General features: G+C 37.1%; 1 protein-coding gene across 1 annotated transcript; it reads left to right on the top strand.

The window, feature by feature from the left end:
• The first annotated feature begins 30,529 nt into the window (after positions 1-30,529).
• On the top strand, positions 30,530-44,001 carry LOC107778133 (phragmoplastin DRP1E). Its single transcript, XM_075246199.1, has 15 exons — positions 30,530-30,877; positions 31,250-31,313; positions 31,854-31,961; positions 32,375-32,476; positions 32,704-32,754; positions 32,836-32,897; positions 33,783-33,873; positions 33,972-34,036; positions 34,824-35,018; positions 35,102-35,221; positions 35,303-35,373; positions 42,145-42,370; positions 42,473-42,523; positions 42,625-43,020; positions 43,668-44,001. The coding sequence occupies exons 1-15, from the start codon at positions 30,737-30,739 to the stop codon at positions 43,794-43,796; spliced, it is 1,872 nt and encodes a 623-aa protein (XP_075102300.1). The 5' UTR covers positions 30,530-30,736; the 3' UTR covers positions 43,797-44,001.
• Positions 44,002-72,089: the final 28,088 nt, after the last annotated feature.

The following is a 72,089-nucleotide window of genomic DNA, read 5'->3' as shown; positions in this document are numbered from 1 at the left end:
TCCTTCTTCGCGAACGTGAGAGGATCCTCGCGAAGGCAAAGAACAAAACCAAACATCAGAAAACCAGCATCCAAAGTAGTCCAAAATGATCTGATAACACCCGAAACACTCTCGAGGCCCTCGGGACCCCAACCAAATATACCAACAAATCCTAAAATACGATACGAACTTAGTTGAGGGCTCAAATCACATCAAACAACACCGAAACGACGAATCTCACCTCGAATCAAACTTATGAGTTTATGAAATTTCCAAATTCTATAAATTGTGCCGAAACATATCAAACCAATCCGTAATGACCCCAAATTTTGCACACGAGTTATAAATGACATAACGAAACTATTCAAATTTCCAGAATCCGAGCCTGATATAAACCGAGTCCACTAGCGGTCAAACTTATGAATATTTAAAAACTTCAACTTTCTGATTTTTCGCCGAAATGCTTCAAATTATTCTACGGACTTCCAAATCCAAATCTGAATATACGTCTAAGTCCGAAATCATCATACGAAGCTATTGGAATTATCGAAATTCCATTCCGTAGTCGTTTTCTCAAAATTCAAACTTCGGTCAACTCTTTGCGTTTAAGCTTCAAAATTAAGAATTGTTCTTTTAATTTAATCCCGAATCATCCGAAAACCAAACTTGACAACACACACAAGTCATAATATACATTAAAAAGCTGCTCGAGATCTTAAGTCGCTGAACGAGTTGCTAATTCACAAAATGACAAGTCGGATCGTTACAGTAACAAACCCTAAGATCTCTCTAAAATATAGACATTCGCCTTAATACAATTCTATTTATAACACTCCCCATTGAATGTCTATTCAATAGATAATGTGTCTGGTTTAAACCTTAACTAAAATAAAACCCAGTGAGAAAAAATTCTAGAGAAGGAAAAATAGTACACATGTTTAGAAATACACCTTTTGGTTGCCTCATTAAAAACCTTGCAAGGAAACCCAGCGGGACAAAATATTATAAGGGAAAAAGAGTACAACGCATATTAACTCTCCCTGATAAGAGCATCAATTCACATCCTTGAGCCTTCGCATTCCAGTCTTGTACACCATCTTCAAAAGATCGTTGGTAGAGATTTGATAAACCAATCAGCTATATTAACTTGAATGAATATGTTGCACCTTATAATCATCATTCTTGAGATACGTAATGTCTTCATAAAATGCTGTGGAATGGCCTTTTCAATATCTCCATAGAGATTCTCTCTGTCATATTATCATGCTTATAGTTATAGCAAGATACATATGTGCACAAATTGCACTTAGGATGTGGTACTTCAGGACTAAGAATTGTATATGCTTTAAGCGATCTAAATACTTTAGTGATTGTCATATAAGCCATATAAATAGAATTTAGATACATATCAAGTTTTAGGTCATGCTAGACATATAAGATACATAAAAGTGATTGCACCCACCATTGACTTTATATTTTCAAGTATTTGAACTGCAGGTCCAAAACTACATGTCTTTCATATGAAACCAATTCTACTTAAATCGTTTCTCCGAACATAAGATTCTTTATATATATATATATATATATATATATATATATATATATATATATATATATATATATATATATATATATATATAGAGAGAGCATAGATGTCGTCGACAAATATTTTATATCAGTTCCAACCTTCTTCTTTTTTCATAAAGACATAACATAGAGATCTCTTCATTTATATTTTCAGGTACCTAAACCTCTCCTAATATTTTATGAAGTGTTATGTCATGTCATGTTATAGATCATTTGCCTCCTTATTATGATCATTTGCTCATCTTCTTTATCAAAAATTTTATTTGAAAACGATTTGTCTATACACTTTAAGCGTGCCATAGATTTTGTCCTTATAGGACTTATTCTAATAGGAGCATTTGCAGTGAGAATATAGTTACATTCTTTGGGTCAGCAAATGCGTCCGCCATACTTTGCAATATATTGCAGATGAATTATCTTTTTATGAACTTCAAGTTCATATTATCTTATTTGAGGATCTAGATGTAGAAATAATAATTCATTCCACGTAACTTTTTCTCAAATGTTTATCATCTCTCCCCCTCATGTTAGAAAAACTAACTTGCTTCCTCAACTTTGGGAACCCATCTTTGTGCGTTATGGTGTTAATCAAAATATACACCGCACTTCAATAATAATAAGATGAAATTATTTGGTTCCTGACCCTGAACCAGTTATGAGGGGAGAATGTAATATACTTTCGTGTATAACTTATATCAAACTAATATAGATAACATTATTCTCATAAGCAATAATTTAGCTATTAAATGGAGGGACTCAAAAAATTATTTTGTTAAACCAACTTATTAAGATGAACTTTCTTAAATAGAAAATATGGAAATTATGCTATAAATTAAATTATTGAGCCAGTTACCTTGCAAACACCAGGTTGCGGGTTAATAATAATCGCACATGTAACCATCTCATAGATGCATCTTATGTGGTATACATGACAGGTGAATGAGCCCATATTCACCTTTGATATTTCCAGTATTCATGGAATTCAATCCCAATTTTAGTTCGTATATTAATTAATGAGAACAAACAACATAAGAAAATTCATAAAGAACTTTCTAATTCTTTAATATTTACCCATGTGAATTTTCTTTTATTTTTGCACATCATACTTAAATTAACATGGCTAAACCAATTATGCCAACTGGATAAATTATCAATATTGATAAACTTCAAGCTTACACCATGGCATGTGCAATTATCAATAAACTCCAAGTTTATTATGATATGGGTTTTTATATCAATAAACTTTTACTTTATTGTGGCATTCTTTTATTTGTGTAGTACAAATTGGAGAATAAAGCATGTAGCTTTTCACATATATATTACCATGTTACAAGTTGTAGTAATAAAAGATATTAAATCTTTCCTTTCTTTATAGTCTCATTATAACCAACCGCTTTCGCGAATACTTTAGAAACTAAATAAGTTTCTTTGAGACTTACTATGACACAATACATTATTGATAATCAATTTTATTCCTCCAAAATAGTAATAATGGGCTCTTTCATAGCTCTCAATTAATTTGGTAATATCACATATTAATCAACATCTTTATGGTGAATATCTCTTTTAAAGAGAAAGTTATACCATTATGGTCATTGTCAAAATTATATGCAAGATCTGTTTCTTGTATTACTGTTATCCTCTAATAATCTCATTGCCAAAATATTTTGATGTACAATAGGTACGTGATCAATAACCATTCATGCCATAATAATGATATTATTTTCTTATTTCATCCCAAACCTCCTTCTAGAGGTGAGTGGTATATTCACTACCACTAGCACGTCCATATTCTTCCAAGAATGAATATGTATGCATAAATCACATGTTATTATATTCACATCATGAATGGAGCATAATCATCTATAAGTACTTTAAAAATCTAATGTCAAGTCTATGACAAATATTACTTTCACAGAGTGAAGGATTATTTTGAGAATCCTTATTATTCTCATTACCACAATGATGACGATTATAATTTCGTCTATTGTCACGTTCACATCCATTGATAACTTCACGATAATAATTTTATCTTTTTTCAGACTTATTATATATTCCTACCACATTCTCTTAAGGGATTGAGAATGAAGCAAATTCAATGGGACGGTTTTTCACTTCTTGTGCTCATAATCATACATAAATTTGATCATGACAAGACATAGAAATTTCATCACTTCGGGTGGTTATAATTTCTTACAAACACTATTAGAGATATAAACAAAATTTATTGTCTTTGCTTGTATTTAAAATCAAATTATAGAATTTTAAGAATTTAAAAGAGAAAAATAAGGTAAAATACTTACCTTAAATGCATAATTTATTTCTCAAGGAATCATGGAACAATTGACAATCATTATGCTCAATACTATGTACAAGTTGAGCACCATGCACGTATCCCAAAGCCTCTACTCAATTGTTTGGAGTCTCGTGCTGATAACATGTTATAAAACAATAAAAGAAGAAGAAGAGTGTTGCAGAAAAAAGAAGAGAGGGAGAATTTTTATTGATTTGGGATGATTTACAATGTAATAGAACCCCTCTATTTATAAGAAAAAAGTGACTTAGCCACCAAGTAGCAAACCCTAAGATCTCTCTAAAATATAGACATTCACCTTAAATATAATTTTATTTATAACTATATATATATATATATATATATATATATATATATATATATATATATATATATATATATATATATATATATATATATATAAAATTACTGTTTATTAGTTAGAATTGTTAGTTCCTAGAGCACACGCAACTATACATGATCTACAATTAGTAAAGTGACTAAAACTTGAATTAGACTTAATCGTTACCTAAGAAAACTAAATCCATTATCTGTTCAAGGTTACTAAAGAGTGGTGGTTGTTACTAAACTACTATTGTAAAACATAAATAAGTAACTAATATAAACTAACAAGAACGCAAATATTTATGATTATGGTTTGACCAATTGAGATGAAGATTCCATAATTGTGATCGATTTACCAATCGTATTGAGTCGGTAATTAACATGTTAATTGGAATTAGCTATGGTTTCTAGTTGACCAGATCTTTTATATGAATAGCATGCTCTCGCAGTACTACCCGCCTATCGTAGGGTAACGACCCGACCGGTCATTTTGAGAGTAATAGCCTCGATCTCCTAATTACTACTTTCCATGTATCATTTTATGCTTATGTGACTTGCCGGGAGGATTTGTCTTTGGTTTCGGAGTGAAATGGAACACTTAGACCCTAAAACGAAAGCTTAAGTTTTAGGAATTTGATCGTAGTTGGAACTGTGTGAAGATGTCTTTGCAATGGAGTTTCGTCGATTCCGTTAGCTCCATTGGGTGATTTTAGACTTGGGAGCACATGCGGATTGTAATATGGAGGTCCGTAACTGAATTAGGCTTGAAATGACAAAAGTTGAATTTTTGAGAAGTTTGACCGGAAGTGGAATTTTTGATATCGGGGTCGAATTTCGATTCCGGAAGTTGGAGTAGGTCTGTAATGTTAATTATGACTTGTGTGTAAAATTTGGGATCAATCGGACTTGATTTGATAGGATTCAACATCGGTTGTGGAAGTTTGAAGTTTTAAAGTTCGTTAAGCTTGAATTGGGATGTGATTCATGTTTTTGTGGTTGTTTGATGTGATTTAAGGGCTCGACTAAGTTCATATGGTGTTTTAGGACTTGTTGGTATATTTGGTTGAGGTCCCGGGGGACTCGGGTAGATTCCGGTTGGTTAAGTGACTAGGATTGGACTTGTGAGTATTGCTGAAGCTGGGCATCATCTGGTGTAATCGCACCTGCGGAGTCCCCATCGCAGGTGCGAGCTTGCATAAGCGAGCTAAGGAGCACAGAAGCGGGATTTGAGGAACTGGTCAGGAATCGCAGGTGCGAGGGAAATACCCCATCTACGAGCCTGCAGATGCACTTGATATTCCGCATAAGCGGAGAGTGAGCTGGAAGGGGGAGTCCGCAGAAGCGGACAATGTTTGCAGGAGCGCACTCGCAGGTGCGGCCTTCTAATCGCAGAAGCGGACCCAGGTTTTTAAGTCAAGTCCGCACATACGATGGAAATTCCGTAGGTGCGGCGTCGCAGGTGCGAGTGTGGGTCTGCAGGTGCGAGATCACTGGGCAAAAAAGGGAAAATTACGAGGGTTTGATCTCATTTTCACTTTGAGAATTTGAGAGCTCGGATTGAGGCGATAATTAGAGGGATTTTCAGAGGAAACTATCAGGTAATGATTTTTAACTCATTTTTTATTATATTCCACTAATATATCGTTAATTTCATCATTTAATTAAGGTTTTCAGTTGAGAAATTTAATGAAAAAGTGGGAATGTTCTTCAACCGAACTTTGGGGTGTTGATTGAGATTTTGGTGTCGGATTTGAGTAATTTTGGTATGGGTGGACTCGTGGTTGAATGGATGTTCATATTTTATGACTTTTACCCGATTTTGAGACGTGGGCCGGGGTCGAAGTTTTGGGGCAAATTCCTAATTTCTTGCTAAAGGCTTGATTTCATTAATTAGACTAGCTTCTTATAGCTATATTTATGGTATGTAATTGCTTTTGGCTAGATTTGGGCCATCCGGAGTCGGAAAGTCGAGGAAAAGGCATTCTTACTGATTGATTGAGCTTGGTTCGAGGTAAGTGACTTGCCTAACCTTGTGTGGGGGAAATCCTCTTAGGATTTGGTACCGTTGTGATACTTCTGTGATATGTGAGTGCCATGTACGCGAGGTGACGAGTGTGTACACGGGCTAATTGTTATAAAACCCAATTTTTACTGAGCGGTAACCTGTTACATCTTAATTGAGTTATACCAGCATGTGTAGTTATCCTGTTAGCCTAATATCGCATGTCTACGTGTCCTAATTGCTTATTTGAAACCCGTACAACATGTTTAGTTGATTTTGTGATTTTCCTTGACTTGTATTTAGTCATAAACTGTAGGATTTCTTGTTGTAATTGTTGTTTCCATCGATCTCGAGTTGTGTGTTTACTTTTGGGACTACGAGGCGGTACCTCAAGAGATCCCCCTACATATTTACTTTTGGGACTACTAGGCAGTACCTAGGGAGATTTTCCTGCATATTTACTTTTGGGACTACGAGGCGGTACCTCGGGAGATCCCCTGTTGAGCATTTACTTTTGGGACTACGAGACGGTATCTCGGGAGTGCCCCAATTGTTTATCCCTATGTGTTGTGCTGTTATCTTTCTGTAGTTTCTCCTCGTTAAATCTCCAGTCTCCTATTACATTGCTATATTTTCTGCCTTAAATTATTATATACCAGTAGGGCCCTAACCTGACCTCGACACTACTCTATCGAGGTTAGGCTTGGCACTTACTGGGTACCGTTGTGTTATACTCATTCTACTCTTCGGCACATGTTTTATGTGCAGATCCCGGTACCACCTACCAGCCCCGCTATTAGTTGAGAGTACTTGCTGCTGCTTCGGAAATTTTAAGGTATATTTGTAGTGTCTGCAGACCTCAGAGTCCTTCTCTATCCTTTTTGTGTTGCTTTCCTTATTTTTCCTAGACACTGATGTATAGAGAGTGGTAGAATATCTCCTTAGAGCTTGTGACTCGTGACTACTGGGTTTTGGGAATTGTGTATACTCGAGTGTTGGTTTACTTGTACATGTTGAACGGCATTTTTAGTTATATAGTTATCTGTTGAAGTTTAGTTGTTAAATTCTACTTTTATTTCAATTATTCCTCAATTGTTAGGCTTACCTAGTCGTAGAGACTAGGTGTCGTCATAAAGTCTTACGGGTGATAAGGGGTTGATAGAATGTTTTTGATTTTGTGATCTTCGAAGAACTTATTGGCCTTGCCACTAATGAATTGTCTCTCATTGTCACACGTAATCTCGGCCGGCATCCCGAATCGGCATATTATACGATCCTAGATGAAGTCGATGACCTCCTTTTCTCTAACTTTCTCGAAGACCTGTGATTCAACCCACTTGGAGAAGTAATAAGTCATAAGTAAGTTGTACTAGGCCTTAACGGGTGCCCATGGAAAAGGACCTATGATGTCCATCCCCCATTTTATGAATAGCCAAGGGGAAAGGACCGGGTGAAGCATCTCCCCCGGCTAGTAGATCATTGGGGCGTGCCTTTGACATTTGTTACATTTTTTAACAAAGTCCTTTGCATCCTTTTCCATCTCGTTCCAGTAATAATCATCCTTGAGCAAACCCCCGAGCTTGTCCCCGGGGCAAGTAATAATTCTTTCTCGACCTCAGGGATCAAGTCCGGTGTGAAGTTTGCCACATCTGAGACTTTATAATTGTTCGGGGTTTGTACTCAATATCATACCCGCTAATCTTTACAACCCATTTTGCTAGCCGATCGGAAAGCTCTGATTTATGCATAACATTCCTTAGCAAATACGAGGTCATAGAACATATGGGATGACATGGAAAGTGTGGTTTTAGTTTCATAGACGTGCTTAATAAGGCAAGCGCTAATTTTTCTAGGTGTGGATACCTCGTTTCGGCATCACCTAGAGTTCTATTGACATAATACATAGGGAATTGTGTACCTTCTTCTCCCCAGACTAGGACACTACTTACTGCTACCTCGGAGACTACCAAGTAGAGGTATAACTGCTTGTTCGCCTTCGGGATGTGCAACAAAGGAGGACTTGATAAGTATCGTTCGAGTTCTTCTAAAGCCTGTTGACATTCTGGGGTCCATGAGAAGTCGTTATTTTTCTTTAATAATGAGAAGAATCGGTGGCTCTTATCTGATGACCTAGAAATAAATTGGCCCAATGCGGGTATCCGTCCGGTCAGTCTCTGTACCATCTTGATATTGTAAACCACAGTGATATCTTCTATGGCCTTTATTTTTATCCGGGTTGATCTCTATTCCTCGGTTAGATACCATGAAACCGAGAAAATTGCCCGAGCCAACTCCGAAGGCACACTTCTCCAGGTTTAGCTTCATGCTGTATTCTCTTAGTATATCAAAGGTTTCCTGTAAATTTTTCAAATGGTACTCTGCTTGTAGGGACTTAAATAACATATCGTGAATATAAACCGCCATTGATTTCCCTATCTCTTCCTCAAACATTCAGTTAACTAGGCATTGATACGTGGCACCGACATTTTTTTAACCCAAACGGCATCACGTTATAACAATAGGTGCCGGATTTTGTTATGAAAAAAGTCTTCTCTTGGTCACCCGGGTCCAACTATAATTGGTTGTACCCGGAAGAGGCATCGAGAAAACTCAGCATCTCGTGCCCAACCATTGCATCGATCATTCAGTAGATGTTAGGCAAAGGAAATGAATCATTCAGGCATGCCTTATTCAAGTCCTTATAATATACACACGTTATAAGTTTGTTTCCTTTTTTAGGTACGATTAGTATGCTAGCTAGCCAATCCGGGAGTTTAACCTCCCGAATGGAACCTATTATTAAGTGTTTAGATACCTCGTCTTTGATGAATGCGTGCTTGATTTCTTATTGCGGCCTCCTCTTCTATTTGACCGGGTGGAATTTTGGATCCAAGCTCAATTTGTGAGTTTTTACCTCCGGTGGGATCCCTATCGTATGTAAGTGGGACTAGGCAAAACAATCGGCGTTAGCTTTTTGAAATCAATGATTCTTTTCCCGAGCTCAGGGGTTAATCCCGTGCCCAGGTATACCTTTTTGTCCATTAGGTGCTCGATCAATATGACTTGTTCCACTTCTTCGATCATTGACTTGGAGGCATTGGTATCATCGGGTTCTACGAAGGATCTCGGGACCCCAAAGTCATCTTCCTCGTTCGTTTGGCATTTCTCCTGTCTTTCTGGCCTGGTCTGGTTCGGGATCGGTGATTGCTATTTGGTGCCATTCCCTTCAACCAGTCTCCCACTTTTTGATGTAGTGATTGCGGGCACCGAGCTCACTTCCTCGATTGTGAACATCTCCTTTGCGACGGTTGTTCCCCATAGACCGTTTTGATTCCACTTGGGTTGGAAATTTCAATGCTTGATGCAAGGTTGACGACACCACCCTCATGCTATGGATCTCATATCCCCCTCGATTAAATAGAACTTTGTCTCCTAGGTAATTTTACCCTTCGTTCACACGCCATATTGCCCCTGTTCAATATTTGAACTGCCGGTATGATCTTATCCAACAACCCCAGTTGTTCCACGACTCTCTATCGGATGATGTTAACCGAGCTACCTAGATCAATTAATACACACTTAACTCAAGATTTATTAATAAGTACAGATATTACTAGTGCATCATTGTGAGGTTAAATGACGCCCTTGGAGTTCTCGTCTCTGAACGAGATGGATCCTTCTAGAACATAGTCTCAACTTCGCTTTTCTTTTGTGATAGAAACTTTGGTGTGTTTTATCATTGACCCTTGTGGAATATCTACTCCTCCAATGATTATGTTAATCACATGTTGAGGCTCTTCCTGCTAGATTTGTTTGTCGGCATCCCTATTTTTGAAATGGTTTTTGTTCTTCTCACTTAGGAATTACCGAAGATTCCCATTGTTGAATAGATGAGTTACTTCTTCCCTTAACTATCTACAACCCTCGGTTCTGTGACTGTGAGTACTGTGATATTTGCATATCAAGTTGTAATCCCTCTGTGCGGGATCGTATTGGAATGTCCTAGGCCATTTGGTCTCCTTGATGTGACCGATGGCCGACACTATACTCATTGCATCCACGTTGAAGTTATATTCCGATAGTCTCGGGGCGTATTTTCCCCCGAGTGATCTGTCGAAACCGTTTCTACTCGCCAAACCTCGGTTGCTTGGACCCTAGTTGCTTCTCCTATCATTCCTGGTCGGGTGGAAATTAGATTCGTTTCCCCTTCTATCCGAGTGGTATGGCTGGTATCCATCTTGGGGTGGCCTCTGCTCCTGATCCACAATTCTTTTAGACCTGCCGTTCACCCTATTGGGGTAAATAGACCCCGAAGGAGATCCTACCTATTGTGGACATCGTCCCAGGTGATCGGATGGTATTTTACCAAGTTTTGCTTCAATGTTTGAGAAGTAATAGAACTACGAAGGTTGAGCCCTTGAGTAAACGCCTGAACGGCCCAATCTTCTACAATCGGGGTAGGTTCATCCGTTCCATCTGGAACCTCGACACGAATTCCCTAAGCATCTCGTTGTCCCTCTACTTGACTTTAAACATATCGAATTTCCTTGTCTCAACTTTGATAGCGCCAGCATGGGCTTTTACGAAGGCATCTGCAAGCATAGCAAACGAATCAATAGAATTTGGGGTTATGTTATGGTACCATATCATTGCTCCCTTAGATAAGGTTTCCCCAAATTGCACATGTGTAGGAGGTCGCATGATCGTTTGGATATGTGGTTCCGTTAAATTTAGGAATATCGGGAATTGGGAACCTTTTTGGAATTGGCTTCAGTGCCGCACTCGGGGAAAAAGGTTTCTGAATGAACTTTTTGGAATCCAGTCCCTTCAATATCGAAAGCGCTCTCGGGATCTGATCGACCCTCGAAATGTAAGTCTCCACCTTCTTGTCATTTGCCTCTATCTCTATTTCACTGGACTCCACCCGTTTTGTCAGTGCTTCAAACATTTTTATCACCTTGGAAGTTTCCCCGGGTCCGAACCCATCTGGTTCTGTGACATTTCGTTCTTCTCTTCGAGTATCTTCCCCAACCTGCTTGGACCCCGCCGCATTCTGTGCGTGATTTTGACTGTGCAGTTGTGCTATTGCCACTTGCTGAACTTGCAACATCTCAAAAATCAAACGTAAGCTAACTCCATCACCTCTCCCTTCGGGCGCTTCTCGAATCGATGGTCGGGGTGCCCTGTGAATGCTGTTTTCGGGATCAGTCGGTAGGTTAACGTCATTAGGGTCAACAAGGGGCACGCTATTTCTTGGTACCATGTTATTATTTTCACCACGATGGACTGACTCAGCGTCAACATTCGAGTGAGCAGACTGCGAATTTGACATTTTGAATAAGCCTGAAATCAAACATCAAAGATTAAGTGTAAAATATGGTGTGTTATAGAGATTCATATTGAATCACCACTGTTATCCTTAGCCCCATGGTGGGCGCCAAATTGTTTACCCTTAAAATGAGTATCAATTAAATTTGTACGAGTTTTAAAGGATACGTGATTTAATTTAACACGAATGATCTAATAACAACAAATAATTGAATTAAAGGAAAACAAGGAGATCAAACAAAATGTGATGAAACAATTAAGCCTGGCGTTAGGTTTGAATGGTGGAAATTGGTACCGATCGATCCCTCGAGATGAGCTCGGTTGCAACTAAAGAAATGAAAGATGAAGAACACTTTGAACAATAGTTAGAAAATAAAAGTAAACTTTATTGGTTTGATATGCGTGTCAACAATGGTCAAAAAATAAAAAGGTTCTCCCTTTTATATAGTGGGGGACTTTCAATTCTAGTACAAGTTTAAATAAGGTAAAAATCACTTTTTTCTAGTAAAACACGATCTGCAGTTGATATTAGGCGTGATCCGCACCATAATATCCAGTTGATGGTGGATATTTCGGCTCCTCGTTCGTCCTCTCTAACCATCTTCCCTTTAACCTCGATTATTTCGTTTTGCTTGAGCTCAATTCTACCCGTGTTTGGCCATGCCCGATTCTTGACGTGTCATTCGTCCCCCTGGGCTCTGATCTGTGGGTGCCCTCAGTTTTACCCGAGCCAGCGTCGAACCACGTTGTCTCTCGTTTCTTCATCGGGAAATCGGGGGTAACTTTATCACCGATTTTACCCGTATACAGAGATATTCATTTTAATACAAGTAATTTGTAACATGACAAGGAAACTGTGTAGAGCATTAGCATTTCCTGGAAATTAGATCTTAGAATTTAGGGTCACAAGTAAACCTCTTTAAATGACTTTATAGCTGCAAGGATTTGAACATTTGCTTAAATTCCACATGTATTACTTTTCATTTCAATAATAATGATCTACATCTTTAATTAATTAAGATTGACCATTAGTTCATGTTTCTTTCCCCAATGAATGAAAGGGAAAATTAAACTAATTAAAAGTCACCATGATGTTGTCCCAAATTTTAAATGACAAAAAGTCGATAGAATAGTGATTTCAATCTTAAAATTGTATTGAACTTTTCCGTATGGGAGAGGATTTTAATCAGAAGTTTCGTATTAATAATTTTTCCTTTTTTTTTTTGCTCAACGAAGTATTTGGCTTCTAGAAAGAACAATCAATGAAAGAAAATCCCTTTACACTGATAAAGGATTACATAAATTGATAGTTCATCTAACTAAAAGATCTTCTTGCTACTTGTTTCATGAGTATAATTTTGCAACTGTAGATAGTTTAAAACTCTCATAATTACAAGGTGAATTTGTAGAGCAAGACACACGAAATCCATTAGAATTATAGACAAGGAACGTGGTAGGATTAATAACAAATCTTTTAATTATAACATAGTTTGCTGGAGTTATACTTGTCAAAGCTTCAAACTACAATACCGTAGAGTTGTACCGTGTTTTAGCTGGGAACATTTTTGTTCAAATAGTATTTCTGCCATAATAAAATCCATTTCTTAATTACATTTCAAATGGTGAATAAATTTTAACAAGCGGTCCAAAAATTGATCATTCGAAATAATTTTTTCAGATTATATTGAGATGGGAATATAGACTACCTTATAACCCCGTACTTTTATTAATGGTAAAATAGTATTGTGGCCACTTGTATCAATTTATAAACCCGATACATAAACTTATAACTTTTCCATTTAAACAATCCAACTTGACAGAATGAATATGAATAAACTACTTGGACCATTGACTATATTTATATGGCAGTGATATAGGTAATGTGGACAAAATAAGTGCGCATCATGTTGAAAATGCGCGTGTAAACAATAGTCTGATTAAAAAATAATAAAATTAAAATAAAGAAAGGGAAAAAAGGACCCTGTCAGTACTACCCTTTCTTTTTTCTCTTCACTGGTAAACCCTCCCCTTTTATCCCCAGTCAATACACCTTTTTCTTATCCAGTTCTTCTCATTCTTTTTTAAAATCTTATATCCATTGTGGTATTGCTGATTTCCCAATGACATATTGTAGTCCAATGAGTAAAGTTGATGTAATAATCAAACATTTCTGCCGGAATGGTTTTCAGACGAATTTAAGTTGTTTTCCAACCAGAAGACAAGCTGAAAAAACATCATCTCTTTTCGGCACTAAATTCATCTACTCCTTTACTGCTATACCAGTCACTATTTTATAAAGAATTTTTCACAACATTTGACTCTTTATTAGTGTTGGACCATGCCCATGTTATCCAGCCAAAGGCCCAATGTCCTAATTTTATTCTCTTTTAATTTTCATTCCTATTCGGAATTGGATTCATTTTTTTATTCATATTTGGAGTTGATTTTGGTTTTAAGAGAAAGTGTCACTCATTATCTATAAATATAATAACCTTAGAAAATTGCTCTATGCTCATTGGTATAAGTCTTTGAAAGACTTTAGCACATAAGAGAATTTTTGAGAGAGCTTTCACCAAGACAAAAGAGAAGAAAAAGTGTTTGTTTTGTTGTACATTTTGTTCTGACCAACCAATTTCAAATTACATTTTCTAATTCGTTAACTATTGGATCGGGCTGAAGTTTTAATTGAGTATTTGGAATATCTTAGTCTTTGATTTTAATGGTGGAGATCGGATTTGGAGGCCCGTAGAATCCGATTTCAAGCTCTGAAAAGCAGTTCCGGCTGTTTGACTTCTCATCTTTCTTCAATTGATTTTTTGTTGCTATTGTTGTTTCGTGTTTGACACTTGTTATGTAGCCAATTTAGAGAATTTTTGTAACTCTTTTATTATTATAGTGGAACTTTGTGGCACTTGTTATTTTCCACGTTAAAAATGTGGTATTCTTTATCTTCTTTATTTTCGGGTTTGTCTCTTCCTCGAAATAACAGTGGTATCAAAGACTTGGTTATCGAGAGTATTTAGGGAATGGAGGAAAATATGAGTAAGATGATATGTTTAAATCGGAGCAATTATAATATTTGGAGAAGCAAGATGAAAGATTTGTTGTTCGTGAAGAAGATGCATCTACCCATTTTTGCAGCTCATAAACCCGAGACTATATCTGATGAAGATTGGAATTTTGAGCACCAACAAGTATATATACGACAATGGGTTGAAGTTAATGTTCGCAAACATAATGTGAATGAGACACATGAGAGATCAATGTGGGAAAAGCTAGTAACTCTTTATGCTACAAACACTGGGAATAATAAGTTGTTCCTACTAAAGTAATTGATGACCTTTAAATACAAGAAGGTCAGTCCTATCTTCGATCATATGAAGGATTTTCAGGGTGTCCTTGATCAGCTGTCCGGAAAGGGAGTTAATTTTGATGATAAGATACAAGGACTTTCGCTTCTTAATATTCTGCAAGACTCTTGGAAAACTCTTCATGTTTCTTTGACAAAATCAGCTCCTAGTGGTAAGGTGACCATGGAATATGCCAAGAGTAGTATGTCGAACGAGGAAGTAAGGAGAAAATCTCAGGGTTCATCCTCACAAGCAGATATCTTGTTACAGAAGACCGGGGGAGAGATAGAACAAGAGGTTCGAGGAATAGAGATAAAAGCATAAGTAAGCCAAGGTCCAAGTACCATAATATTACGTGCAACTGGTATGGCAAGAAAGGACATATCAAAAGGTTCTGCCACAAATTGAAGCAAGACACTAGAGAAGGAAAGAAAGTTAAAAAATAATGAGAACAATATTACTGCTATTGTTCGAGATAACCTTCTTTTTTCTTATGATGAAAACATCATCTTAACCTTACTTTATTGAAAAAATAAATTGATTATGTGGATCTTATATACATTGAGGATATTGGTATATTCATGGCATGATTTCTTTTAATATTATATTGTCACACATTTTCTCTTAATTGTTTTTTTACTTTTGGCACTTTGCAAGTTCAACATGAAACCATCAAAGATTAAAAATGAGGTGGGATCAACTATAGACTGCTGCCAAATATGCATTCATTGCGCCAGGTTCTATAAGAAAGGGACAAGGACGTAGATCTTTGGTTTAGAAAGAGAATATGCCAACTAAGATTTTATTTCCTCAATCTAGTGATCTAGTTAAGCACTACATCCAAACAATTGAAACGAGTAAGATTTTTTAAATCTAATATTTTTAATTTGCATAACTGAATTTAAATGCTTAAGTGTTAATAATCTGATTTCTTTTTGCCAGGTTCTATAGGGAAGGAACGAGGAGAAGGGCTTAAAAACTCTACCATATCTGCTAGTCGAGGAATGAAACATAAAAAACCCATCGTTCATGAGAAAGACTATATGCAAATTGATATTCCATTGCCTCCATCTACTGATCAAGTTAAGCAATACACCCAACTGATCAAGTTAAGCAATACACCCAAAAAGTTGAAACAAATAAGTTTTTTCAAATCTGAAATTAAAAATGAGAAAAAAGTTCATTTTCAACTTGTCTTTATTCAGTTCAATATTTTGGTCAAATGTTTATTGTTATGCAATCTCTGTTCCCCACCTTTTATAAGAAAAAGAATAATAAATGGAACTATTTCACTACACTGCAGAAGAAAGAATAGCAAACCTGTAAAGAGAAAAGTAATAAGGAAGGTGTTTATCAAATCTATACTTGATATAACTAGCTAGAGGTTTTTTGTTTTCCACTTCTATAATCACCTTTTGCAAGTGAAATTGTCCCTTGATATTTGCCAAACAACACAGCTTTGACTGCAAATAGTAACTATAGAAGTTCTGAAAGACCAAAATATTGAACAAGATCAGAAAACAAGGTTTGCCAAGAGGAATTCAATCAGCTGATTTTTCATATTCTTCCTTCTACCGTAAGTTACCGGGACTCTTCATTTTGATGCCGAACCCGTCCATGGACAGATTTTGGGATAAAATTGACATTTTGATTTCGCAAATTAAAAGATAAAATAGATTTAATACCTGTTTAATTGCATATATAACTGAAATTAAATGCCATATTTTTTGCTAATATGATTTCTTGGGTCCAGGTGCTATAAGGAAGGAACAGGAGCAAACGCCTAGATCTTTGTGCTCCTTTTTAGGAATTTCTGAAAATGAGGTGGCATCTTTCCATAAGAATGCAGTTTATGCTAATCAACATATGCAAACTCCTTCTAAAGGCACAAGATCGAATTTTACCATGTCTTCTAATCAAGAAATGCCAACAATGGATAAAAACTCCTTGGTTCTTGAGAAAGAGCATATGCAAACAAATATTTTATTGCCTCCATTTTGAAACACTCCCAAACAGTTGAAACAGGTATGACATTTTGAATTCATGTGTTATTAATTTGTAGAACTAAATTTTGTTGCTATAGTTTTTACCAAATTATGCAACTGCAGGTTCATCTAATCCTAAAAAGGTAAAAAGAGTTCGAGGTAGGAACAAGTGCAAAGAAGTTGCATCACTTGAAGTCGGACAAAAGCTGAAAGTAACCTTTTATAACAATCGAACGGTTGGAACAAATAACAAACTGTTTTCGAGGCACTTGGGCAGAATAGTTCGTGACCGCAATATGTGTCCGCTGGGAGTATCATCGTGGAATGATATTAAGCAAGAAAAGTTGAATCATATGTGGGCAGCTATTGAGGTACAGTTGCGACATGCTTCCATTATTGAAAGTTTTTAATCAAATTAAAATCAGCAATTAATTTAGTTTTAACAGTGCATAATTGAACAGTGCAATTAATTTAGTTTGAACAGTGCATTATTGTAATTTAGTTTGAACAGTGCTATTGAGGTTGTGCTCATTTTTGCCGTTTATTAGTATGGTGCTGGAAAACCTTGTGTGTTAGTAGTTGAAGCAAAATCAACATATGATAACAGAAATGTCCTTTTCTAGAAAGGTTAGCACCTCCAAACTGTTGAACAAGCTTGTTGAACCTGAAGCAATTGAAAAATATGTATGTTTGGTAAATTAAATATGTAAATTAATTAAAATGATATGGATTCTGGTATAAAATATTTCTTCGTATGTTTTGTAGGCTCAGATTGAAGAAATGGTTCAATCGGATCCATCTCTACCTAGAATAGAGATAGTAGAAAAATGTTGTGGACCTCAAACTCATAGCCATGTATTTGGCTTTGGGGTGGAGTAACGGCGAAAGACTTGAAATGTGGCACTTTTTCAAAGGCTGAATTACTGTCCGCTCTACGTTCAACTAGAGAGGAAAATAAATCTTTGAGTGAGGAAAACAAATCCTTACATGATCGCTTGTCTACCTTAGAAGATGAGATGAAAGAAATGAAGAAAATAAAGGAATTCTTTGCTGCTCAACAATCACATGTCTCACCTACGACATCGCTCGTTTCAACTGAATGATCACTATTTTTGTCTGCTGACCAAGTTAGTAACAATATACTCTGCTTTTTTATTTTTTTGTTGATTTTTATATAGTCATTTTTGTCTTATTGCTATTTCTGTTGCATTCATGAATTTATATTCCTTCAAATTAAAAATATGGGCAGACGCATCAACTAGTACAAATAGAAAGGCTCGTCCAGTGACTGATGACACTAGCGAGTAAACTACGAGTTTTATACTCCTGTTTATCTGTCATGTTTGGTGGAGGAAAATCCCCTTCAAACTCCCCTGCATTCTATGGTACTATATATGCTTAGGCAATGTAAATTGTACTGTGCTTAAGGATATTTCTGAATTAACTTTGCCATGTTTTGTGATTCTGAGACTGATTCTCATTCGTAGTAGTACTAACTAGACCAGCTACGTTGAAAATACTATTCTAAAGGAATTTGAAGTGGGGAAGCTCTTCACCTTCTTACATAAAGATAATGTAAGATAAGAGGGGAATAGATGAGTAATCTCTGTAAAGTTCAAAGCAAATTTGCAATTTCTTGCGGCAAAGTAACTGGCACAAAACTTTCCGGCAAATGCCAGAGGTCTTGTTCTTATAGTTTTTGTAAGTTGATCAAGTGTTCATGAATTGCAGCTTCTTTTACAAAGGAGTAATAGTTATGAAAACTAAAAGAGGTTGACTGGATTTTGTTGTTCCTTTCATATCCTTCCAGTAACTCGAAGTTCTGGTTGACTCGAAGTAACTCGAGGTTGACCGAGAGGAGAATTGTTCTGGTTCCATTATCTTAAGAGGCAAAACTGGATAAAACATTATGTGTACTAGATAAAACACATAATGTTTTATCTAGTACAGTTTGATTTTTATATAGTCATTATGTGTTTTATCTAGTACACATCAATCAAGTAGATGTGTACTAGATAAAACACATAATCCAATTTGGGTTTATAAAATTTCATATTCTGTTAATGATCCTATTGAAATGTAATGTTCTTAGTGGTAAAAAGAGGTTAGCTAAGTATCGTAATATGTTCTATGTTCACAGAAGAAATTATTTGATATATTTTTTGATAATTTGTGTCATACCAGTTATATATCATGGAAGTTTCACTGCCTTACCATGATATTCTTTCATTATCAGGAATGTTAGGATAAATAGCTAGCTTGCATAGAAACTACCTTCTGCGTGTATCTCTCAAACTATACACCTACTTTAATTTTTCACCTTATTGTAAAAATGATTATATAATGTTTTCCACCATAAGATGTCTAGAGAAAAACTAAGACACATCATGCCTCAGAATTCTTCCCTACAAGTGTCTATAGCAGTAATATAATTAAGCAAATATTTTTGAATTGCAATTACTTCGTCTGCCTTTTTTGCTTCTGCCATTGATTTTAAGTCCTTGAGTAGGTTCATGTACAAATAATTAATTGTTTCTTGTTTCAAGTTTCATGTGTGATTTGTTACTCTAAGAGCCTAAATTTCCAATTCCAGCAAATTTCGATGAAGAATGTAGACTTTGACTTTGGAAAAGGCAAAAAAACATACATAGCAAAATAAGAAGGAAGAAGGAGAAAATATTCAATTAGTTGCACTTGCCGCGACACATGATATGTTCTGGTGAAAGCAGCTGGACTTATACAAAATAACAAAATAAACTTTCTCCTCTTCTTTTATCGAACCGAAGTTTAATTTACCGTTCCAAAACTTTTCTAATTAATTTTCCTATATTCTTGTAGCCTTGTTAATGTTGTTGGATAACACCTGATGAATTTAGACTGCTTTTGGGGTAAGTGGTTTAACCATTTCTAGTGTAAATTTACATATATTATTTTAACAATAGTTATTTATCGTCTTTTTAAAATTTTGTACTTACACATTTTGAAGATTGAAGCTACAAGCCAAGATACAAATTTAGAAGAAACACAAGCTCATTATTATTTTGCTAGGAATGTTATGTAAAATATGATTTCATAGTCTAGCTCAGTATGTTAGCAAAGTTCTTTTGTTAAGGTGTTGAGCAAATATTTCATGGGATGTTAACATTGTAATTAATAACTTTTTATATAGCAATTTGACATTTATTGATAAAAATTAATGTTTTGTGACATCGAGCTTTAGGACTATTTGACAAGAAATATGGTCGTTATAGTTACTACAATTATTTTAAATAGCGGCTAGTGCTGCTCGTCTCTAAAAGATAATCTATGATCAATTAAAGATTAGTCGCTAAAGCTGGTTAACGACCGGAAAATATATATTTTTCATAATATATTTATCGTCTATTAGGGAGGAGAAGGTTGGTCGCTAAAAATATATATTTTTACAATATATTAATTGTCTACTGGGACGAGATATGTAGTCTCTAACGGTATTTAATGACCAGATTTTTTTCCCGTCTCTAAAAATATTTAACGATCAGGTTTCTGAACCCGTCGTTGTTGAGCTTTAGCGGCGGAAGCTATTACGACGGGTGGCGACCTGCTTTTTCCCGTCGCAATTGCTCTATTAGGACCAGAATTTGATCTTTAAGGACCAAATTTCCTTTCGTTAAAGGCCGTTTTCTTGTAGTGATACTCAAAGGTAAGTTTTATAAAGCGGTGGTTAGACCGACCATGATGTACGAGGCTGAGTGTTGGCCTGTTAAGAACTCACATATCCAGAAGATGAAAGTAGAAGAAATGAGGATATTGAGGTGGATGTGCGGGCACACTAGGATGGATAAGATCAGGAATGATGATAATCGGGAGAAGGTGCGTGTGGCTCCCATTGATGACAAGATGCGGGAAGCGAGGTTCAGATGGTTCGAGCATGTCATATGCCCCGGTAAGAAGGTGTGAGCGGCTTGTTGTGGAGGGCACGAGAAGAGGTAGATGGCGGCCGAAAAAGTATTGGGGAGAGGTGATCAAGCAGGACATGGCGAGGCTTTAGATTTCCGAGAACATGGCACTTGATAGGAAGATGTGGAGGGCGAGTATTAGGGTTGTAGGTTAGGAGGTAGTTGAGTCTTGCCTTACTTCGTGCCGTTGTGAGACTAGTCTGGTAGGGTTTTTGTCTAACCTAGCTAGTGGCAATGTCGTGTCATACTATTTTGCGTTTCAGTGCCGGACCTATTTACTAGCTATCGTTTTTGCTTTGCATATTTCTTCTAGATTTCATGTTGTTCTTATTTTTTTTATGATTTCTGTAGTGATATTGATATTGTCTCCTTTTGTCTTTTTGTCCTCTTAAGCCGAGGATCTTTCGAAAACAGTCTCTCTACCTCTTCGGGGTAGGGGTAAGGTCTGCGTACACACTACCTTCCCCACACCCAACTAGTGGGATTTCATTGGGTTGTTGTTGTTGTTGTTGTTGTTGTATTGTGGCGTATGGGCATGTGTTACCATTATATAAAATTATTAAAGTTATATATATATATATATATATATATATATATATATATATATATATATATATATATATATATCATATCTTGTTGGACTTAATTGTTCCACCTTAAACTGATTTTTTTTTTGAATCGCGTAGTTTTTCAAGACAATCACCGGTGTCTCTTTGTCCTTGACCTTCCGCAATAGTATTATTTAGAGGATCATCTATTATTTGAATTTTGTCAAAAAATACAACTTCAGGTTACTCTACGTTATCATACCCAATTAATTGAATTGTTATCACCGTTATGTATATCATATATGTCAACAAGTTATAAACAGGCAGATAAATTTTTCTCATTCACATCGTAAATTATAAGATGTATATATCTCTCCTTCACTGTTATAAATAGTGGATACACGTTAAAAGTATAATTTTTCTTCTTCAAGTCGATATATACATACAATCCCATATCATTGTATATCTTCACTGGTGATGAATCGTCATCACACTTATACTTAATTTCAACCAAATTAATTGTGTTGTCAACCATCAATTGTTTGAAATTTTAGCGATGAAATCATGAAACTTTATATCTTACTAATCATCATGCCTTTAGCTTTATAATCTACAAATCGGTTATTATTATCCCAATGTCCATCGTGTTGTGTCAAATCTGCAGAGTACTGCTGAACTATAGAGATTGAAAACCTTCTGCGATTGAATTCTTTGGACGCAAAATATAAAATTTTATTCTGGAAGAAAAATCCCTAATATGTGGATCTGAAATCTGCAAATTGATATTCAAGTGCCATAATTATTGTAAGTTCTTTGATTTCTAAATCCAATTCACCCTATTCGATTTTTAATGAGAGTTCTGCATTTGTGTTAATTTGATCGACTGGATACGTTATTGTTCTGAAAGGATACATCACGTAAGCGTGACGTGTGGAGCAGCATCTTAGAATTTCCTAGTGTATCAGCATTTGAGGGAATTATAAAATCGTGTCTCGTGGAATATGGCTATTTAATGCCAAAATTTGTGGGCCTCTATTGACGAACCTAATATAAAGCCATAAAATTGTCAATTATCTTTATGTATTGTCATATGGTGTCAATTTCTCCTAATAAAAGCATGTGGTCGATATTTCGATCAGTTCAAATGATCGAACTAACTGACGTCAAATCCAAGTGGCACAAACTGTTTTAATTTTCAGGAGAGGTCGAATTGTAACCTGCCTATATCTTAATTCTTAAGCAATGGGGAGTTGGTTTCTAGCCCCTATTAATTCTTAAACAAATGCATTTATTGAAAGAAAACTAAGAAGCGTTATTACAAATAGGAACTAAACGTAAAATTGCAAACAGACCCTATTAAGTCTTGTTCAAAAAGCATGAAAGTAAAAGGTCGGGGGAACAAAAAGGGTAGTGGATGATCCAGTGAGGGGATCCCTGGCCTTTCCAGCTTTAGCAAGAGCATCAGCCGCACTATTGCCCTTCTTGTGGCGTATTTCTGACGATAGAAGATCATCCATGAGGGACCTGAGAATCGGTTTCAATAAGTAACAATGTCAAATTTTTCATGTAAGCAATCTGTAAGCCAGTGAGCAACGTTATTATTTCAGCATGTGTTGCATTTGTGACTCATAAAGGTCTTGAGAAAGCAGTGATCCATGCACCTCTATAGCCAAAGCTCGATATTATTAGCTAATAACAAGCTTTAGAAAGAATAATATGCAAGGCATCATTTTATCATGGTGTTTGATTAATTACGAAACAGAGGCAGCATAACAAAATTGATGGCTTAAAGCATTTAAAAAAAAAATAGAGAAAAACTTTCATATATATTTTTCGTTTAAAGTATATTTTTCTGGCTATTTGAGATATATTGTTGTTAAACAATTCTTTTAAAATCAACTTGTTCTAATTTCTTTTTTCAATTTAAAATATAGCTAATTAATCACATGATTAAATAGTTTTTTATTTTTGATAAAATTCTTGTAATATTTATCTTAAAATATTAAATACTTGTGAAAGAAAATTTACCACAGATCCTACTACTAATAAAAGATGGGCCCCAAATATATGGGAGCCTAAAGCTTTTGTTGTAGTTGCTTTAGCCTTGACTCGGCACTGTTCCAAATTAATTAAATAAAAAATAACAAAACAATTATGACTAAAAGTACCTTTGGAATTGTGATTTGAGATATCATCATGGTCATTCTTTTTATATGGTTATAAAAGCATTTTATTACAGATAAATTAAAATTTTAAGTTGAAGAATTTCTTAAATATAAAAAGTTACTAATCTTTTTAAGCAGCTAAAAAAAAGTAGTGTCACATATATATAAAGTATATGCAACTTAAGGAGTGGTACTTATTTTCTGAAGACGTGCAAATTTTTGCTCAACATGCATATACTTAGCTTGCTTTTGTCAAATGATCTGAAATACTATTTCATAGAACCTCAAATATGTTGTTGATCTGAAAGTGAAGTTTGTTGATCTGAAAGTGAAGTCAAAAGATTTTACTATTTTAATATATAAAATATATATGTACAAAAACTAGTGCCTCCGATATTATTTAAATTGCATGAAAGGGACAAGCGAGTACAAAGTTCTCGTTCATAAATAGAGTTGTGTTACAAGTATTACATTGTTAATTGGCGATGCAAACATAAATCATAGATTTATGACATAAAGCTATCCACAAAAAGAAAAAAGAAAAAAGCAAGGAATAGACAAATAATTACAAAGTTATGCTTGTTGGAAACCATATTCCTTAGAAAAAATTAATCATCTTTCTTTCTTTAAATAGAGTACTAGACCTGAGATATTTTACTAATTAAGCTAATAGTCTAATTACGTGATTTAATTTCCAAGGTAAATGATCTTAACACAATATGTTTATCCACTGGAGTATATCATCAATTTAATTATTTTCTTATTTAATCATTCGATATTCGAAATTCATTAATCTAGCAAACTTGAAGTCATGCGTAAAATTATTATGAGAGTAAAATGCCCTTTATGAAAAAATTTCTTTATTATCAAAACTCAAAACTTGAAACTTTTGATTAATGTACGCCTGCCTGAGTTATACAATTTAAAGTTGAGTGATGGTAGCTATTTTCTGAAAGAAAATTCTAACCTATTCTCGCCCCACCCCGCCCTACCCCCAACCCCCACCCTATCCTCATCCCACCCCTACCCCCACTATAAAAGGTGGAATTAGCTACAAATTTCATGGCTAAATCGCTCATAGCTAACAGAATTTCTTGATAATATGTCGCTACATAGGATTAGCGATAAATTTTTCTGTTTAGCTACAGAATTTATCTGTCGTTAATTCCTGTTTTTTTAGTAGTGCCCGCCCCTTACCATCCCACCACCCCCACTCCCTACCCCCACCATCCCCAACTCCCTATCCTCGCCACCACCATCCAAACCCTTAGATCTTAACCTACCATCCTCTCCTATATATATATATATATATATATATATATATATATAAATATTTTTCGGCTATCTAACTAAATACCAGAAAATAAGTAAGAAAATTATTTATTTTTCAACAAAATATTTTTCAGAAAAATATTTTCCTTCATATCTATCACGGCCCAAAATCCCACCAATTTATGATGACATTTAACCCAATCCGCTAGGTAAGCCAAACAACCAATGACACAACTCAAACGAAAATCATCTATAATTAATAAATAAAATGGTTGAACTCCATACAATATCCCAAGGACTGGTAGTACAGGTCATGAGCTACTAAGATTAAGAATACAACTCTGGTTCAAAAAAATAGTATATATGTTTAAAATTTACATAAATAAAAATATGATTCATAAACTACCATGAACAAACGGTAGCTTGAATCTGGATCGCCGGTACAACTTCAATACTGGCCTTCGTCATCCACAGTAGCTCAGCTCCAAGATCTGCACACAAGGTGCAGAAGTATTGTATGAATACAACCGACCCCATGTACTTAGAAAGTATTCTGATTAACCTCGGTGAAGTAGTGACGAGGTTTAGGTCAAGGATACTCATTTTACACAATTTGTACATCTCAATAACGTACATATGTACCAAGCACCAGTATCGAAATCTAAACCTGAAGTATTGGTAAGACCATCAATAGACATAGAGATGATATGACCTAGTATCTTAAATGACTACAGCTCAGCATATAGAGAGGATGTGCATTTGAACCCCAAATAATCTATCAACGATTGCATATAGAGAAACTATGCATGAAATGTCAAATAATCCATCAACAGTTGCATATCGCGAAGATATGCATGAATAAACAAGTCGAGTTACATATATTAACATATAGAGAAGATATGTACCGTGAATCATTTTACCAAGTAAAGGCGCATACGGAGAAGATATGCATAAAAGACATGTATACATTCTGGAGCTAGCATATATATAAGATATTTAGTAGAAATCATGTACACATTCTAGAGCTAGCATATATAGAAGATATTTAGTAGAAATCATGTATACATTCAAGGAGTTTGAAAATAAAGAAGAGATGCAAAGTCCAACTACTGATCAGTTTTTCATAATCTATATCAATCAGATACCCATCGGCTTCTCACAACTTGTGTTTACACTATCAAGAGAGAAACATGAGAGGGTGACTCTAGGAGGATGGATCCTTATCCACACACAACACAGACAACTCACGTGCCATAATAAATCAACCCATATGGATCACTCACGTGCTGTCAATCCATTCCATTACATGGAAAGCCTATACAAGAATACATATATACAAATAACATATATCAAATCACATACTTATAGACTGAGAAAAATAGCATGCTAAGGTGTATGTATGTGCAAAGTGTACAACTACAGCTTAGATCAGGCGGATACACCGTATAATAGTAAAAATCATGCTCAAACAGGGAATCAACACCTACACATGATCTCTAGCATGATTCAAGAGATTCACGTAATCGTACAAACACTATAAGCATGATAGAAGGAAGCACAGTATCTGAAACAAGGCATGGTATAGCCTAAGGACTACTCCGCTCATAAATTATGCATGGCATCGTATACACGCTCGTCTCCTCGCATATACGTCGCTTCTCACACATTCCAGCTAGACAAATAAGGTTATTTCCTCAAAATAATTAGGAAAGATACTTATCTCATTCGGGTTAGCCTTCAACCTTAAATTGCGTAAAAACCTCGCTCTAGCGCTTCAATCACGCAAATTCGAGCCAATCATCAACCAAGAAATTAAAATAATATTATAGGAAGCAATCACAATCCATAAAGCTTCGATCTTTGAAACTTTTTTAAAAAGTCAAGAAAATCAATCCGGGTCTGCGTGCATGTATCCGAAACCAATACTAAATCTTGATGACCTATAACCTGCCGAATCCAAATATGATATTAGATTCCAAATTTGAGTTCAAATCGGTACCCAAATCTCCAAAATACACTCTCTTAAAGCGTAGGTAAAAACCCCAAATTGTTCTTCAAAATTTCATGTTCTTAGTGTATAAATCCATGGGGAAACAAGATATATAATTAAATCCAAGTAAAAATTATGTACCCACAAAGTAGTAGTGACAATATTCTCCAATTCACCTCTTACCGAGCTCCAAAACTCAAGAATGAACAAACCCTCAAAATATAACATGTTGTCAAGCACTGTAGCACCTTCAACAGAACCCTCCGCTTCATTGAAATCGCATATGCAGCCAAACATCTTGCTTCTGCGAGCTACCTCACTTCATCCTTCCATCGCTTCTGTGAGACATATTCTGCGTCTGTGAAGTCATAGGTGCGACCTACCCCTGCATAGATGTGCGCACAACTGGCCATATCCACCCCCGCATGTGCAAACCAAAATACTGCTTCTATGACTCCTCATCTATGCAAAATCCTCGCAGATGCGGTCATCCACAGTGCCATAACCAACACAGGTGTGGATCTGCACTTGCAAGCCAAATACCGCATGTGCGAAGAACCAGTACCAGAAATGCTTAACACACCAAAATGGTTCGGAACCACCCCGAAACACACCTGAGACCCTCGAGACCCCCTCCAATCATACCAACGAAGCCAAATACATTATCCAAACTTATCTAAAGGCTCAAAACACCACAAATAACATCAAAACCAAGAATCAAAGATCGAAATCCTTCTCTTAGCTTCCCAACATTACAACTTCATCAAACACATCCGCTTTACACTTAGACATTTTGGATCATAACCAAACTTTGCACACAAGTTACAATTAACCAAATGAACCTATCCAAGGTCTCAAAACCACAATAGGAGTCTGATAACACCAAAGTCAATTCCCTATCAAACCTATGATCTTTCAAATTCTTCAAATTACCAACTTCTAACAAATAGAGCCAATATCCCCTACAAACACCCAAATTAAAATTCAAACATTTGTCCAAGTCCAAAATCACCATACGAACCTATTAAAGCCATCAAATCCCGATTCTGAGGTTATTTACTCAAAACTTAAACCTTGGTTAACTCTTCCAATTTAAAGCTTCCAAATTGAGAATCACTCTATTAAATTAATTCTGAACCACTGAAAAATTAAAACCAACCATACACGCAAGTCACAGTATACCATATTAAGCCACTTGAAGTCTCAAATCACAGAATGAAATACTAGAACTCAAAATGACCGATCAGATCGTTACATTCTCCCTCACTTAAACATACATTCATCCTCGAATGTCCCAAAGTCATTCCAAAGTCATCCAGTCACTGTATAAAATCACCATACACATACCCACGAGTGATCCCACATAACCACAATCCATATAAGTCCATTAGCACAACCTTGACTGAAGATTCTTTCTTCAATATTAGCCCATAAACTTTAGAACCAAATTTCAATAATTGAAATTTAATATAAGATCTGAATCTTGCATATACACATTTTTTGAGTCTCAACAAGCTATATTAAGTTAACTATATTCCCAAGATATAACCACACGATGTACCGCATAGCTCATATACTCATAGCAATACCTTCCGACCACATAATCTGCCTATTACCAAACCTGGTACTGGTAATATACTTTATATCTGATATAACCTTGTTCCAAATCTTCGCAACACTGCATATAATAAAAGAAACGTTTAGTAACTCATAATCTCCCATCAAATCAACAAGTCGTGGAGCTCTCTCGTCCGATAAGAACCATTGCCAAATTCTAAGCTGACTAATGACATTCTTCTCCAAACATACCTTATCCAAATCTGATTGCACTAATTCTAGGTCTAATAACTTCATCTCACATAGTACAAGCTGCTTGAACGATAGGCCACACCAAATGCCACCTAGAGCCATACAATGCAATCCCTATACCTAACAAGCCACAATTTGAATATAACTAAAGATGGAAAGAGAACTAAATAAGAGAACTATCCAACAAGTTCAATAGATACAACCACAAATGCACAGTGCTATGATCCCATCCCACAAGGGAGAAGCAAAACACATGGGATAAGCACAAAGATTCACATTCCAACATAACTCCGTTGCGACGCGTAACCCGATCCAACATATCAATCCACATGAGGATTCTCGTTGAGTCCAAATGCTTATACTCAACAAACGCGTGTGTATCAACAGCAAGCATGCAAAGTGCATGATCATAACCATGGAGAGACAAATAGCACAACATACCACAGACAAGAGAAGCACGACCAAGATGCAATAAGCAATTCAGTATCTTAAGAGTCATCTCGCTCAAATATCGTCGCAAGGCCTAAACAGAATCACATCATGCGTGTGAAATAGTCAAATAGTCTCATAACCCATCATAGAATAAGAGAGTAACATATGAAATAGATCGGGGCATGAATAACATCCATTTCACCCGAAAACATACCCATAGTAAATGCTACACAAGAGTAAGATTACCCAATCTGATGTAGAATACACATTCTCATCTAGCCTGCCAATGGGCCCCCAGATTAGTTCCAATCATCCCAAAATAGGTAAATAGTCTTCCAAAAATCTACAGTGACTTATCCATAACACATACAATTAGCTGTCTAACCCTTAATTCACCTTCACAGTGTGCAACTAAGGAATAGTCTACCTCTGAGAACATCCAGTCTCTAAACCTTAAGAATACAACAATCTCCTCTAATTCTCCCACTCAAATGATGGATACGTCACTCATACACAATTATGTCATGAGACGTACTTTGCTAAATCCTCCTCGCCGAGTAGCAAACGTGAACATTAACAACTACCAACTATGTGATCTCTATAGTACTAGTCAAGCATCCACAAGTTAAAATACAAGGTGTCCTCTAAAGCACACACCCTACTCAGGCGATACAAAATAATGCTAACATCCTCTTAAACATTTTAAATCTCCCAAGCTATCTAGAACTCAGGACTTTCATCAAATCTCGATTCCGAGGTCATTTACTCAAAAATCAAACCTTAGTAAACTCTTCCAACTTAAATCTTCCAAATTGAGAATCACTCTATCAAATCAATTCCGAACCACTCGAAAATCAAAACTACCAACCATACACGCAAGTCATAGTACACAATATGAAGTTACTCGAAGTCTCAAATCACAGAACAAAATGCTAGTACTCAAAATGATCGGTCGAATGGTTACCATCAAGATTAAGACGGTGATGTAAGATTGCACGTATCTTATCTATCCTACTTAGATGTTTTCAATCTTTACTAGTATAAGACCAGTATAAGATTCGAATAACTGAACCCAACAAGATTTAGACATATAATAAGAAATCAACAAGCAAATTTAATCTCTGATCTCTCATTATATTTCCCACTTCATTGTTATACCATACCTTGAGTACTAAATAAAATCAAAAAAATGCATACTACTTATAAATTAACTAACTATACTCCATATGTTGCAATATATATAATATTGTTTCTTTTTAAGTATATAAACAACTTAATTTTAAAATTCTCATTTTATTTTTAACAAAAATAATTTATAGACATAAATATTAATAATTTATTTTAGATCATAATTTTTTATTTTTTTTTTAAAAAATATGAGTTTAACTTCAATCAAACAACACCATATAAATTAAAAATGAAAGTGTAGAATCTTAAGTAAAATTCTTGTCTTTGTAAATATCTTTTGTTTAGGACAAATATATCAAAGTGGCGCGACATATCATCGAACCTTCCGCTTCTTTGAAGGAACAAACAAATAAACCAGTCCAACTTCACGACTTTTCTCTCTCTGTTTCACTTCGCGTCCTTTCAAGTCCATATAGCCAGCTTTTCTTTTTCTCTTCTCTCCAAAAAAACTTAATTCACAAGCTATCTTTGTTCAATTGTAGAGCTTAGCTTAGGGTCCTGTACAGAGCGAAAAACAGAAGAAAGATGACGACGATGGGGAGCTTAATAGGTTTAGTGAACAGAATTCAGATGGCATGTACTGCTCTTGGTGATTATGGCGGCGGCGATAACTCTTTCTCTTCTCTTTGGGATGAACTTCCCTCTGTTGCCGTCGTCGGTGGTCAGGTGCCTCAATTTTCTTAAACTTTGATCAGGATATTTTAATTAAACTTCACCGTTACTAATTTTAGACTCCTCCCCTTCCACTTTACGTGACATGATTCAGAATACTAGGGTCAAATGACCTATTTGGTATGAATTCGGACATTTCAAAGAAGTATCATTAGTCGCAGTAGTTAACAATTCAAAATATTTGAAAAGTATCTTTAAAAAAAACCGTGGTTAAAGAATAGGTATTTGACTCTACACATAGTAATTGTGCCACCCAAAGTGGAATAGAGAACATAATTGATACAACTTTAGCTTTGGCACTCATTGAAGGAGTGGTATTTTTGGAGTAAAGCATCTTTACTCACCTTGTTATGTGATAAATTTCAGAGTTCAGGGAAGTCGTCTGTGTTGGAAAGTATAGTGGGACGAGATTTTCTTCCACGAGGATCAGGTAACGCCATTTTGGATCAATTCGATTTTGTTATATTATTGATGATCAGTGTTTTAGTATACCCATTAAGAAAATTAATCATAAAGGTTATTTAATTCAATTACCCTTATTTTTCCTTAAATGAGTAGAAGGGTAGCCTCACGCAATGCTATAATTTGTCTTTGTGCGACGAGGAGGTCACGGGTTCAAGCCTCTTGCAAAAATGCAAGGAAAGGTTACGTACATAGAACCCAATATGGTCCTGCATTTCCCGGACCCTAGCATAGCGATAGCTTAGTGTACTGGGCTGACCCTTTCCTTGAATGAGTAATTAATGACAATATGCCTTCTTGGATTAATAAGTGTGGCATTAAAAAATAGTTAATGCCTTCTTGGTTTTCTAGATTGACAAATATTGTGGACCAAAATTTATTGGCTGAAGTGATGGATAAAAAGGACGAATGGAATATTTTTGAGTAATCTTCTTGAAATACAGTATATGTTCCTGTTTGCATCACATTGGTGAATCAATGGTATACTCATTTATTAGTAGTTTTGCAGGGATTGTTACAAGGAGACCTTTAGTACTGCAGCTTCACAAGACAGATGAAGGGCAACAGGAATATGCAGAATTTGGTCACCTTCCAAGGAGACGGTTTACAGACTTCAGTATGTGAAATGATATCCGTTATTTTATCTTCTTGAGGCCTTATTTTCAATTACTCCCCCCCCCTCCCAAAAGAAAAGAGGAAAAATTTATAGCGTGCTTTTTAGTTTTATTTTTCTGTTTCAACTTCAAAATTGGTGAATGATGAAGTAAACAGGTAAAATCCATATATCGTACAAATTACCATCGATGATGATGTTGGTATATGTTAAGTGTCAATGTGTCGTTACTTTATCAAAAAGTGTCAATGTGTCATTATGTGATTAATGATTCAGCACCTCAGATATTGCTCTATAGTTCTTTCTTTCGCTGTTCTTTCTGTCTTACTATGTGTCTGTATGTGTATGCGAAGTGCTCTTAGTTACTGGATGCTGGTGCAAAAGATGTGATTTTTATACGTTCTTTGCTTTTACAGACCTCGTACGCAGGGAGATTCAGGATGAAACTGACAGAGTCACAGGGAAAACAAAGCAGATTTCTCCTGTTCCTATCCACTTGAGCATATATTCCCCAAATGGTATGCTCTCAGTTAATGTTTCAAATCTTTTAAGGAACTAGTTGGAACTTCCAAAAGTAACTTTATGATTATATGAGCTTTGAAAATGTTTAGTTGGAATTGCTGTTTCAGTATTTCCCGAAATTATGTTCTTGTTTCACGTTGCTTTTGGTGGTCTGACTCCCTAATAGACAAAACAATTTTCTTTCTTATACTGATATTTCTTGCTTGATGTTATGCACTGGCAGTGGTCAACTTAACACTGATTGATTTACCTGGTTTGACCAAAGTTGCTGTTGGTATGTACTGTACTTTTTCTCCTACTTATGCATATTCATATTTATCTGAGTTTCCTCAATAATACAAATTCGTTACTGCAGAGGAGCAGCCTGAGAGTGTTGTCAAAGACATTGAAGACATGGTTCAATCTTACGTTGCAAAGGTAATGACGAACTTTTTCACTTTCTGCTGTTGCTATAATATTCTTTTTACCATTGAGAAGGAAGAGTTTTCTTTTCAAGTATTGAGAAAAATACAAGATGGCACAACTAGTAGCTAATTGTCGTTGACAAACATGAACCACAGGCATTTTAGAGATTTCAGGTGCTTTTGTCTTGAAGGAAAAAAGATTTACATGTGTTTTTAACTAAAACTTTGGTCTCCATATCTGTTTCAAAAGCTAGAAGGATGTCAAAAGATGGAATGACGACTGGATTTCTTCCCGTGTTTACAATATTGAAGTCGAGGATTCCCTATTTCGTTAGCCAAATATAGAAACAGGGGTTATGAACAAGTGAAGACAGACTAAATGGATAAGCAAAAGAAAGTGGAATATTTCCAGCACCTGAAATGGAGTTAAGCAAACAATAAACTGATCTATCGAGTTGGAATCCTTCATAATTTTGTATCACAGAGCTTTCTTGGAGAGCATACATCAACAGTCCCTTCAATTCAGATAATAAAAAAGTTGTTTTTTGCCAATTGATCAAAGCCTTTCTGTACATATATATTGTCAATATCAAATTGCTAAAATATTGACATACTAATATTTCCATAAGTTGACGATAATGAGCTGGTAAACCTTTATGCTGGATTGCTGCATTTATCTTACGTTAAGTCCTAGTTGTGAATTTGGCAAATTGTCGTATCGGTATGTTCATCATTGTGAATAGTTCAAGAGCTTGTTTCACGTTTTTTGCTAGTTATTCTTGCATAGATCGTGCACATTTGGCTTACTATGGGAACTATTTTCATGCTGCTATATCTGATGGCTAAAGTGGTATCAGTTTAATCATCTGATGTTCTTAACATTTTCTTTGATATGCAGCCCAACTGCATCATACTAGCAATTTCTCCTGCGAATCAGGATATTGCCACGTCAGATGCTATAAAACTTTCAAGGGAAGTAGATCCCACAGGTATATACTCTTGGGATGTAACAACTTGGAGTTTGTAATTGTTTAACGTCTACCTTTGTGATAATCATCCTTAAAGAGTTAAATTGCGACTCATGCAGGAGAACGGACATTTGGCGTGTTGACCAAGCTTGATTTGATGGATAAAGGGACTAATGCTTTAGATGTGAGTTCTTCTATCATCTTCATGGATTATCGACAGAAGTGCACTACGTTTTGTCGTAGTTTGTTTAGTACTCTTGAAGATATTAATAACTAAATCAAAGGGTGCCTTATCTAACAAGTTAAGTTTAGATGAGATGGTTGTACAATTTAATATCATATTTGAGTAGACAAAGATCCTGAGTTCAAGTATTACCATCATCCATTTACCAAAAAGAGTTTTCACATGCTTGGCCCAAGAAAAAAGTATCAGGGCTGCATGTGAGGGGGCGTGTTGAAAAGATAATTAAATAAATAGAAGTGTATCCTATACGACAGTTTAAACTCTTAGATGAAATAGTCACTCAATTTAACAAATACTATTACGTCTTGAGTCAAACAGTTTTTTCTTTCACTGTGATCTTTACATTTTCTAAATGTTTCTAACAATAAAAATTTGTGTTTCATTGTAATTTTAGGTAGTTTGTGAATCTGTAAATGTTATTTCAAAAAGTTAAAGGAGCTAATTCACATAAGAAATTAGATGTTTTGATCCCCGTAGTCTGAAACCCACTTTCAGAGTACTAAACCCACATGATATATTTAGATGGTTATCGTTGATTGAGTTTATCTTCATACAATTCAAGTATATATAATTGGGTGAACTCGGAATAGCTTATCCTAATTGAACTGTGAACTGTTGTTGTTTCCTCTCTGTCCCCCCTGGTTCCCTCATATACTCTCTTATTTAGTTAGGATAGTCTTATCGCTTATGAAAGTATTTGAATTAGTTTTTTAATTTCTAATCTAAGGTTCTAGAAGGAAGGGCTTATCTTTTGCAATATCCTTGGGTTGGAATCGTGAATCGTTCACAAGCTGATATAAATAAAAATGTGGACATGATCTATGCGAGAAGGAAGGAGCGTGAATATTTTGCAAGCAGTCCTGACTATGGGCATCTGGCTAGTAAAATGGGTTCAGAATATCTTGCAAAACTTCTCTCGAAGGTATACTTTTAGTGCTGTCTATGGAAAAAAAGTGTCCTAAATAAATTAACATAGAGCTAACATTTGAGGTGCTTCTGTTTCAGCACTTGGAGTCTGTAATTCTAGCTAAAATACCGGGCATCACCTCAGTTATTAATAAAGGCATAGATGAACTTGAATCTGAGATGGACCACCTTGGGAGGCCTATTGCTGTTGATGCAGGGGTAAGCTTCATTTTATATTGCTGTTGTTGTTGTTGTTCGTTGAGAGACTATATACTCAGTAACTTCACTGCTCCATTTCAGGCACAATTGTATACTATCTTGGAACTTTGCCGTGCTTTTGACAAGATATTCAAAGAGCATCTGGATGGAGGGTATGTGCATCACTTATCCTTTTCCCTTACTTTGATTTGTAATCAGGTAACTTCGGTATATCTGACGAATCCAAACTTGCACTTGCCTTGGGTTTTATGGGTTAAAATTGTTCATGTAATGTAATCATGTTCTCATTCATGAAACTAGTTCAACTGTAAAGTTTGTTGTAGCATTTCTTGGCAAATACTAATAAAAGGATGTCTTCTCGGACTCGAGTCAATATTACCAAAAGAAAATAATCTGTAATTGTAAAAACGTCATCTGTATATGGCGTTTACTAGTTTATTCAGAATGTATTGTTTACCTTTAAATCAGTGTTTATTAACTTTCAATAATGGTTGGACCTTAAAAGCCCTCGTTCTAATAATGTTGTAACTTCTGTTAAAATCCTGAAACATTTACTAATTAAAATGTCAAGACAAGAATGAAAGAAATGGCGAGCTCTGTGAGTGGAGCAGTACACAACATCATTAAGATTTGTGGACACCTTCTGTCCATTATTCTGCATAGAAAACAGTTGGTATATCCTTTTAATTCACTGTTTATGTTTTTTCCTTGGTCCATCTTACTATCCCTGTTATTCTGTTTTCCCATATTTGCTTGGGCCATTCGAATTAGGCTAACATACTTTTGACTTGGTTTTAGCGTCTTTGAAAACCCAGTCCTCTAGTTAAATAAAGACTGATGAACATTTGGATTATTGGTCTGATGAAGATGAATGTAAACCCAGACAGTGTACACATACAGTTTTCGTTTGACGGTGCTGGCCCTTTCTAAAAGGGTAAAAGTGATGGTGCAGTATACTCTGTAAGAAGTTTGATTTTTCTGAATGGTTTTTCTTCCAGACTCCTCGAGAAAAGAGAAAGAAGACTTGGGCATTTCGGTCTGTCACGACCCAAAACTCAACATGTCGCGATGACGCCTATCATGGTACTAGGCAAGCCGACATCTAACACATACCACATTTTAAAATTCCAAATATACTGAAATAAATTTAATTAAGTAAGAATCTCGTAAAAACTGGATATAAACATCGTAACTTAGTACAAATTTCTCCCAAAAGATCCGGGTATCACGGAGTATATGAGCATCTACATAACAACACGGTCTAACCAATGGAACACTGTCTAGGAAAGTAGAACAGTATAAACAAGACTAAAAGATAAAGGAGGAGTCAAGGACTGCGGACGCCAAGGCAGCTACCTCGATGATCTCCGAACTGATGAACTGTCAGGAATCAGCAACCGCCGTGCCCGGAAACACCTGGATTTGCATATGAAGTGTAGGGTGTAGCGTGAGTACAACCAACTTAATAAGTAACAAGTCTAACCTGAGGTCTGAAAGCAGTGACGAGCTCACACAATACAGTAAAACACAGAGTTTAACAATACAGAAAAGTAGACATGCTTCTAGATTCAACAATTAAGTTCAGCACAGGTAAAATAGGCCAACTGTGACTGATAAGAAGAGTATGAATTTCTATATCTACATGCCAAGGTGAATACCGTATGTGATACAACACAATGAAATCCCAAGTACTCACACTCTCAGAGCACTTAATCTACCCGTCTCAATTCTCGCTCGCCACGCTCAGTCACTCAATACTGTATGATACCTGCTGCGGCGTGCAGCCCGATCCACCTATAGCCATAAGGCCCATTGCGGCGTGCAACCCGATCCATATATAGTCATAAGGACCGTTAGCCCTAAGGCCTGTTGCGGCATGCAACCCGATCCACATATAGTCATAAGGCTTGTTGCGACGTGCAACCCGATCCACATATATAGATATCACTCACATCACGACGCTCAGGCCCCAACTCAGTCACCAAACTCTCCAGTCTCTCGGGCTCACAACACTCATGCTAAGCAGCCCTAATCAATGATACGAGATGTGACGATATACGATAACAGAGACTGAGATATGACACGTAATGATGAATCTGACTGAATACGCAACTGCAATTAAACAGATAACTCAACAGCAAAGAACGATCACTGTGGGTCCCAATAGTACCAGCATATAGACTAAACATGATTTCTAGCATGAATCACAACTCAAGTGCTCTAACACATAGAGTACATCAAAAATGTTCAGATAAAATAGCTACGCAATTCCTGGGAATCGACTAAATCACAATTTTTACGGTGCACGCCCGTCACCTCAACATAAATCACATAGCACGAAATTCGGGGGTTCATACCCTCAGAACCAAGCATAGAAATGTTACCTCAATCTGTGCAAAACTCTACTCCAACAAGCCTTGGCCTAGCGAAACGACCTTCGAATGCCTCGAATCTAGCCACAAACAATTCGATACAATCAACACGAGCCAAAGGAATCAATTCCATAAGAAAATACTAAGTTTTTAATCAAAAGTCAAAAAGTCAACTAAAAAGCTGCCCCCGGGCCCACGTCTCGAAATCCGATAAAAGTCACAAAATATGGAAGCCCATTCAACCACGAGTCCAACCATACTAAATTTATCAAAATCCAACACCAAATTGACACCAAAATCCCCAATTTAAACTCTCCAAATCCCTAGCCTCAAACTCCAAAATTACACCTCAAAACCACACAATCTAGGTGGAAAAATCAATGGGGAAACATAATTATTTAGTAAATTTAACCACAAGTGACTTACCTCAAGAATCCCTTCGAAATCCCTCTCAAAAATCGCCTAATCCCGAGCTTGAAATCTCCAAAATGAAGGAAATCACGAAACCCTCGAACTTAATACTCTGCCCAGCACTTTCGCACCTGTGACTCATTTAGTCGCACGTGCGGTCTCGCAGGTGCGAGAAATATTCCACTTCTGTGGTTTGCCCAAGGCTCCACTGCCTCCTCTTCTGCAACCACACACGCGCAGGTGCGAGTCCGCACCTGCAGAAATCCTTCTGCATCCGCGCTCCACAGCTCACAATCCATTACCGCTTCTGCGCTCCAGTTGCCGCATCTGCGGCCACGCAGGTGCAGAAATTCCCTCGCACCTGCGACCACTGCACACTCCCCTCCAGGCCGCATCTGCGCTTTCCGCTCGCACCTGCGATCACCACTTCGCAGGTGCGATTGCACCAGAACTGGTGAGCTTATCTGTTAACCATCCGAACTCCACCCGAGGCCCCCAGGACCTCAATCAAATATACCACCAAGTCCTAAAACACGATACGAACTTAGTCGAGCCTTCAAATCACATCAAACAACGCTAAAACCACGAATCGCGCATCGAATCAAGCCTAAGAACTTTTGAACTTCTAACTTCTACATTCTATGCCGAAACCTATCAAATCACGTCTGATTGACCTCAAATTTTGCACACAAGTCACAAATGACACCACAGACCTACTAAACCTCCCGAAACCCCAATCCGAGCCTGGTACCACAAAGTCCACTCTCGGTCAAACTTCTAAATTTTTAACTTTCGCCATTTCAAACCTAATTCAACTACGGACCTCTAAATCACTACGCAGACACGCTCCTAAGTCCAAAATCACCCAACGGAGCTAACAGAACCATCAAAATGCCATTTCGGGGCCATTTACACACAAGTCAACATCCGGTCAACCATTTCAACTTAAGCTTCCAACCTTGAGACTAAGTGTCTCAACTCATTCCGAAACTTCTCCGGACCCGAACCAACTACCCCGACAAGTCACATAACAACAATTAAGCAAGGAACGGGGCTACAACTCTCAAAACGACCGGCCGGGTCGTTACACGGTCATTCTAATCCTTCCTTTAAAATGAGGGCAAACTAGTGGATACTCATACTACTAGCTCTAATGTGGCGAACACCCCTTTATATGTTGGTGGGAATTGATGTATAAACTTACATGTTTTTGCTAAGTTCTAGAATGACGCTTAGATATAATAACTGTCGAAAAGATAGATACGTGTAAGTACTCTTTACGCATTGTTAGAAATAATTCAAAAGAGAGAAGTGGGATAGATTTTTGGTAGCTATCAGAGAGTAGAAAGAAACGTTTTTTTAAAAGCGGGCATTAGAAAGTGAAAACAAAGAATCAAATGCAACTTATGGAACCTGTAAGTTCAAAATGGGGAAGAAACTACAACAATCGAAAGGAGCTCAAGTACATTACCATAATGCACAAGGGAGAAAGCTAATTTGGATATACTCCTCTAATGCATACATGCACACTTGTACATTTTCAGTTACTAGTTTTAGTGTACGTGCGTTGCACGTGTGCATCACGTTAATCAATATAAAACATATACACAAATTATTGAAAAATAGCAATTGAGGTTAAACTAAACTCAATATATGTTTAATGATGAAAATAAATATTAGTAAATTGATACAATATATGGTTGAATTAAACACTTTCTGAATGAATTTAGTGTAATTAATTCTATAGTATTTATAGTTATAAATATTTTATTATATAAAATACAAATATGCTATGTTGTTGTATCTCATCTTGCATCTCTTTGTAAACTGTACGTTCATAATGTCATTATACAAAAAAATAGTTGTTCATTCAAAGTTAATCAAAATTATAGACAAGCCAAATGAACCTCTTTGTGTGTAAAAAAAGTTGCCTGAATTCTTATTGATCCGAGTCTAAATTCCCTTCTTTGCACGTTCATCCAATGCGAAATAAAAGCTAATACTATTCTAAACTCATTCTGAATGTACTTTGCTAATAACAACTTTGAAATTTCAAGAGTTCACAATGTTGAGGTCAATTTTTCAAAATTATAGGGGGAAAAATGACAAATTTATAGATATTTCAAAAGTTCCAAATACATTAGTTTATTGTAAGTTTAAAAAATTAACTGTAGTTACAATTTCACATAGTATGATCGTAGCTTAATTTATTTCTAAATTAACACCATATTTGTTCAGACTTCTAGAAATTTAAAGTTAAAATTAAATCAATACTCTTAAGAAGTTAACATGAAAAAAACGAACATGCATTGCCGATGGATGTTCCATATGTTTTAGGTAATCAATTATTGGTAATTTGGAGAAAAAGAAAATACTATTACATACCTCATAGGCTAAGAATTAAAAAAAAATAAAATTAGTGGCCACGTACTAAACTCTAAAAGGATATTTATAAAAACTGGTCAAATAAGAAAAAAATTTAATGAGGTAAAATTTAATTGAATTTGAAGTCCTAAATATTAGGTTATTCTTAAGTAAAATGTTAGTTGAATTTGAAGTCCTAAATATTAGAAAAATAATTAAATGACTATTTTGTCTATTGTGAAATTAACTTTTAAAGGGTAAAAAGGGCAAACGACATTTCGATAGGGGCTTCGTACTTTTAATATAGTATTAATATAGTATATAGATATAGATACTATGAAAAAGCTTTCCTTTAGAATTCTAGTGCCATGTAAGAAGAATAAATGTCAAACATTTCATTGAAATTACCGTAAGGAAAAGAAACGTAATACTCTTATTTGTCCAAAGTAATATTTTTTTAATGTCCTAAATATTAGAATTTTCTACTTAATTCAAATAAGGAAAGATTTAATAACCAAAATTTTAGCTAAATTCAAATTCCTAAATATTAGAAAAATAACTAAATTACGATCTAATATAAAGTTTATTTTTAAAGGGTAGAAAAGACGAACGATATTTCGCTACGGACCTTCTTTAGAGTATGTGGATTATGCGTGTACTATGAAATTTGGAGAAATAAATATACAAAAATTATTAAACTACGTGATGAATTATAAAATAGAAAATTTTAAAAGTACAAGCTCTTAAAAAATATTGACTATTGATCCTATTTAGCAAATTTGATAAAGAAAAAAACGATGTCAAGCAAAAGTTTACTAATACCTTTACATAACTTCGATATATGAATTGTGCAATTGCTTTAATAGCTCAAATAAAGTAGAATAAATGTTGACTTGTATGCAACTATACTATGTTCTCATAGCCTTAAATAAACAAATTCTATATGCTCAAAGTACTTGATATAAATTTCATGTTATTCTTATTGAACTCAAATTAAAAAAGCGAAAAACAATAAGACACTCCATATTGTTAGATATAATTATCATATTAAGAATTTTTTAGATTAGTAATATTTAAATCCAACAAAATTTATTTGTAGAAAGAAATAAAATGATTAAATTAAATCATTATGATATAAGTTAAAATTTGCTTAAACATTATTTATATTGCTCGTGTACTCAAAATAAGTTAAATTATTTATATTGTTAGAGTATTATTTAGCTGCTAAATTTTGATGTAGGATCTAGTTTTGGGGTACAAACCCAGAGTGAGACACAAGAAGACAAATCTTAAACAGAAAATTATAATTTGAGATTTAATATAAAAAAATATGCTTGTAAATTTTTATTTCGGCGATATACCCTAAATTTATAAAATGTGTGTTTTTGCATATCACACTTGTAAAAGTTCCCCAAAAAGAGTTTAAATGTTTTGCTTTGTTAGGAATCTTCCTTAAAAATCTATATGCGTGCACAACTACATGCGTAGCTAAATTTTGGGTTTTTTAAGTTCTAAAAATTAGAATTGTTTATATTATTCATATAAGGAAAGATTTAATAATAAAAATTGTAGTTGATTTCAACATCCTAAATTTTAGGAAAAATAATCAAATTACTATTTTGTCTATTGTGAACTCTATTTTTAAAGAATAAAATAGGCGAAGAACATTTCACTAATGGCCTTCGTGCTTTTAATATAGTATAGATGAATGTACATGAAGTTCACCTAAATGATATACCTAATTTCATTTTTTAAAGATTTTTTTCTTCCTTTCAGCCGACCAGGAGGTGATCGAATTTATGGAGTTTTTGACAATCAGCTTCCTGCTGCTTTAAGAAAACTCCCATTTGACCGGCATCTTTCAATACAAAATGTGAGAAAAGTTGTCTCAGAGGCAGATGGATATCAGCCTCATTTGATTGCACCTGAGCAAGGTTATAGACGGCTTATTGAGGGAGCACTAAATTATTATAGAGGGCCAGCTGAAGCCTCAGTAGATGCTGTAAGTACTTATTTTGAAGTCTATTGGAGGCAACTGATATACGTGCTTCTTCTTGAGACTGTATTAAGTCAATGAATAACTGACCAAGGATTCATTTATTAGGTTCACTTTGTCTTAAAGGAACTTGTGAGGAATTCAGTCGGAGAATGTCAGGTAATATTGACCCTAAAGTCAGGGTTAAGCTCTATCCTTCCTCCTCCCCTTCCAAGCCTCCTCCTCTCGTTCTCTCTTCTCTAAATATGCTGATGGAGCAGGAGTTGAAGCGGTTTCCCAGTCTGCAATCTGCAATAGCTGTGGCCTCGTATGAAGCCTTGGAAAAATTTCGCGATGAAGGTAGAAAGACAGTCGTAAGACTGGTGGACATGGAATCCTCCTATCTGACAGTGGATTTTTTCAGAAAACTTCCTCAGGAAGTGGAGAAAGGGGGGAATCCAGCAACTACTAAAGGGGGAAATCCAGCAGCTACTCCTGTTGTAGACCGGCATGCAGAGGGTCACTTTAGGAGGATTGGTTCAAATGTATCATCTTATGTAAATATGGTGACCGATACGCTGAGGAACACTATCCCTAAAGCAGTGGTTTATTGCCAAGTTAAGGAGGCCAAACAATCTCTACTAAATCACTTCTACACTCAAATTGGGAAGAAAGAGGTAGTTTCTTCGCCTTTGATTTGTATTTATATTTGCTGTAGTTTTGATACATGATACTTAAAATTCAGGTTTATGTTCTTATGGATGAAACTCTTTTACATTTGTTTAGCTTAATTTGAATACACAATATTGTAAAAACTAACCGTTTAATGTGCTGATAGACTAACACGAGTAGCTTTAGGATGGTGATGCAAGTGTTGACGTAATTTTTGCTCTGTTGTCTGAAGATTAAAGTTACTGTCCGTAGCTTTGTGCTTCGAACTAAAAAATCAATGACTGACATGTGGGTCAAGAATATCATAGTAATTGCCAACTTGAAATTCTTAACGTTCTTGATTCTTCTTTTTCTTCTCTTTGGCAAGAGAACACATTTGAGTTATAAGTGTTAAAAATTAAAATAAATCTTGTGCAGAATAAGAAGCTAGGCGGGGTAACATTAGATTTCAGTCTGTTCAAGTGATAATGGCTGCAACATTTACTTTTCCAAAAGTCTAGTATCTGCAATCAATAAAACAAGTTCTTTTGTTATCTCATTCATATTTTCCTTAACTAGTTACAATTCTGAGGGAGAGCCAGATACAACTTTTATTTTGATAATCCTTTTAATGTCCCAAAGGTAGTGCTAATTATTTTCGGGAAATTTTCAGGGCAAGGAACTTGCAGAATTGTTAGATGAAGACCCAGCTTTGATGGAGAAAAGAGTGCAATGTGCTAAGAGGCTTGAACTATACAAGAAAGCAAGAGATGAAATTGATTCTGTATCGTCGGTTCGATGAGATTGGGTGCCAGACATTCTTGTAAAATAGTGCAATTCACGGGTTAGATTACAGTGATAGTAGTTGCTCCTTGGTCATCATTTGACAGCATATATTCTTTGATTGTATTAGAAGTTATCATCACAATATTAGTGGATTGTTGCTTAATGACATGTTTGTGAATGACTGAGCTACCACATATATTCATATGCCATTTTGTTCCGGCATCTCCTCTCCATTTTGTACTAGTACTTTTGATATATATGTTCTTTTGGTTTCCATACTATTCAAGTGGACTCTTATTAGTACTTTGCATAAACCAGAGGGTGCAAGTTATAGAACAATCATTTGTTTTTGTTTAGCAGCAGATATGAGTCTATTGTTGGTAGATTTCCTCAAATGCAATTTACAGAAATTCAACAAATTCTCTGGTGGATAAATCAAGACAACTCAACAAAATTCGATTCTTGTCTGGTGGATCTGATTTATGGTTAATAAACATTAACCACGCCAACTTTGCCTCTAAACCCTAGTTCCTCTTCATGGGTAAGGTTGAGGATCAAAATAGAACTGAAACGTCTTGCAATCACGTTTCTTTATCCCCTTTACCATTCATGATAAATTGGCTAAACTCATAAAACATGCTATTAAAAAATACATTGGTATTCATTTTTTGACCAATCAGAATTGGCGTTCAGGATCAAAGTTATATATGTATATGTTACTACAAAGCGCGTGAACACAAAGCCACATTGTTGGACTTTTTGAATAACAATCGAAGGTGTTTACATTTAAACATTGTTACAACTTTGTCATGTAGAGCAACAGATATCCAACACTAGAACGTGGTTGGGGAGACTAGTCATAAGTGCTAAGAACAAGCTGTTACTACCCAATTTCCCCTGTAGTATGTCGTGATGACACATAGTATTTAACACTAGGTAAGCCTAACACTTACAAAATTAATAGAAGAATTCGACCATCAATGATAAATATGAAATAGAAATCTTTATATACAACTTACAATTCCCAAAACCGGTAGTATAAGTCATAAGCTCTACTGAGTTTGCTAGAAAATTCCTAAATACAACTGTTCGGAATAGAATTTAACAGTACAAATAAAATATTAGAAGGTGACTCCGAGGCCTGCGAACGCGACGGCAAGCTTACCTTGAGTCTTCACAGCAATGCTCGACCAACTAGCTAATAATCAACAATAACCGTGGCACATGGATCTACACAAAAATATGCAGAAGTGTAGTATGAGTACACCACAGCGGTACCCAACAAGTATCAAGACTAACCTCGGTGGAGTAGTGACGAGAGACAGTCAAGACACCTACCGGACTAAACAACCTGAACAAGTGTGAAGGTGAACTAACAGAGAAACAATATTAATATAAAGCTAAGCAGGATAAGGAATACAAAACAATACTTGCGATGGTACACTAGTAACAACAATATTTAACAGGAAGTAGTCAGGTAGTAATGCTGTAGAGTAAACTGAACACAGTCTAAGTCCGGTGAAACCAAATAAAGGAAAACCAGCAACGACTCAATAAGAACGACCGCTTTCACACCGGATCTGTTCAAGCATTTCCACGAGGTACCGAAACTCATAAACACAGCTCACGAGTCCCAATTCATGAACCTTAATCACTTGACATTTTGTGCCCACATTACAACTCATAACCGCACGGACGACTCTCGTACCAATAGAACAATTCTCACATAGAAGACAGGTAGACAAGAGTACGTATAATTATTAATGACGTCAGGATTCATCTTCTAAAACTGATATGGGGGATTTAACTACGTGTATGCTTGTGCTAGTGTTCTACCACAATTCAAGTCAATAAATGAGAGTAGAGACAACGAATGACACATAAGAAACGATCACAATTAAATGTACAGTGTAAGTAAGATAGCAATGAAGTTGAACCAACGACAAGCACAACAAGATTGGCTACGTAGAACTAAGCAAATATTGCAACACGGAGGAAGATAATTAATAGTATGCTAAGAAAATAACAATAAAAAATAAGTACAAAAGAATGGGGAAATCACAATAAGAGCCCTACTGAGGTACCGCCTCGTAGTCTCAAATCATAAAATGAATCACAACTTTCCTTATATCATCGCGGGAGCCTTTATATTTAGTTTTGAAAATTATTTTTTCCGAAATAACATTCCGCATTTTAGCCCACCTTATTACACCGCATGGCTTCTAGTAGTTTCCCTACTAGCCATGCGTTTCAAGCCCACCTTATCTCATCGCATGCATTTCAATACCCAGACCTTATACCACCGCATGAGTATCAATAATAACAACAGCACGACAAAAACTGTAACACTTCATAAATCCGGATTAGTTTTGGATGCGTTAAATGAGTATTAATGTGACCTTTTAGACATGTGAAGTCCTATCGGGATGATTATGATTATGATTATGGGTGGAAAACAGTTGTGTTGGAATCAAGACCGGAAGTGAGGTGCATAAAATTTGATAGAATCGACTAAGTTTATAGGAGGTCCGTTTTATAGCCTTAGACAGTGCAAGTCCATGAAAATGCACAGCCTTAGATAGTGCAAAGCCATGAAAACTCACGGCCATAGACAGTGCAAGGCACTGTCCAGGGCATTAACCTCAGCGCCCCTGACAGTGCAAGGCAATGTCCAGGGCATTAAACTTAGCACCCCTGAAAGTGCTAGGCACTGTAGTTTTGGCGCTGCCTCTGATGGCGCCTTGCATAGTTATTTTGGCGCCTCAGATGATGCCCCGCGCCGACGATGTTTATCCGAGCTACTTTTATTTACTCCTCAATTTTTGGTACGCGTACATTTATTTAAACCCTACCTCATTCCCTACAACCCCAAACACGTACATTTGCTCTAGGAAGCGGAGCTCTCAAGAACCCAATTTCCCAAGGTCCCACCATCATCCAATGTGAGTTCTAAAGATTATTCTAAGTTAATTTCAATTCTCTAACACCTTATTAACATGGGTAAATCCTTCAAATCATTAGATATTCGATCGAGACACCATTGTTAAGAAACAAAACCCTAGAACTCGAATTCAAGAGGATTGAACTTCAAAAAGGTAATGCTTCTACTCCCTAATCATTTATAGCTATGAATTGATGAGTTTTTGGGAGAATAGTAAATGGGTTTGATAAAGAGAACCATATAAACTATGATAGGGTTTTGAGTTGTTGACTTATGATTGTTGTAAACATTTGGGTGATGAGAAATGGTGTTAGTTACATCTATTTGGGATTGTAGAATCACCTAGAATTAGTAGAATGAGAACTTGATGGAGAAAAGACCAATTACTAAGGGCTATGAGGCTTTATGCCCATAAGGTGTTTGATAAAATGGCTAAGTGACTAAAATACGAGAATTAGTGCTAATATTGGTTCCTCTTGATATATATATTGACATAGATTATCGTTGAAAGAGGTGACGAACATTGTGATATGCATAAAAGGATCAGAGTCAAGGTATGTGAGGCTAACTCTCTATGTTTGGGAATGTTAATGATTCTCCCTACACTATGTTTCGTTTACAACATTACTAATTGCCACATAAATATATAGTTAAGCCTAGTTCCTTGAATAGTTTCAGAACTTCTATTCTCTACCTTCGTAGCTTGTGCATGACTTTCATTCTGAATATTGTAAGCTCAGTGCGTAATCAATATAGACTTGGGTTTGTGTCACAACACAAAATCCAACTAGTCGTGATGGCACCTAACCCAACCCGCTAGGTAAGCCAATTAACAACTATCTAATTCCAATAATATTAACAAGACAATTAAACAAAAGTAATGTACTGAATCTTATACCTTTCCCAAGTACTGGTAGTACAAATCAAGAGCTTCTAAGAATAGAGTTTACAAAGCTGAAATGAAATAAATACATCGTTTGTTTGAAAAGTACATAAACAGAATTTTTTGAACCTAAGGTTACCATGAACAAGAGGCAGCTACAACCGGAACGCAGGTACATCTTCAGATCTAGCTCGCAACGAACACAGCTACATCAACAGCCAACATCTGTACGCAAGGTGCAGAAGTGTAGTATGAGTACAAACGACCCCATGTACTAAATAAGTAACAAATCTAACCTTAGGTTGAAAGTAGTGACGAGCTAACAAAAAGGTCAGGTCCAACACCAATATTCCACAACAGTTCATAACAACATAGTATAAGTAACAAAAGAGTCTCAAAAATAAAAGCCTCAGTTCGTTCACAGTTCCAGAAAAGTAGGCATTCCTTTTCAAGTATCTCAGTGAAAACCCAAATCTTTTATCGAAAAAAGTTAAAGTACGAGTAAGTGTCAAAACTGTGATTTTTCCTAAAAGTCTTTTCAACAAATAGCAAGATGTTTCATTTTTAGATAGCATGAGGAAAGTACTTCTTTATGCCTACATGTCAAGATACAGGTAAAATCATAAATGTCCCCAAAACTAGGTAACAGAAGGAAATGCACCTCTATGTATGTATCACAAGTACACATGTCAAATGCAATGCATCTCGATGATGAGCTCATGTACTCACACTCTCAGAGTACTCAATCTCACTGTCTCGTATTCTCTCTCACTATGTTCAGCACACTCAATCACTCAGCGCTGTACAATACCCGCTGCGGCGTGCAGCCCGATCCAAATTTATAGTCGATTGCGCTCACTGGGGGTGTGCAGACTCGGGAGAGGCTCCTTTCAGCCCAAGCGCTATAATCCGCATGGACAACTCATGTGCCATAATATCAATATCTGGATCCGCACGGACAATTCACGTGCTATAGTATCAACATCTCATAAACAGGCCTCCGGCCTCACTCAGTCATCAATCTCTCCGGTCTCATTCACGGGCTCACAATGTCATGAAACTAGCCCGAAAACAATGATATGATGTATCAATAAATAACAACTGAGACTGAGATATAATATGAATGCATGAATATGACTGAGTACGAAATATCAATGAAATCAGTGAAATGATATCAAGAAACGACCACTATGGGTCCAAACAGTATCGGCATAATGCCTAAACATGATATCTAGCATGAATGACAGCTTAACTACTATATCACATGGTGAAAATACGGATATCAATAAAGTAGGACTACTATACAGTGCCATGGGAACAATAGAGTATCAATTCATATGGTGCACGCCCACACGCCTGTCACCTAGCATGTGCGTCACCTCAACACTAATCGCATAATACACATTCCGTGTTTCATACCCTCAGCTCCAAGATTAGAAGAGTTACTTACCTCGAACAAGCCAATTCCAACTTCGAGCAAGCTAAGCACTGCTCCAGGAATTTCATTCCGCGCGTAACAACTTTTAGACGACTCGAATCTAGCCACAATAAATTTGATTCAGTCCACACAATTATAGGAATTGATTCCATATCAAAATACTAATATTATCCCACAAAATCTGAAATTTACACTCCAAAAATTGCCCGTGGGGCCCACATCTCGAAATCTGACAAAACTCACAAAATCCGACAATCCATCCAATTACAAGTTCAACCATACTAATTTCACCCAAATACGACTCCGAATCGATGTTCAAATCTTGGAAATTCATTTTATGAAATTGTAGAAAACCTCCGATTTCTCTTGAAAAATCAATAATCTAACACCGAAAACGAAGATTAATTCATGGAATATAATTACAAGGGAGTCAAGAACACTTACCCCAGTTCACATGGTAAAAATTGCCTCAAGAATTGCCTCAATCCGAGCTCCATAGCTCCAAAAATGCAAAAATGGCCGAAACGCCCGAAATAGAGTACTTTATACTTCTGCCCAGGCATCCTCTTACGCGAACGCGGGAAGTCCATCACGTACGTGATGAACAAAAATACATTGCCACCAAAAGCACTACGCGTTCGCGATACACCCCACGTGAACGCGATGACCACTGATGCAAAACTTCGCGAACGTGACTTAACTTTTCGATCGCGTTGAAGAATTCTCCAACTCCCAACTGCCAAACCTCAACACTATGCGAACGCATAGCAATGGATGCGGACGCGAAGACAAAAATCTTCAACCCAGTGCGAACGCGACCTCAGAAGCGCGAACACAAAGAAGAAATAGCTTCACTGACTAAATACCTTTCGCGATCGCATCTACACCTTCGTGATTGCGAAGAACGCCAGAAGCAACAGGTAAAAGCAGAAAAACCAGCAATGCAAAGCCATTTGAAATGATCCAAACTACGTCCGAAATTTAACCGAGCCCCTCGGGACCCCGTCCGAACATACCAACAAGTTCCATAACACAATACAGACCTACTCGAGGACTCAAAATACACATAACAACATCAAAACGATTAATCACACCTCAAATCGAAATCTATGAACTTTTAACTTTTCAACTTCAATAACTCGTGTCGAAACATAGCAAATTAACCCGGAATGAACCCAAATTTTGCACACAAGTCCCAAATGACAAAACGAAGCTATTCCAATTCCCATAATCACAATCCGAATCCGATATCAAAAATTTCACTCCCGGTCAAACTTTCTAAAAATCCAATTTCCGCTATTTCAAGCCAAATTTCACTACGGACCTCCAAATCACAATCCGGAAGTGCTCCTAAGTCCAAAATCACCCAACAGACCTACCGGAACCATCAAAACTCCGTTCTGGGTTCAAATTTATAAAAAGTCAAACTCGATCAACTCTCCCAATTTAAAGCTTTAATAATGAAATCCATTCTTCCAATTCGATTCCGAATAATCTGAAAACCAAAATCGACGATTTACATAATTCATAATACATCATACAGAGCTACTGATGCCCGTAAACTACCGAGTGAAGTGCAAATTCTCAAAACAATGTTCGTCCTCGAACGTGTCCAGAGTTGTTCTCAAAGTCATTAAACCGTCGTGTAACCTTACCATGAACATATCCGGGGTGATCTCATGTCACCCTATCCCATATAGGTCTGATAACACAACATAACTGAGATTTCCTTAATTCAACTTAGCCCATAAGCCTTAGAATCCAATTTCCAACATCCGAAACTTTCTATAAGATCAGAATCTCGCATCAACACTCTGTATAAGTCTGAATAAGATGTATCAAGCCATATCCATAAACCAAGATGTAATCACATGATATACCGCATAACTCAAATACTCAAATACCACATAGCTCAAATGCTCGAAGCGATGATTTCTAATCACAGTAGCTACTCAAATCAACCCAATACCGGTTACAACCTCATATCAAACAAAGCCTCGTTCTAAACCTTCGTACACTGCTAATGATGAAAGAAACATGCAGAACTCATAACCATTCATCAGATCAACAAGTCATGGTACTCCATCTCATTTGACAAGACTATAGCAAATTTCTAAGCCGACTTCTGATATTATCCTTCCAACTATGTTGTAATCTATTCTAATAGTATACATTCGAGGTCCAAAGACCTCATCTCATCTAACACGACCACTCTGGTGACACGACACACCCATACAATCTAAAGCCACAGCCCGTGCAATCCGTGCACCAATAAGCAACATTCCAAATGTACTCAATCATGGAAAACTGACTCAGACGGGAGAACTGTCCCGCAAGCTCAACAAGTACCACCACAACACAATGCTAAAAACCTATCACACACCGTAGAACCAAAACACACGAATCTAACACAAGGGGTCATATCTTAACTGTAACACCCTGAAAAATTTCGAAGTACTTAAGTATAAGACCTGGTAAACTTTGCAAAGAAAATAATGTTTCATGGTGCTGGACTAGGCTTATGTGTTTGAGGATTATAGCTCGCCGCGGCTCAGACCTTTTGGATTGAACAATGCACGGGAAAGTAAAGGAAAATTTTTGGCGGAATAGTGCATTTCTGCGGTCCATTATGCGACCGTAGAATCACTTTGCGGACCGCATAATGGCCGCAGAGTGAGGCAGTTAATTGGGTCAGTTGGAAGCAATTATGCGGTCGATTATGCGACCGCATAACTGTTATGCGGTGTACTATGCGACCACAGAACAGTTATGCAGACCGCATAATGATCGCAGACTCAGGCAGATTTCTGGTCATTTTGGACACCAATTATGCGACCAATATGCGGTCCTCATAACCATTATGCGGTTGTATATGCGACCGCAGAACCTGTTCCAGAGCTTTATTTTTGTGTTTTTAAAACCCGATCCTATTTCGTTAAATACATTCTTTGGGTCATTTTTGAGGTATAATCTGATATTTTAGAGTGGGAGAGAGTGCCCTAGAGTGAGAAGGTGTTCCTCTATAATTGATTCTTCAATTCTTGCTCAAGTTTTGGAAGATTAAGGAGGGAAACTCACTAGGTATTCATCCTAGAGGTAAGATTCTATACCCTAACCCTCAATTTCGAATTTTGTCTAGAAATGGGTAATAAGCAAGATAATTTCTGGGCAAAAAGGTTGTTTATTTTACATGCATGTGTTATCAACGGGTGTAGGAATATTGTTGAACTAAGCATAGTAAAGATTGGGTTGTGGGATGATGGAATCCTCCATAAAAGGACCTTGAAACCTTATGCACACCTAGTGTTTGATAAAATGCTCAAATGAGCTAGAACCATGATCATCTTCCTAATTTTGGTTCAATTTATTATATTTCTAAAATAGATTGAAGTTGATAAGAATTCCGGAATATTTAGAGTGTAAGAAAGCTCAAGTGAGGTATGTTGGCTAAACTCTCTCTCTTGGAATTGAATTCCATAATGTTTTCATGAGTTTCAAAGTATGGGCTGTGTATTAAAATATGGTGGCTTGAATTGTATTTCAAATGAAAGCTAATATGCCAAATTGTGTGAGAAAATCTCAATATTCTTAAGACTCTTAATTGTTCATATGTGTACCTAAAGTCTTGATTGGGAATGTCTTATTGTTGATAACCTATAAAGATGGTTGGAAGTGAAATCAGTAAATTGGGAATATAAAGTGTGGACAACGTGCCAATAGTAAAAGTTATACTTGTGACCAATGGTGCCAATGAAATGAAATAATGTGAGAAAGACTATGAAATGAGATTTGACTCAACTATTCCAAAATTGACTTCGACAATATAATCGGCTAGAAGTTTATGAACTCAAGTGATGCCTATATGTGGCTGTTTTAGCTAATGCTATGCTTTGTAAGTAATTTTCAATGTGTTTTGCATTCTTACATATTCGTGAGTGGAAATTGTGTATGATTTTAACTTGTACTTCGATTGCCAATCATTTTACTTCAATTATTGGAAAGAAATTGATTGTGTTTAAAAGCCTTCATTACTAATGAATTTAAAGTTGTGATTTCTGGAATATTCTACTTGTTGATAATTATGATAATGATCTATGAAAGGGAAGAAATGAAAGTGTGGAATATGAAATACAACCATTGCGCCATGAATAAAGAATCATATGTATGACCAAGAGAGCCAATGAAATAATAATGTTGTAAGTGGTTGAAAGTACGGATTAGGTGATATGTGGTGTGAAAGGTTATGAGATGTACGTATTTGTACTTTTGTTTCCAATGTGTTATGAAACCCTATGGACAACCTATGAAATGCATAGGTATATTGTGTTATGAAACCCTATGGACGGTCTATGAAACGCATAGGTATATTGTGTTATGAAACCCTATGGACGGTCTATGAAACGCATAGGTATATTGTATTATGAAATCCTGTGGACGGTCTATGAAACGCATAGGTACGTTGAGTTATGAAGTACATTGTGTTATGAAATCCTGTGGACGGTCTATGAAACGCATAGGTATATTGTGTTATGAAATCCTGTGGACGGTCTATGAAACGCATAGGTACATTGTGTTATGAAGTACATTGTATTATGAAATCCTGTGGACGGTCTATGAACGCATAGGTACATTGTGATATAAAATCCTGTGGACGGTCTATGAATGCATAGGTACATTGTGTTATGAAATCCATTGTAATATGAAATCTTGTGGACGGTCTATGAAATGCATAGGTGCATTGTGTATAAAAGGTATAGATGTACGGTATGAATAAACACTATGGACGGTCTATGAAATGCATAAGTGTATAATATGATATGTGAACATTAAGGACGGTCTAATGAGACACATTATTAATGCAAACAATAGGTGCCCCCTTTTGTTTTCCTTGTTTGTACAGGATGTATCATTTACATTATATTATGTGTTCCACGTATAGATCATATGGGCATTCTATTTTGAAAGAGGATTTCTAGCTATACATACTAGTGCTATTCGACAGTACTAACGTCCCTTTTGTCTGGGGCGCTGCATCTTTAATGGATGCAGGTGGTTCTACAACAGGTGGCATTGATCAGTGATAGCAGTACACTCCTTTCAGCTGATTTGGTGAGCCCCACTTCATTTCGGGGACATGTATCTTTTGTTTCTCATGTACTTTGTGGTTGAGGTATAGCCGGGGCCTTGTTGCTGGCATTTTCAAATTACTCTTCAGTTGTACTTAGAGGCTCCGTAGACAGGTTGTGGGTGGTATTTGATGTTGGGAATTGGATTAGAACTATTGGTATTTGGCAACATATTTTTCATTAAATCTATAAACTCGTACTATTTTGGAAATATTGAATGATGCTGTTAATGGGAATGAAATGGAAGCGGTTAATGAAATCTCTTAAGTACTTGATTAACGGAGTACATCTCCTCTTTATTCACGAATGAGTTTGGGTAGAATGAAATCTAACAGGCTTGTTCAGTCGGGTTCACTCGGTTGAGCGCCGGTCGCGCTCCTCAGTTTTGGGGCGTGACATCAACATAACTCCGCTGCAATGCGTGACCCCATCCAAACACTGATCCATATGAATTACCTCATCCACCATGCTCAAAATCAATAACCACGTGCAATCCGACATCAAGTACTCAAAGTGCATTACCATAACTATGGAGAAGCAAATGACATAATGCCACACAAAAACCGAAAGAATATAACCCATACGCCATCAACCATGCAATACCCAATTACTCATCTCGCTCAAATTCCGCTATAAAGCCCAAATAGAACCGCACCAGGTGTGCTTATAACCAACGAATCACAACTCCTCATAGTATAGAAGAGTAACTCACAGATCATTTTAGAACACAAATAAGTTCAACAACAACCGAATGGTACATCCCTCAACTATAGCAGGATGGAGCCAACCAATCCGGCTCGGTGTAGAATATACATCCTAATTGGGCCTACCAATGGACCCCTAAGTCAACTCTGGTCACCCACCAACAGATAAATAACCCTCCGAAGGTCCACAATGACTGGATCATAACACATACTATCATCTGGCTAGCTTCGGCCACAATCTCACAGTCCGCAACCATGAAACAATCTGTTCCTGAGAACCCCCTGTCTCCAACTCCATAGAACACACAAATCACCATATTTGATCCCAACTCCACCGCCCGAATATCTAACACATCTCTCATACACGATCATCTTACGAGGAATACTTCTATAGTTCTTCTGTGCCACATAGCAATATCTGGAAATCAGCAGTCGATCAAACAGGAGAGTGACACAACACCAATGAAGTATCCATAAATCAAAACATAGTGCACCTCCTGAAAAGTACACTCTCCTCAAGCAATACCAAAAAGTAATAACATTCACCTAATCATCTGAAACCGTCTATGTTGCCTACGAATTTATGCCCTTCCCTTCCAAACTGACCCGTGACCTTGCACATGCAAATCTCAATCCCACCCAACACACCGCATCTACCATGCCATCCTGTGAAGAGTATAAGAATCTCATAATCAACTATGAGTTACAAGCAGAATACATACCCGTTCAGGAGAGAAACCTTCCATTTGATCTCATCCCGGATAAAATCCCAATATGCAACATATTCCTCACGCTGGTAGGAAATGTACTCCTCGAACCGTGGTAAAAACCACTGAGAACTCTTCGAAACCCAGTTGCACATAACCAAGCTCTTAGAACCGAGTCTCTCTAACTCAACCCAGCCACGCAAGTTGCCAAAACCCAATAGCATTGCCATGAAACACCTGTAGAGACTAGCCATGTCATAAGTGTAACACCCCGGACTAGGCTTACATGTTTGAGGATTGTAGAAAATTTTTGGCGGAAAAAACGCATTTATGCGGTCCATTATGAGACCGCATAATCACACTGTGGGTCGCATAATGGCCGCAGAAGTGAGCAGGAGAGGGCCATTCTGAAAGCAGCTATGTGGTCGACTATGCGACCGCATAACTATTATGCGGTGTATTATGTGATTGCATAACAGTTATACGGACCGCTTAGTGACCGCATACACAGACAGATTTTTGAGCATTTTTGTCAGCAATTATGCGACCGATATGCGGTCCGCATATCCATTATGCGGTCGAATATGCGACCGCAAAACTGTTCCGAAGCTCCATTTTTGGGTTTTTAAAACCCGACCCTATTTCATTAAATACACTCTTTGGGCCATTTTTGAACTATAATATGATATTTTAGAGTGAGAGAGTGTTCCCTAGAGTGAGAAGGTATTCTTAAATTCTTGCCCAAGTTTTGGAAGATTAAAAAGGGAAACTCACTAGGTCTTCATCCTAGAGGTAAGATTCTACACCCTAACTCTCACTTTCGAATTTTGTGTAGAATTGGATAATTAGCAAGATAATTTTTGGGCAGGAGGGTTGTTTATTTACATGCATGTGATATCAAGGGGTGTAGGAAGATTGTTGAACTAGGAATGGTAAATATTAGGTTGTGGGATGATGGAATTCTCCACAAAAGGGCCTTGAAACCTTATGCACACCTTATGTTTGATAAAATGCTCAAATGAGCAAGAACCATGATTATCTTCCTAATTTTGGTTCAATTTGTTATATTTCTAAAATAGATTGAAGTTGCTAAGAATTCCGGAATATTTACAGTGTAAGAAAGCTCAAGTGAGGTATGTTGGCTAAACCCTTCTTTAAGAATTGGAATTCCCAATATCCTTGTAAGTTCCGAGATGTTGATTATAAATGGAGTATTCCGATAAGTTTTGTGATGAAGATATATGTTCAATTCGTGTTTCAAATGCTCTTATCATATTACATTATAAATTGAGGATGTGTCCCAAACTATGGATTATGTATCCACATATTATAATTTCTAGTCGTGATTTATGTGAACGTTATTATGCCAAGTTGTGTAGAGATTGTGATTGTGATACACCTCCACCCGCATACATTGGGGTGAGGTGGCATGACCCCTTTGTGTGGGGATTATGGTATAGAGATTGTGATTATGATACACCTCCACCCGCATATATATTGGGGTGAGGCGGCATGACCACTTTGTGTAGGGATTATGGTATTGTGGGACTGCACCTCCACTCGCTTACATTGGGGTTAGGCGGTACGACCGCTTTGTGTATAGTTTTGGTATTGTTGTGGCACCACCACACGCATACATTGGGGTGAGGCAGCATACCCGCTTTGTGTTGGTATTGGTATCGTTGATGTATTTCCACCCGCATACATTGGGGTGAGGCGGCATAGCCGCTTTGTGTAGGTTCTTGGTACTGTGGTTATACATCCACCCGCATACATTGGGGTGAGGCGGCAGGGCTGCTTGATTAGAGTTATGGTATTGTATGTACACTTCCACCTGCATACATCGGGTGAGGCGGCAGGGCCGCTTTGTGTGAAGATGGTTACAGAGGATCTCATCTTAAATTTTATAAATATTATTTATAGCTTTTAATAAGCTTGTTACGGTTTAAACGGTTATCTATATTATTTTATTGTTGCACTAGTTCATTATATTCATCTTGTATTTCTGAATTCTTAAATTAGTGTTTAGTTTTCATACTAGTACTATTCGACGATACTAACGTCCCTTTTGCCGGGGGCGCTGCATCTTTTAAATGGATTCAGGTGGTTCCACAGCAGGAGATATTGATCAGTAATAGTAGCACACCTTCTTCCCAGTTGACTTGGTGAGCCCCACTTCATCCTGGGGTCATGTATCTTTTGTTCTATGTGTATTTTGTTTGAGGTATAGCCGGGGCCTTGTAGCCGGCATTATCATTGCACTTATTTTTATCTATAGAGGCTCCATAGACATAGTGTGGGTTGTATAATGGTGTTGGGGAAGTCAAACTCATGTGTTGTGCTTGAATTACTATTTCCACTTCAGATTATGAAAAATGTGTTTGGAATTGAGACTTTAAAATAAAGTAACTGATGGTAAAAAATTGGTATTGCAACATGATCACTTTATTAGTTGATTAACGAAAACATATATATTCTCTTTATTCATGAATGAGTTTGGGTAGAAGGAAATCTAATAGGCTTGCTCGGCCGGGTTCACTCGGTTGAGCGCCGGTCGTGCTCCTCGGTTTTGGGGCGTGACAATAAGTACCCAAAGAACCGATTATATCCATTACTGTGCTGATCCAACCTACTACTAAGTTGTCCTATTTCTCCAAGTCCTTTCAAAATCGCCTTCAAATTGATACTTCTCCTTGCTAGAACACCACGATCCTTAACCAAAATTCACCACACGCCCTAAGGCCCATAAGCTGCCAAATTCCCTTTTAAGTACCCCAAGAGCACCGCAACCGAGACATCCACTCCGAAAGACCTTATGTGAATTTAAAATTGCTCCTATTCCCTTTTCTTATACTAAAATGTAGAATCCATAGTCATACAAAATTACCGCAAGTCTCGACACCATACAATGTAGCTCTCAGTTTCTAGCCATATACACCTCTTGAAAATTCCCAGTCGCTACAGATAAATCTTGAATCCATTAGAATCATTCTCGAGAGTCATCCACTTTGCTCAAATATAAAGTGCACCGCCCCAAATGGGCTGAAAGACACGTGCCCCACTAGCACCACAACACCCAAAGAAGTAACCCTGCCTTAATACCACCGATCAAATTCATACTCTGTGTACACTACATCATTCACGAATAACCACTCAATTATCTTATGATTCCCATGATTTTCATATACTCCTAAAGTACCACAACCCGTATCCAGAAATTTCCTTACTCGAGTCATTCTCGAACTCAACCTCTGCAAGTCATAACTAATCCACAAGTATGCCTCAGACCAAAATTAAAATTTAACATATAACCATGAAATCAAATTGTCAATAGCAGTCTCCCCCACTTGGAACAAAGCGATAAATTAAAACACTCCATAATTCACAATACCCATACTTTATTACTGCCATAATACTGTAGTCTGAACAACGAAAATTCTTTTCAAGCTCATACAACGCCAACCATAAAAATACCTCAACCGTCCGCTAAGCTCGCATTCATTCTCTTAACGCTCAAGTCAACTTTCTCAACCGAATTCAAATTCAAATCCCTACACATACGCCCCGCTGGTAGAAAAGAAGCTCTCCATTCACATTATAAGGAACACACCTATGTAGATTACTCCGCAGGGAATAACCCACCTGATTTGCCTCAAATTGATATCTCTCTATACCCTTCCACAGTCATTACTACTACGCAATCACTTAATCTTCTCGATTCCGAACTCACCAATAGGACATGAGAATCTAATTCACCCCACAACTAAACAACATGAGAGATCCCTCAATATACCCATAACTCAAGACCATACGCCAAATCAAGACAGAAATCAGTCACCCCATAGTCCTTGATACATCTCAAGTAAACTCTTCTCGTCACATTCGAACAATCTGAACACATCTCGCAGTCTCATCTTACTCACCACATAGTCATCCAATCATAAATTCCACGAATAGGGACACCAACAGACATATAAGTCCCGAAAGCACGTGCTCACATAATCAAAATCTCAGTGCTTAAGCTACCGTCAGAACCCGGCCTCAAGTCCTCCAGACTCCCCCATCCTCAGCACACCAAAATCACATCTCGCACCTCAACCATGGAATCACAAGCTGATACCGAGCGCTTATGTGCGCATATGAATGCGTGGAAGGAATTCGAAAGATTACGCCTCAAGCAGAATCAATGCCGCACGATAATGAAACAAAGATGGGAAGTATATCCTAAATGTCATGTAGCCTCTCGAAGATAGGTATAGACGTCATCATACCAATCCGCAAGACTCTACTAGACACTTGCTCATGACTGGTAGAACCTATGAACCTAGGGCTCTGATACCACCTTATCACGACCCAAAATCCAACTAGTCATAATGGCACCTAACCCAACCCGCTAGGTAAGCCAATTAACAACTATCCAATTCCAATGATATTAACAAGACAATTAAACGAAAGTAATTTACTGAATCTTATACCTTTCCAAAGGACTAGTAGTACAAATCACGAGCTTCTAAGAATAGAGTTTACAAAGCTGAAATGAAATAAATACATCATCTGTTTGAAAAGTGCATAAACCGAATTTTTTGAATCTAAGTCTACCATGAATGAGAGGCAGCTACAACCGGAATTGAGGTACAAATTCAGATCCAGCTCCCAACGAACACAGCAACATCAACAGCCAACATCTACACGCAAGGTGTAGAAGTGTAGTACGAGTACAACCGACCACATGTACTTAATAAGTAACAAACCTAACCTTAGGTTGAAAGTAGTGACGAGCTAACAAAAAGGTCAGGTCCAACACCAATATTCCACAACAGTTCATAACAGCATAGTACAAGTAACAAAAGAGTATCTCAAAAATAAAAGGCTCAGTTTGTTCACAGTTCCAGAAAAAGTAGGCATTCCTTTTCAAGTATCTCAGTGAAAACCCAAATCATTTACCGAAAAAAAAAGTCAATGTACGAGTAAGTGTGAAAACTGTGATTTTTCCTAAAAGTCCTTTCAACAAATAGTAAGATATTTCATTTTCAGATAGCATGAGGAAAGTACTTCTGTATGCCTACATGTCAAGATATAGGTAAAATCCTAAATTTCCCCAAAATTGGGTAGCAGAAGAAAATGCACCTCTATGCATGTATCACAAGTACGCATGTCAAATGCAATGCATCTCGATGATGACCTCATATACTCACACTCTCAGAGTACTCAATCTCACTGTCTTGCATTCTCTCTCACTATGCTCAGCACACTCAATCACTCAGCACTGTACAATATCCGCTGCAGCGTGCAGCTCGATCCATATTTATAGTCGATTGCGCTCACTGGGGGTGTGTAAACTCCAGAGGGGCTCCTTTCAGCCCAAGCGCTATAATCTGCACATACAAATCACATGTTGCACGAAAAACTCACGTGCCATAATATCAATATCTGGATCCGTATGGACAACTCACGTGCTGCACGGACAACTCACGTGCTATAGTATCAACACCTCATAAACAGGCCCCCGGCCTCACTCAGTCATCAATCTCTCCAGTCTCACTCACGGGCTCACAATGTCATGAAACTAGCCCGACAACAATGATGTGATGTATCAATAAATAACAACTGAGACTTAGATATGATATGAATGCATGAATATGACTGAGTACGAAATATCAATGAAATCAGTGAAATGATACCAAGAAACGACCACTATGGGTCCAAACAGTATCGCCATAATGCCTAAACATGATATCTAGCATGATTGATAGCTTAACTACTTTATCACATGGTGAAAACACAGATATCAACAAAGTAGGACCACTATACAGTGCCATGGGAACAACAGAGTCTCAATTCACATGGTGCACGCCCACGCACCCGTTACCTATCATGTGCGTCACCTCAAAACTAATCATATAACACGTATTACGGGGTTTCATACCCTCAGCTCCAAGATTAGAAGAGTTACTTACCTCGAACAAGCCAATTCTAACACCGAGCAAGCTAAACACTGCTCCAGAAATTCTATTCTGCGCGTTACAACTTCTGGACGGCTCGAATATAGCAACAATAAACTTGATTCAGTCCACATAATTATAAGAATTAATTCCATATAAAAATACTAATATTATCCCACATAATCCGAAATTTACACCCCAAATATCGCCCGTGGGGCCCACATCTCGGAATCCGATGAAACTTACAAAATCCGACAACCCATCCAATTACAAGTTCAACCATACTAATTTCACCCAAATCTGACTCCGAATCGATGTTCAAATCTTAGGAATTCATTTTATGAAATTGTAGAAAATTCCTACGATTTCTCTTGAAAAATCAATAAACTAACGCCAAAAACGAAGATTAATTCATGGAATATAATCACAAGAGTCAAGAACACTTACCCCAGTTCACATGGTGAAACATGCTCAATAATCGCCTTATTCCGAGCTCCATAGCTCCAAAAATGCAAAAATGGCCGAAACCCCTGAAATAGAGTACTTTATACTTCTGCCCAGGCATCCTCTTACGAGAACGCGGGAAGTCCATCGCGTTCGCGATGAACAAAATACACTGCCACCAAAAGCACTACGCGTTCGCGATACACCCCATGCGAACGCAATGACCACTGATGCAAAGCTTCGCAAACGCGACTCAACTTTCGTGATCGCGTTGAAGAATTCGCCAACCCCCAGCTGCCAAACCTCAACACTACGTGAATGCATAGCAATGGACGCGGATGCAAAGACAAAAATCTTCAACCCAGTGTGAACACGACCTCAGAAGTATGAACGCGAAGAACAAATAGTTGCACTGACCAAACACCTTTCGCGATCACAGCTACACCTTTGCGGTCGTAGAAGCAATAGGTAACAACAGAAAAACCAGCAATGCAAAGCCATTTGAAATGATCCGAACTATGTCCGAAATTCAACCGAGCTCCTCAAGACCCCATCCGAACATACCAAAAAGTTCTATAATACAATACAGACCTACTCGAGGCCTCAAAACACACGTAACAACATCAAAACGACGAATCACACCTCAAATCGAAATCTATGAACTTTGAACTTTTTAACTTCAATAACTCGTGCCGAAACATAGCAAATAAAATCGGAATGAACCCAAATTTTGCACACAAGTCCCAAATGGCAAAACGAATCTATTCCAATTTCCAAAATCACAATCCGAATCCGATATCAAAAAGTTTACTCCCGGTCAAACTTTCCAAAAATCCAACTTCCGCCATTTCAAGCCAAATTCCACTACGAACCTCCAAATCACATTTTGGATGCGCTCCTAAGTCCAAAATCACCCAACGGACCTACAGGAACCATCAAAACTCCGTTCCGGGTTCAAATTCACAAAAAATCAAATTTGATCAACTCTCCTAATTTAAAGCTTCAACAATAAAATCCATTCTTCCAATTCACTAATAATTGATGAAAATAACTATGGAACTATGAAATATAATCACTTACCCAAGACGAACTTGTGAAAAATCCCTCTAGAAACGCCCACAACAGAGCTCCAAAAATCCAAAACGAAATGAAGAAATGACCAAGTTCGATCCCTTATGTTTCTGTCAAGTTTCATATCTGCGGACAGATTTACGTGCCTGCGAGATCCTTTTTGCGGGACAAACCTCGCTTCTGCGAATGCACTGGCCAACAACACCATCGCACCTCCGGCAGAAAGTCCGCTTCTGCGCAAACACAGGTGCGAGTAGGCCATCGCTTCTGTGAAGCCAACTTTCCCCAGGTCACTTTTGCAACCAGTAACACGCTTCTGCGAGCACATACCTGCGGTCCCTCATGTGCAGGTGCGAAGACATTAGCAACCAAAAATTCCAGCAGCTTCAAGAAGGCTCCAAACAATCTGAACCCCGTCTGAATCTCACCCGAGTTACTTGGGACCTTGTACGAACATACCAACAAGTCTTATAACATCACGCGAACCTACCCAAGGTCACAAATTGCACCAAATAACGTCGAAACTACGAATCGAACTTATGAACTTTCAAATCTTCCAACTTCCAAACTCGTGCCGAAACATATCAAATCAATCCTGAATGACATCCAATTTTGCATGCAAGTTCCAAATGAAATAACAGAGCAAATCCAACCCTCGGAATCGCATTCCTACCCCGATATCACCAAATTCAACTCTCGGTCAAATCTCTCAACCTTTCGAAACTTTAATTTCTCAATTTTTACCGAAATGCTTCAAATTACCCTACGGACCTCCAAATCCGGACGCACGCCTAAGTCCAAAATTATCATACAAAGCTATTGGAATCATCAAAATACCATTTTGGATTCGTCTACATAAAAGTCAAAAACCTCATACTTTTGCTTCTTTTACACTGTATAGAAGTTAAATTTGTTGTTTTAGGTAACTAATTTATATTTTAAATAATATTATATACAACTACAGTTTAAATAACTAACACTTTCTCCATCACTTTTAGGTGAAGGTGTTTGACTGAACACTGAATTGAAGTAATAAAGATAATTTTAAAACTTGTGATCTAAAACATGTCATAAATATTTTTATGCCTATAAATCATATCATTAATGGTAAAAAAAAGGTTTGAATATAAATTATTTCTAAAAATAAAAAGGCATCATTCCTTTTAGGACAAACTAAAAAGGAAAGTGTATACAAAAATGAGACGAACGAAACAGTTTCTTTACCTTATCAGCGTTAGGATAATTTTTGTTTTAGCTGAAAAAGAAGGGTAAGAAAGTTGAAATTAAAAAAAGAATATCTAATTGGGTATCCTTTTTTAGGTTGCTAATATATATTCTCCCCTTTTTTGTAACCTTTGTAAATTTTAATTTCCTGCTTCATAAGTGAGAGGATTCATCCTAGCTCATAGGGAACTTTACACCCGACAATCTAAAGTTGTAAAGGAATTACAAAAATTGCATGATCAACTTTGATCTAAAGTTTGTCGGGAAGGTTTTCACTCAAGTCTGGTAGACACATATTTCGATTTTGTAGTGTATGAGTTAATATTAGAAAACCTTTTAAAACAGGGACAAAACATAAACAATCGCAACATTTTTGTATATATCCACATTTGGGGCCACCATTTGTAACGATCCAATAGGTCGTCTTGAGTACTAGTTGCCTATTTTGTGTTTTGATACCTCTCGTAGATCTAATTGATGATTTATGACTTGTGTGCATGGTCCGTGTCGATTCCGGAAGGTTTATATGTGAATTAAAAAAAAACAATATGATTTTTGACTTTGAAAGTAGCTAGAGCTGTCTACGGTCAATATTTTTGGTAAACGACCTCGGATTGGTGTTTAGGCAATTCTGGTAGGTTCGTATGATGATTTTGGACTTGAATGCATGTTAATTGGGGTCCCATGTGACCCCAAGCCATTTCAGTGCTTTATGTAGAAAGCTAGAAAGTTGAGTTTGAACTTTGAAAAATCTTGAGCTTTAGTGATCGATTCTTGATTTTAGGTATTATTGTGATGATTTGAGCTTACACGCGAGTTCGTTTTATGTTAATATACTTGTGTGAATGTTCATATTGGATCCTGAGGGGTTCAACTGAGTTTCAGATAGGTTACAGACTGTTTTGGAATAAATGTAGAGTTACTGGGCTGCAAATCTCATATTTGCGAGGATCTGTTCGAGAGCTTGCTCGTATTTGCAATGCTAGGTAGGGGATGGATATAACACCCTGGAAAATTTCAAAGTACTTAAGTGTAAAGCCCGGTAAAATTTGCAAAGAAAATAATATTTTATGGTGCCGGACTAGGCTTACGTGTTTGAGGGTTATAGAAATTCTTCGCGGCGAGCTTGCTTGCCGCGGCTCAAACTTTTTGGGTTGAACAATGCACGAGAATGAAAAGGAAAATTTTTGGCAGAAAAATGTAATTCTGCGGTCCATTATGCGACCGCAGAATCACTCTGCGGGCCGCATAATGGCCGCAGAAGTGAGTAGGAGAAGGGCCAGTCCGGGGAAATTATGCGGTCGATTATGCGACCGCATAACTATTTTGCGGTGCATTATGCGATCGCGTAACTGTTATGCAGACTGCATAGTGACCGCATACACAGACAGATTTTTGGCCAACTTTGGACACCAATATGCGACCGATATGCAGTCCGCATAACCATTATGTGGTCGCATATGCGACCGCAGAACCAGTTCCAGAGCTTCATTTTTGGGTTTTTAAAACCCGACCCTACTTCGTTAAATACATGTTTTGGGCCATTTTTGAGAGATAATCTGACATTTTAGAGTGAGAGAGGGTGCCCTAGAATGAGAAGGTGTTCTCCAATAATTGTTCTTCAATTCTTGCCCAAGTTTTGGAAGATTGAGAAGGGAAACTCACTAGGTCTTCATCCTAGAGGTAAGATTATACACCCTAACCCTCAATTTCGAATTTTGTGTAGAAATGGATAATAAGCAAGATAATTTCTGGGCAAGAGGGTTGGTTATTGTACATACATGTGTTATCAAGGGATGTAGAAAGATTGTTGAGCTAAAAATGGTAAAGGTTGGGTTGTGGGATGATGGAATCCTCCAAAAAAGGATATTGAAACCTTAATGTACATCTAGTGTTTGATAAAATTCTCAAATGAGCTAGAACCATGATCATCTTCCTAATTTTGGTTTAATTTATTATATTTCTAAAATATATTGAAGTTGCTAAGAATTTCAGAACATTTAGAGTGTAAGGAAGCTCAAGTAAGGTATGTTGGCTAAACTCTTCTTTAAGAGTTGGAATTCTCATTATCCTTGTGAGTTCCGAGATGTTGATTATAAATCGAGTATTCCGATCAGCTTTGTGATGAAGATATATGTTCAATTTGTATTTCAAATGCTCTTATCATATTGCATTATAAATTGAGGATGTGTCCTAAACTATGGATTACGTATCCATATGTTATAATTTCTAGTCGTGATTTATGTGAAAGGTATTATGCCAAGTTGTGTAGAGATTGTGATTGCGATACACCTCCACCCACATACATTGGGGTGAGGTGACATGACCGCTTTGTGTGGGGATTATGGTAGAGAGATCGTGATTGTGATACACCTCCACCCACTTATATATTAGGGTGAGGCGGCATGACCGCTTTGTGTAGGAATTATGATATTGTGGGACTGCACCTCCACCCGCTTACATTGGGGTGAGGCGGTACGACCGCTTTGTGTATAGTTTTGGTATTGTTATGGCACCACCACCCACATACATTGGGGTGAGGCGGCATAGCCACTTTGTGTAAGTTATTAGTACTGTGGTTATATATCCACCCGCATACATTGGGGTGAGGCGGCAGGGCGGTTTGATTAGAGTTGTGGTATTGTACGTACACCTCCACCTGCATACATCGGGTGAGGCGGCGGGGCCGCTTTGTGTGAAGATGGTTACATAGGATCTTATCTTAAATCCTATAAATGTTGTTGATAGCTTTTAATAAGCTTGCTATGGTTGAGACAGTTATCTATATTATCCTATTGCCGCACTGGTTCATCATAATTATCTTGTATTTCTAAATTCTTAAATTGGTGTTTAGTTTTCATACTAGTACTATTCGACGGTACTAACGTCCCTTTTGCCGGGGGCGCTGCATCTTTAAATGGATGCAGGTGGTTCCACAGTAGGAGACATTGATCTGTGATAGCAGTACACCTTCTTCCCAGCTGACTTGGTGAGCCCCACTTCATTCCGGGGTCATGTATCTTTTGATCTTTATGTATTATGGTTGAGGTATAGCCGGGGCCTTATTGCCGGCATTATCATTGTACTCTTCTTTATCCATAGAGGCTCCGTAGACATAGTGTGGGTTGTGTATTGGTGTTGGGAAAGACAAACTATGTTATGTTGTGATTGTATTACTTGTCCATTTGAGACTTTAAAAATGATGAAACTATTGGTAAGAAATTGGTAATTGCAGACATGACCACTTTATTATTTAATTAAGAAAAATATATATTCTCTTTATTCATGAATGAGTTTGGGTAGAAGGAATATAATAGGCTTGCTCGGTCGGGTCACTCGGTTGAGTGCCGGTCGCGCTCCTCGATTTTTGGGGCGTGACAATGGAAACCTCGCGTTAGTTCTCATCTACGAGGGATCCATCCTTTGCATTTACGATGTACTTGTCATAATTGCAACTTTGTGGGAGAAGGGACAATTTTGCTTTTGCGAAGCTGAGTTCGCATTTGCGGATATCCCGTGTTTGCATTTATAATCACTATATTGTATTTGCAATATTGGAAGCTCAGGAGCTGGTTCACAATTGCTACCAGTTGTTCGCATTTGCGTACATTGAAATTGCAATTGCAATACTTGCAGTTGGAAAAAATATTGAGATTTCGGGACTTAACTCATTTTACTCCATTTTTGAGATCTAGACTCCACATAGAGGCGATTTTGGAGAGCAATTTTTTTCCAACTTCGTAAGCTAGTAACTTTGATTCATTTTTTTTAATTTTCATTACTTTTTCATGATTTTTCACTATCAAATCCAAGATTTCTTTGAGTAGTATAAGGGTTTTAGGTAGAAATTTAGAATTTTATGATTTTGAAATTTAGACCTTAAATTGAGGTCAGATTTCGAAATAAATTACATATTTAGACTCGAGGGTGAATAAGTAATCGAGATTTGATCTTAATTTTAGATTTCGACCACGTGGGTCTGGGTTGACATTTTATTGACTTTTTCAAATATGTTAAAGATCGAATCTTTTTCTTACGAGGGTAATTTCCAAAGCTTGTTTTTGACTTGTTTGAATAATATATGACTAGATTCGGGTGGTTTGGAGACTTCTTTTAAAGGGAAAGCCGTGTTGGATTATTGATCTTGTTCCAAAAATAGGTAAGTCTTGGTTAACCTTGAACGAGGGAATTAGGATATAATTGAGTCTATTTACTATGTAATCTATGTGTTGGGGGTGGCGTATATATAAGGCGATGAGTGTATATGCGTTGGCCATGGGATAAGAATGCGGGTAGAATTAGCTTTATGTGCCATGATAATTTGTATATTATGTCTTTCATGCTCTATATAGATTGTAAAACCATTTGAGTTTCTTGTATCTATGTTATTATTTATGTTGAGCTTATTGAGATATTGGGCATTGGGATTATTGGATTGATTGATTTGGTTATTGGTGCAAAGGTGTTGGTAAGTTCTCATATGGTGAGTTATGTTCAAAGATTTCCTTGATATTTTTTATGCTTCCCGCCTTGCTTGGTATTGTGTTAGTTGTGATGCTTGGTGAGGAAAAGTGAATTGCACGAAGGGTGTTTCTGGGCTTGTGAGGGAGAGTGATTGCGCACGAAGAGTGTTTCCGTGCTTTATTCATATATCAATATCATTGCACGAAGGGTGTTACCGTGCTTGAGAAAAAGCGAGGATATGCACGAAGGGTGTTTCTGTGCTAGCTAATATATTATGTTGTGAAGATGGGAGTAAAAGCACGAAGGGTGATGCCCGTTGTTGGTATTGTTGCTCTTATTTTGCTATTCGGATTGAGGATTTGGCCTTGTGGCTTCGTAATTTTCTTGAAAGGCTTGTTCAAAGTTGCGGTAGAAGTATGAGTTAGGGTTTATTCAGTAGTACCTTCCTTTACTTTCTCGCTTTATATCTCTTTACTTATGTATCTGCTAATATCTTTCACATGTTATCATCCTGTTATTATACTTGATATTTTATTTGTTCTCTCATTATTTCCTGTTACTTAACTGCATAGGTTTAGTTGTAAGTGTCTTGTCTTAGCCCCGTCACTACCTCGGTACGAATACGTCAATACTAATCTTCTAGAGGCTATAAGGCTTTAGAAAACTTCACTTTCGTTCTTTCTCTATCGTGCGAATTTGTCCTATCATGAAGTTTGAATCTTTATTCTCTTATTCTCTTACAAATGGTGAGGACACGTGATTCGTTCGCAGCTGATCAAGAGCCGGAGCCCTAGATTACAGTAACTACCAGGGGTAGGGCCGAGGGAAGGCTAGAGACAGAGTTGGAGGCAGATCTCAGCCTAGATCACCTGTAGTGGCACCCACAGTCAAGCTTCAGTTAGCTCCAGAGGACGAGATTCCAGATCAGGTCGAGCCAATAGGACCAGGGTAGGTCCTAGAGGGGTTCAATGCTACCCTAGTGCTTCAAGACGCCTTAGTCCGCATGGTTGGCTTCATAGAGAGTATCGCTCTGGCCGGTGTATTTTCTGTAGCACCAACCACTTCTCATGCTGTGGGAGGAGTTGAGACACCTGCTACTCATAACCTAGAGTATATGGCCCATGGTTATCAGACCCCAAGTTTGTCACGCCCTAACCTCGGTGCTAATAACCACAATTTCATTATAATTTTCAGCACAGTTACCACCATGTGTGCGGCTTGGCGTCCGATCACGGCCCGATCGGCTAGGCCGTCTCACCCGAGACATTACCTTTTTTAGTCAATCATCTCACATCATACTTCTTTCCATATCCTTCCAATTCATTGGCACTAGTGGCCACAATTATGAAGTCATTCTTGGCACTTGGCTGTATTTCATAATTTCAGTTCCCCTTTCCACATTTAAACATCATTATCATTATCAAAAACAATAAGGTTTCCCATTCTAGACATTAAATTCACATAAGAGCAATTTGGGAATCTTAGGCACATAGAGGCTTTTCATACATTTGTCATAACAACCTTTATTCGATCTTGACATGAAGTCTTAATATTTCTAACATATATTCCACATTTTGAACACATCCTCAAATGGCAAGATGTCATGATGAAGCATTTAGAATAAATATTGAACATACATCCTTCAACATAAACATATTAGGAATATCCAATTCTATAATGATCAATTTGGGACTTACACCAATTATATGAACACCGTGGGATTTTTGTTTTTTGGGAAATCCACTAGGCATCGTGCCTAGGGTTAATTTTCATATATGTAACAATAAGAGTCAACAATGGAGAGGGGCGTGAACCTAACCTCCGAAGGTGAAAGAACACTGGGTCATCCAATTTGACCACCAAGTATGCCCTGAGTGCTATGGTAAGTTAGACCTATAGTGAAATGTCCAATGTCTAACCAACACGGATAGACATTTGGGTATAAAAATATATAGTGAAGTAAGCCTAGGTCAACTATACAAAAAACTACTAGAAATCCTAAATCTACTAAACAAGTGAATCGGAAGATCATCTTCTGAATACAACAAATTCTACATCTAGAAATTATGTAGTAAAACCCTATGAGAAGAGGCAAAAACCAGGTGATGAAAGAGGGGACTATCTTTAATCTTGCTTTGGCATTGATGTAAAAGAAAGCTAAGTGGAAGATAGCTAACAAGAGGGTCCATAAAACTGGGCTATGAATGTGTTGTTGTCTGATTCTTCGGACAGAAGAGAGTGAGCATTGTCCATCTTCTACTATACAATGAGATCTTGCAGTTGCCATTGATTGCTTCTGACAGTTGGGCCTGTGCTACTGGGAGTTGTTGAAAGAAATAGGCAGAGGGGCTAGGTCTGGGCCCCTAGGATGTTCCTGCTGGTGATATGAGAGAGTGACAAGTAGTTAAGAAACTGTCACGACCCAAAATCTCACCCGTCATGATGGCACCTATCTCAATACTAGGCAAGCCAAAAATCTCAATAAACCACAATTTCTCTTGAGTTTGAAAATATAATATTTCAATAAAAATCCACAAATCTTACAATTACTGATACAACCACTCCCAAAACCTGGTGTCACTAAGTACATGAGCATCTAATCTGAATACAAGTCTATAATAGTGTGAGATCAAATACAATAAACAAGGAGATAGGGAAGAAGAGACAAGGTCTGCGAAACACGGCAGCTACCTCTGAATATCTAAAAAAAAAGTTAACTGTGAGAGAGAATCAACACCCGCTATGACCGGGAACACCTGGATCTGCACACGAAGTGCAGGGTGTAGTATGAGTACAACCAACTCAGTAAGTAACAATAATAAATAAAGAGCTGAAGATAGTGACGAGCTACACAGCTACTGTTCATATTCAGTTGTTCCAGCAAAGAATAGACATGCTTTTAAATCTGGCAGTTTAATGTCAACTCAATTTTTATACAATTCATGTTCATGTAATCTGTATATAAAATCTTTCAGAGATTTCACAACAATGACAGATAGCAACTAGGTGCAACAACAAATGGAAATCAAGTACAACCTCTCACGACAACAATCACTCACTGAGCTCCCAGCCCTCATCACTCACACTCAATGGGTACTCGCGCTCACTAGGGGTGTACAGACTCCGGAGGGGCTTCGACACCACAAGCGCTATAATCTGCACGGACAACTCACGTGTTGTACAGACAACTCACGTGCCATAATATAAATATCTGGATCCGCACGGCGAATTCATGCGCTGCAAGGCCAACTCACGTGCTATAGTATAATATAAGGATCTGCACGGCCAACTCACGTGCTATAGTATAATATAAGGATATGCACGGCCAACTCACGTGCTGCACGGACAACTCACGTGCTATAGTA

The sequence above is a fragment of the Nicotiana tabacum genome, chromosome 23 (assembly GCF_000715075.1).
Source record: "Nicotiana tabacum cultivar K326 chromosome 23, ASM71507v2, whole genome shotgun sequence".
NCBI lineage: Eukaryota > Viridiplantae > Streptophyta > Magnoliopsida > Solanales > Solanaceae > Nicotiana > Nicotiana tabacum.
The sequence above is the reverse complement of the archived record's forward strand: the minus strand, read 5'-3'. Positions and strand labels throughout refer to the sequence as shown.

What these genes read in the sequence shown, in the direction of transcription:
- LOC107778133 (XM_075246199.1), top strand. Translation starts at nt 30,737, where the DNA reads ATGACGACGATGGGGAGCTTAATAGGTTTAGTGAACAGAATTCAGATG. An exon ending in CTATTGCTGTTGATGCAGGG is followed by an intron (nt 35,222 to 35,302) that starts GTAAGCTTCATT and finishes GCTCCATTTCAG; the next exon opens with GCACAATTGTATACTATCTT. An exon ending in ATTCAGTCGGAGAATGTCAG is followed by an intron (nt 42,524 to 42,624) that starts GTAATATTGACC and finishes CTGATGGAGCAG; the next exon opens with GAGTTGAAGCGGTTTCCCAG.